At 43.3% G+C, this 72,089-nt stretch overlaps 1 long non-coding RNA gene across 1 annotated transcript; it reads right to left on the bottom strand.

Annotated features, from left to right (window-relative positions):
- Positions 1 to 16,671: 16,671 nt before the first annotated feature.
- LOC141175997 (uncharacterized) lies at positions 16,672 to 71,494 on the bottom strand. Its single transcript, XR_012253086.1, has 3 exons — positions 71,315 to 71,494; positions 50,699 to 50,727; positions 16,672 to 16,830 (listed from the first exon to the last, which is right to left on the bottom strand). It is a non-coding gene; the product is annotated as an uncharacterized lncRNA (long non-coding RNA).
- Positions 71,495 to 72,089: the final 595 nt, after the last annotated feature.

The following is a 72,089-nucleotide window of genomic DNA, read 5'->3' as shown; positions in this document are numbered from 1 at the left end:
CAGTCCCTTATGTGTTAGGTACTTAATAAATCTGTTATCATTTATAAATCAGTCCACATAGATATTTTATGGCATATAACAAAAAGGATGATTCACATGTGAAGCATTCTTTTATTGGGATGCCCTCCCGTGTGTGTGGATGGCACATTTTGTCACTTTTCATGATGTTGTTACACTGGACAAAATTTACTATCCACTGAAAGGTGGCTAATGGTCGCATAGTCGATGGGAGGTATGTGTCATAGAGATGGCTGCCCTACGTGATGCAGCCCGGAGTGTTTCTCTAGTGCACGTAAGCACTAAGAAGATTATTTGGTGCACCTGGGACCGGGTTATTGGTAGCTATGAGAGTTGGACGGGTCTAGCTACCGACATACCTCACCTCTAGGTGTGGTCAACAGCCTATATAATGGAGGCTGTTGTTTGGCACATTGTCTGTGTATCTGGAGGGAGAAGGCCTCCTGTGTGTGGTTGTTTCCCGACTGAGCTGTGTACTGGATGCTATCCAGCCTGTGTGACCACAGGACCGGTTTACTAGAGACTTTTCTTAAAGTACTGTTTTCTTTGTTTTTGCCTACACTAAAGGCTTTTTGTTTGCATTTTGCTTTTGACCGGTTTATGAAGTAAATAAACCGCTATGGACATTTAAATGAAAACGCTTCCTGTTTGCCTTCGACGCTCCCAAGTGGGTAACATCCCTTCACCACACATAGAGGTTCAGGCCAAAAACTGTTACTACATTTTCTGTAAGGAGATATTACAGCTGATGGTACAACAAGAATACCTGTGTTCCCAATATAAGGCTGACCCAATATATCTAGTTTATTAAGCAATAACACTTTGACATTTTTGTACTAAAAAAAGGCCAAAAAAAGTGAAATCTCTGTTTCTAGCTTGGCTGATTGGATTAGAATTCAATGAGGGTCCTCATAGCTATTGGAGGGATAACCCGTAGTTGGTGTAGCTTTTGGGGGGAGAGAGGGGGGTTTGCAAAGTTAGAAGTGCTGTCAGGCCCTCCTACCATATAAGAAGACATCAACATTAGGCTATGCTCACACAGTGCGTTTTTTTTTCTGCAGCAAAGCCTGATCTCTTGTCAGGAAGGTTTGTTCAGGATTTTGCTACAGAAAGCTGCTGAGACCATGCCCACAGTATGGTCTCAGTAGCTTTCACTATAGGTATAATGCATTACAATCTAGTGCACTGCAATACATTGTACCTGTGATCAAAGGAAAAAAAGTGAAAGTCCCATAAAGATACAAAGTAAAAAAGTAAAAAAAATATTACAAAATAATAATAATAAAAATATTACACTAATAAATACACATTTTTAAGTAAAAAATAAATAAATAAATGAAATACAAATATTTGGTATCGCCACTTCCAGAACGACCCAACCTATAAAAGTGTCACACTAGTTAACCCCTTCAGTGAACGCCGAAAAAAAAAAAAAAAAAAAACAAAGAGGCAAACAATGCTTTATCATCATACCATTGGAAAAAAAGTGGAATAAAACGAGATAAAAAAACGAATATAATACAATGTTGGTACTGGTGAAAATGTCATCTTGTCCCGCAAATAACAAGCTGCCATACAGCTCCATCATCTGAAAAATGAAAAAGTTATAGCTCTCAGAATAAAGCGATGCAAAAAAAAAAAAATTTTTTATAAAAGGTTTTATTGTGTAAAAGCGCCAAAACATAAAAAAAGCTATAAATGTGGTACCCATGTAATCGCACCAACCTGAAAAATGAAGCTGCCTGATCAATTTTACCACACGCAGAACAGCATAAAAAAAAAACAATTCCTGAATTGCCGGTTTTTGTTCATTCTCCCTCCTTAAAATTTGGAATAGGAAGCGATCAAAAAATGTCATGTGCCCGAAAATGGTACAAATAAAAACATCAACTCATTCCGCAAAAAACAAGCCTTCACACGACTGTCCCCAAGGAAGATTCCCTATAATGAGGCAGATGGAGGCACTGTGTACTCCGTCTGACCTGTGATCCGGCGGCGTCTGTCTTTATGCGTGCATGAAAACGCGGTCGGCCACAGTTTTGGGCACCTCTGAAAAGAAGGACAACGCTGAACAGAGGCCAGACAGAGTCCAGAGTAACTCTGCTACCTCGTTAGAGTGAATGGATCCCTGCAGGGGTGTTATTTGAATCACGTCACTCAGAGATTAGGATGGAAGCCCCAAAGCAATTGCCCAGCATAGAGCGCAGGATAAATGTGATCCCAAATGTTATGTAAAATGTTCCCAATAAAAGCTTCAACTCAATCCACAAAAAATCCATCTATAAATGGAAACACAGGGGGCTTCCACGTCACTGGTAGCACAAAGGATCTGGAAAAGTGAAATTGCCCCCAAAAGAAATTCAGCAAATTCTGCACTCTGAAATTCTAATCCCCCCCCCCACTTCTGAGCTCCAGTGTGTGCCTAAACCACAGTTAGCATCCACATGTTTGGCAGGGGTATAATTTCCAAAATAGGGTCACCTGAGGGGGGGATTCTGCTCTTCTAGCATTTAGGGGCTCTGTATATTGAGTCCGCAAACTATTCTAGGAAAATCTACACTCCAGCAGGCAGATAGCGTTCCGTCCCTCCCGAGTGTCGCCGTGTGGCTAAGCAGTACTGTACAGCCACATATGGGGGGGTATTGCCAAGTTCAGAAGAAATTGTGGTACACACTTTGGTGCCAGTTTTATCCATTAAAATGTAAAATCTGGGGCTAAAGCAAAACTTTTGCGATAAAAATGTAATTATTTTTTGATCACTGCCCAATGGTATAAAATTCTGTGACATCTGTGGTGTCAATATGATCATAGTTTGTAAAATGGGGTCACTTACGGGTAATTCTGCTGTTATGGCACCTCAAGGAATCTCCCAGTGGGTGATGGCACCTGCAAACCATAACAGTAAAATCTGCACTACAATATAATGCTCCTTCCATTCTGACCTTTGCACTATGCCTCAAAATTAGTTCCTAATTACATGTAGGGTATTGGCAAACTCAGAAGAAATTGCACAACAAAATGAGAGGTCCATTTTCTTCTGTTACCCTTGTGAAAATAAAAAATTTGGGGCTAAACATTTTTGTTGGTGGAAAAAAAATGATCTTTTCATTTTCATGGCTCTATGTCATAAAGTTCTGTGAAGCACCTGGGGGTTCAAAGTGCTCACCACACATTTAGATAAGTTCCTTGAGCGGTGTAGTCTCCAAAATGGGGTCACTTGTGGGGGGTTTCCACTGTTTAGGCGCATTAGGGGCTCTCCAAAATGTGACATGGGGTCTGCTCTCAATTCCAGCCAATTTTGCGATCAAAAAGTCAAACGGTGCTCCTTCCATTCCGAGCCTTGTGGTGTGCCCAAACAGTGATTTTCCCCCACATATGGGGTATCAGCGTACTCGGGAGAAATTGCACAACTTTTTCAGTCAATTTTCTCCTGGTATGCTTGTGAAAATAAAAATATTGGACCTAATTACATGTAGGGTATTGGCAAACTCAGAAGAAATTGCACAACAAAATGAGAGGTCCATTTTCTTCTGTTACCCTTGTGAAAATAAAAAATTTGGGGCTAAACATTTTTGTTGATGGAAAAAATTAGATTTTTTATTTTCACGGCTTTACGTTACAAACTTCTGTGAAGCACCTGGGAGTTCAAAGTGCTCACCACACATCTAGATAAGTTTATTGAAGGGTCTAGTTTCCAAAATGGGGTCACATGTGGGGGTTTTCCACGGTTTTGGCACATCAGGACCTCTCCAAATGCGACATGGTGTCGACTAATTATTCCAGCAAATTTTGAATTCAAAAAGTCAAATGGCACTTCGTCCCCTCCAAGCCCTGCCGTGTGCCCAAACAGAGGTTTTCCCTCACATATGGGGTATCAGTGTGCTCAGGAGAAATGACACAATACATTTTGGGGTCCATTTTTATCTGTTACCCTTGTGAAAATAAAAAAAATTGGGTCTAAATTCAATTTTTTGTGAGAAAAAGTTAAGTGTTAATTTTTTTCTTCCTCATTGCTTTAGTTCCTGTGAAGCACCTGAAGGGTTAATAAACTTCTTGATTGTGGTTTTGAGCTCCATGAGGGGTGCAGTTTTTAGAATGGTGTCACTTTTGGGTATTTTCTGTCATAAACGCCCCTCAAAGTCACTTCAAATGTGATGTGGTCCCTAAAAATTGGTTTTATAAATTTTGTTGGAAAAATGAGAAATCGCTGGTCAACTTTTAACCCTTATAACTTTATAACGAAAAAAATTTTGGTTCCAAAATTGTGCTGATGTAAAGTAGACATGTGGGAAATGTTATTTATTAACTATTTTGTGTGACATATCGCTCTGATTTAACGGTATAACAATTCTAAATTTGAAAATTTCCATTTTTTCACAAATGAACGCAAGTCATATCTAATAAATTTTACAACTATCATGAAGTACAATATGTCACGAAAAAACAATCTCAGAATAAGTGGGATCCGTTGAAGAGTTCTAGAGTCATTAACTCATAAAGTGACAGTGGTCAGATTTAAAAAAATAAGGCCTGGTCATTAACCTACAAAGTGGCTTGGTCCTTAAGGGGTTAACCATAATTTCAAATGTAAAAGTGGGGGAGGTGAATTGTTTAAGAATAGTTTAACTAAAACACTGGCAGTGCATTGAGTTTGTATGATACTATTTATTTTCACATTATGATCTGTCAATGAATTGCTCAGGCATTATTCAATTTCACACGTATACTGTGAAAATTTACATGGGCCACAGGAATAGTTCAATCTTACACCTAGCTGAGCCAATGTTTACGCATCACTAATTTAATTAAACTGTACAATCCAAACTGCCATCTCAGGTGACCAAGACAAGATGGTAAAACCACAAAAATAAATGAGTTTCACATACTGCTCTACTTGCTTTTTTCACTAAAAACGCAGAAAAACCTGATAGCTATGTTCACACTAGGTGTTTTTTCAGCACCCATTAGTTCCAATGGATGAAAAATGCTGAAAAAACGCTGAAAGTAGTGACATGCTCTGTTCTCAAAAAAAAAAACATGCAAAGCACAATATACTGATCAAACAAAAAACAAGGTGTGTGCACGAGATTTCTGGAATCTTACAGACTTTGCTGGTACTGTAAAATACAGCATAAAAAAACTCTTAAAAAATGCCATGTGTGAACATAGCCTTATAGGTACCACAAGTGAAGCACACAGTTCCAGATTTCCCATTGGTGCTCATGTCACTTATGTTTGTCTCTTCTCAGTGAGAGGATTGTTTAGTATATTCTTCAGCAGGTCCTTCCTCCATACCGGGGTACTCCCGTACCTCGGTTATCACTGTATCTGTCTGCACGGCTCAGCTATGGAGTAGTGTGTTCATCACCGACAATGTAACCTGCTTATAGGTAAGACAGCTTTGTACTTTGCACACTGTATGCCACATAATATTACTCATGTATTATAGACATCATAGACATCTACTTCATCCCACATTTTGTTCGGTTGAACTTCTATTGTGTGTCACTTGAATTACAGTTCTATGTAAATATGTAGGCATCTCTGGTAAAATTGTGCTATCGATTTTCACAATGTAAAGCATACAACACAACCAGCACACAACAGTGGCCCATGAGTCGCAGCCCATCGGTATCATATTTACATGACTTCTTCATAAATTAGAGGTAACAAGGTTATTGGGATTCAGCTATGCAATTACAGATAAATGTTGCTGTCTGTACCAGTGCAATCATGTAGGTGAACAGAGGTCAGTGATAAAGGATCAATATAACTAGTTATCTTAGCTGTTAAACATCAGCATGTACTCAGTGTGAGGCTGGGGAGAAAAATGCTCCAATTTTGCTAATCAGAGTGGGATCTGATTTTCTCAGAGGTGGAGAGAAAACTAAAGTTTCTACACCTTCACCAGTATGTTAGTCTGGATAATCTGAGTCCGGTCCCATTTTTTTCACAGACGCATAGACTAGAATGGTCAACCGCCATCCGATTTTCTGTGGCAAATCATGCGTGCTGCCAACATGGGAATGAGTGCTAGCCTTCAAAACCACAGACAGCGCTCGTTTCATTTAAACAGTTGTGTGCATGAGCCCTAAAGGTGGTCATAAGTATAGTAGTGTTACACCTGACCATTGTAATCCATGATTCTGCAAAGCGGTAACTCTGAATAGCTTTTTGTGTTTTTTTCAAACTTACTCACTTGGACAAGATATCAATGCACGCCTGAACTCTAGAACATGAAAAATGGTCATAGAGTGAAATATCACATATTAGGGCTCATGCAGACAAATGTGGATCACGAACCACAATGCACGGACTGGTCAAAGTTCCAGCTTCATATATTTCTGTTCTGGTTGGTAGACCCGTGGCCAGTCCGTGCATTGTGGTCCGTGATCGGACTGATATCCACAGACGTCTGCATGAACCCTTATGCTGTATGTAACATCTGATGCTCATCCAGTATACAGGAGAATATGTGTCTGGTGTATGATATACTGACACCCCATGTCACATACAGGATAATATGTGATTGTATATAAAGGCATAGAATATGAGATATTCTACCAGCTGCATTTTATCCTGAATATAACCTCTGTAGTCCGTATATCATGCACCAGCCACAATATACCACATACAGTGCACAGGATAATATGTGACTGGTATATGATATAATATGATGGTGTACTAATATGATGATATACAAATATCAGATGTGATAGAGTATAGTATCTGATGGTATATATTATACTAAGAGTACAGAACATCAGATATTATACCAGCCACATCTTATTTAGTATATGCAACCTGATGTCAGTACACATAATATATTCCAATAGAGAGAAGATGATGAAAAGCTGCACTCGCCGTTTATGTAAAAATAAGAGTCCTTTATTTCATATTCAAATAAAATGAATGGAAAGCAGGGAGTGCGGGGAGGAGGTGGAGGACAGCTGTGTCACATGGACCCGCAGAAGCGCTAGTCAGAGCGTGAAACAGCTGTCCTCCACCTCCTCCCCGCACTCCCTGCTTTCCATTCATTTTATTTGAATATGAAATAAAGGACTCTTATTTTTACATAAACGGTGAGTGTAGCTTTTCATCATCTTCTCTCTATTGGACTATTGTTTCTGCATTTTAAAGCTGGCACCGCAGGTTTATGCGATGTGAATTTGCCGTTAAGATTCAGGTGCGGTCATTATGCGCTTAGAAGGTGGTGCAGGCTCATTCTCCATTTAGCTACACATAATATATTACATACAGGAGAATAATATGTGACTGGTATATGTCATAATGTGGCTACAGCCATCACACGGTATAATATACAATAGTCACATATTATCCTATGATTACAGACATCATATATTACACCAGCCACATTTTATCCTCTATATAACAGGATGTCTGTGCACGTCCAGTATATGGAACAATATGTCACTGGTATATCATATACTGTGGCTACCGACATCAGACGGCATATACAGGATAAGATGTGATGGCATATATCAGGGGTGGGCATTTAATTTTCCTGAGGGTCCACATGAGAGACTGTGACTGATCTTGATGGCCAAACCAATAGGCTGGAATTAATTATGCTCAATATTAATATTAACATATTAATTATAATTATATTAATATTCTCCCTTAATATTGAGCAGAATTAAGTATGCGGAAAACCCCCTACATCCCACATGAGCCTCCACACGGCCTCTTGAATACAGTATGAGCCCCCATATAGCCCCTCTGTATACAGTATGAGCACTCACATAGCCCCTTTATATACAGTACAAGCACAAACATAACCCACTTTATTCAGTATGAGCCCCACACAGCCTCATAAACAATATGAACCCCCACATAGCCCCACTATATAAAGTATAAGCATCTACATAGCCCCTCTATATACCACATAAGCACCCACACAACCCTCTATATTTAGTATGATCCCTACATAGTCCCCTATATACAGCATGAGCCCTGCATAGCCTCCTATATACAGTATGAGCCCCCACATAGCCTCCTATATACAGTATGAGCCCCCACATAGCCTCCTATATACACTGCTCAAAAAAATAAAGGGAACACTTAAACAACACAATGTAACTCCAAGTCAATAACACTTCTGTGAAATCTACCTGTCCAGTTATGAAGCCACACCGATTGTGAATCAATTTTTCCTGCTGTTGTGCAAATGGAGCAGACAACTGGTGGAAATGATAAGCAATTAGCAAGATACCCCCTATAAAGGAGTGGTTCTGCAGGTGGTGACCACAGACCATTTCTCTGTTCTCATCTTTTTTGGCTGTTGTTTTGGTCACTTTTTTCATTTTTCTCACCCCTAGATGTACAGTAGCATTAGGTGGTGTCTACAGTACAACCCACAGAAGTTGCTCAGGTAGTGAAGTTCATCCAGGATGGCACATCAGTGTGAGCTGTGGCAAGAAGGGTAGCTGTGTGTGTCAGCACAGTGTCCAGAGCATGGAGCAGATACCAGGAGATGTGGAGGGAGCCATAGGAGGGCAACAACCCAGCAGCAGGACCGTTACCTCCGCCTGTTGCACAGCCAATAAGCATGCGGGGATTGCCTGGGAGTCACTGTAATGCTGTAGCGATCTTGGTTGTGGCATTACTGTGATTGGCTAGCCATCTAACACCATTAGGCATTATAAAAGGACAGGCGGTGCCCGGCACACTGACACCATTGCACAGACACACTGAGAAGCTCTTTACAACATGATTTCTTGATTGTGGCCTCTCAACCTGCATGTTCCAAGAGGGACATGCTGTTTAGTGATGCACTTACCTTACAGCAGTCATGGCCACAAAAAATGACCCTGGATTTGGGATAAGTAGGAAGATGATGATGAGACACAGTAGCTGTTAAGTCTTGTTGTTAAGTCACGATATTAAGAGAACCAAGGTGCAATGCTGGAAGTCGAGGTGGTGGATGACAAAGTCATCATCCTTACCTAGGAAGCTGGCATGCACAGCGAGGCCAGCAACGCTGAGGGAGAGAGATTGGCAACATTGAAACAGACAGGAAGAGGCAGTGGGGTGACCAGAGGGAGAAGGCGGGCAACTGTTCCGCAGAACACCGACACTTCTGAATTTCTCCGTCAAAGACTTAGGTGTTCCCCAGTCTGGGACTCTTTTTAAAGAGTTCTAAGACAAACAAAATGGCCATTTGCAACCTATGACATGCAAAGATCAGCAGGGGCCTGACCACTAAAAATGTAACCACCACCAGCATGATCAGGCACATGTCATCTAAGCACCTGACTCGGTGGGCCGACACCTGGGTGACACCTCTGCCTCTTCCCTTATGCTAGGCGATTCCCAATCCCCTGTCCAAAACACTGACCTATCTTTGCACTTTGTGACTTATAATAAACAGGCACTTCCAAATCTTTCTCCCAGCCTAGCGTTTAGCTGTCCCTACCTCAGTGCTTGGAACGAAAATGAAAGTTTCTAGTGTTGCCATTTCGGCTGGCAGACACGGAGGATTTACGCCAATTTATGGCGGTGGTCGTTCCTTGGTTCCCAGCCGCCAATTTTTCTTTCAATTTGGCGTCCCCGCCTTGCATCAGCATGTGTACAGGAACATCAACTGCGCCCTTACCAACGTACTTACTAACATTGTCCACTTAATGACCGACATGTGGACATGCGCTTGTGGCCAGGGATGTTATATTTTCGTAACAGTCTACTGGGTGAACATTGTGAAGGCTGGGGCCAAGTCACACCTTGGCACGGCGCATGTGCTCCCAATCCCGAGGATTGCTGGCCCTACTTCTCTCAGGGTTTCCTCCACCTTCTACACCAGTTCCTGCATCCCCTCCTACTCCTTCTCATCCTCCACCTCTGATGTGCTATCTCAGAGCACATCATCCACATATCAGCAGGAAGCTCTGTAGCACTGCCTCTGCAAAGCAGCAACAGCCTCTGCTGAAGCGAGTTTGTCTAGGAAACAAACCGCACACTGCGGCAGAGTTACTTAAAGGAATAACAGACCAGACAGATCTGTGGTTTTTGAAGCTGAACCGTCAAACAGGCACGGTCGTATGTGATAATGTGCACAACTTGGTGGCAGGTGTGAAGCTTGGCAAGCTCACACATGTACCATGCTTGGCACACATGCTCAACGTGGTAGTTCAGCGGTTTCTGAAAACATACCCAGATTTGCCAGAGCTTCTGGTCAAGGTAAACCGCGTCAGCGCCCGTTTATGCAAGTCATATATAGCTGCCACCTCTCTGGCAGTTCTGCAGCAGTGCATGGAAGTGCCAGCTCATTGACTGGTTTGCAATGTGCCCACTTGCTGGAACTCCGTACTGCACTTGCTGGCAAGGCTTTGTGAGCAGCAGAGACTAGTGGTTGAGTACCAGCTCCAACACTCCCATCGTTATTCTGGTTAGCCTCCACACATAATAACTGAAGAGTAGGCATGGATGTCTGACAGATGTGCAGTTCTCCAAGACTTTGAGGACTCCACAAAGATGGTGAGCAGCGATGACGCCATAGTCAGTGCAACAATCCCGCTTCTGTGCCTACTTAAACAGTCGCTGCTCACAATTACACATGAAGCTATACATGCAGATCATTGAGTGACAGGACACAGCTCAGTGAGCTCAGCGCAGTTCAGGGGCCCGCTCGCTGTAGCGAATCATTCTACTCAGCTCCTCAGCGTGTGCGGCCGCCTCACGGCGCCGATCACACTGATGAAGAAATGTCAGTCAGATGGATTACAGGGTGGCACACTTATTTAATCTTCAGACAGGTGAGTATAAGGATTTTTTTATTTTATTCTTATTTTTACACTTGGAGTCAGCGGGAGCAGAATATTACTCTCAACATTGTCTGTTGCTAGCGCTGATCGCTCCCCAACCAGGGGACTATGATGAGACGTGCCTTCAACACCCAGCGCTTGGGAACAGCGGGAACTGTACCACTGATTCCTAGGCGCGGGTAAGTGTCACACTGATGACACAAGGATGCCATCAGTGTGTCATCAATGTGCACAGGTGTGGGACATTTTGCGGCCCGTGCTGCATGTAAAAAACGGACATGTCAGTGTGTTTTGCCCACGGACACATGGTCCGTGAAAACACACTGACATGTGCAAAGACCCATTCATTTGAATGGTTCTAGATGTGTAAGTACCTCCAGTACGTGTGAAAACTGGCACCACACGTACTGGAGATACCAACGTGGGAATGATGCCTAAGATAGGGTATACGCCACCAGGCAGATATCGCACTTAATTTTTTCACCTGTGGTCAAGCCTCCTAGTGGAAGGAGGTACAATCATGATCCTGTGTCCCCAATGCTAACATAGAGAAACATACAATTAGATAAAAAAAATATTTTCTGTGCCTTCATATTCTGAGAGTCATATCTTATATATATTTTAGTCTACAGAGCTGTGCAAGGCTATGTTCACTAGATGCGTTTTGATGTGTTTCTTTCTGCAGGAAAAACCTGCTCTATTGGCAGTAAAGAAGCAAGTAAAAAAAAGCAGGTTTTGCTGAGTTTTTGACAGCATTTTCTGTGGCGTTTTTGTCAGTGTACATTTGTTTCTTCTGCATGCTGATAAAGTTTAGTGCATAAAAAAATAATTGACTCAAAGTCATGAGGTTTTGGCACCAAAAAACTAAGCAAAACCTGATACTTGCGTTTTTTGCTCTACCCATTTCTTTCAACTAAGTAAAAAACGCGGCAAAAACGCTGAAAGAAGTGACATGCTACATTTTGCAAAAACGCATTTCTTTGACAAAACAGTCAGGAAAAAAAACAAGGTGTGTGCATGGGATTTCTGAAATCTCATAGACTTTGCTGGTACTGTAAAAAAAAAGCTGAAAATTTGCACTAAAAAAAGCATAAAAAACGCTGCAAAAATGCGTGAACATAGCCTAAGGGATTTTTTAGCATAATGAACTGTAGATTTAATTGACACCATTGTGTATTGTTCCGTATAGCAGACATGTTATATCTATTCTGCTGGACAATGTCATTTTTTTATTATCTTTATTTGGTCACCGGCTTAATACACTGTGTTCCAAATTATTATGCAAATAATATTTTCTCAGATTTTCCCAAATTACCTATATGAATTGCAGTCATTGTAATTTTCCAGTCAAATAACTATTAGAGTACAATTGAAAGGTTTTTGTACAAACTGCCTATGATAACAGTATAGTTTTAAAAAAATAAAAAACTCAAACTGCACTCAAAGCTTATAGCAGCCAGAGATGCAGATGTGTTATGTGCAGCATGAGACGGGGCATTATCATGCATTGAATGATCTCGATGGTCCAGATGGATGGAGTGGAGGATGGCTGGTTGATGGACACCCCATGCAAACACGGCTACGGCGCTAACAAGGAGGAGGTGGAGTAATGTTTTGGGCTGGAATCATGGGGAGAGAGATTGTCGGCCCCTTTTAGGATCCCTGAAGGGGTAAAGATAAACTCCATAATGTATGTTGAGTTTCTCAAACAGCACTTCCTTCCATGGTTCAAGAAGAAGAACCGTGCATTCCGCAGGAACATCATTTTCATGCATGATAATGCCCCGTCTCATGCTGCACATAACACATCTGCATCTCTGGCTGCTATGGGCATAAAAGGGGACAAACTTATGGTGTGGCACCCATGCTCCCCAGACCTCAACCCCATTGAGAACCTCTGGAGCATCATCAAAAGGAGTGTCTATGATGGCGGGAGGCAGTTCACATCTAAGTAACAGCTCTGGGAGGGTATTCTGTCCTCATGCAAAACAATTGGAAGCAGAAACCATCCAAAACCTGACAAATTCAATGGACGAGAGAGTTCAGAAGCTCCTTGCGAACAAGGGGTCCTATGAGCAAATGTAACATCACCTAGAATAAAGTTTTGAGTTGAAAACTGTTTTATTTCAGTTTGTAATAACCTGCTAATGCTTATAATTTCAAAAATGACCATTTTTTTGTTCTTTATTAAAATGAAAAGTTTGAAAACTCTGCTGTGCATAATAATTTGGAACATGCATTTTGAGTGCAGTTGAGTTTTTTATTTTTTAAAACTATACTGCTATCATAGGCAGTTTGTACAAAAACCTTTCAATTGTACTCTAAGGCTGAGTTCACACGATGCATTTTTCATGCGTTTCCGCGGCGTTTTTGCAGTTGCGTAAACGCCGCGGAAACGCATGAAAAACGCATGGTAGAAGGGCAGCAATGTTCCCCAATGGAAATCCGCATGTGCTGTGCCCATGATGCGGATTTTTCCGCAGCGTAAACGCTGCGGTCAAAAATCCGCAGCATGTCAATTAATTTTGCGGAAACGCTGCTCTTTTGCCGCCATTGACTTGCATTAGACCGCATGGAATCCGCATCACTGTATATGTTGATGCGCTTTTCATGCGGTCTAATGTGCGGATGGTACCCGGGTGTGGATGAGAGGACTCTCATCCAGACCCAGGTACCATTAAAAAAAAAAGAATAAAATAAAAAATATATATATTCTCACCTTCTGACGGCCCGCGCTGCGTCCTGCTGGCTTCCCGGGCACTTCGCGGTTGAATGAAGGACCTTCGCTGACGTCAGAGTCATGTGACGGTTCACGTGACGCTGACGTCGGAAGGTCCTAAAGTCTTCACTGCCGGCAGCCGGGACCGATGAAGCAGGACACCGGGGGCCATCAGAGGGTAAAGTATAGATTTATTTTTTATTTTTTGACATTCACACACTATATAAATCCATGCCGGTTGCATGGATTTATATAGTGTGAAGTTGACAAGCACTTTCCAAGTGATGCTAAAATCTCTTGGGAAGCGCTTGTCAACCCGCATGCGGAAATGCATGTGAAGAACGCTTCATTTCCGCATGTCCCTGGCAGGAAACCGCATGTACAATCCGCATGCGTTTTTTCCTGCCAGAGAGATGCAGAAACGCTCAGGAAAAAATCCTGAGCATTTCTGCATCGTGTGCACATACCCTAATAGTTATTTGACTGGAAAATTACAATGACTGCAATTCATATAGGTAATTTGGGAAAATCTGAGAAAATATTATTTGCACAATAATTTGGAACACAGTGTATTTGCCGAATAGGATAATAATAATCTTTATTTTTATATAGCGCTAACATATTCCACAGTGTTTTACATACATTATCATCGCTGTGACCATCAGGGTTCACAATCTACATTCCCTATCAGTATGTCTTTAGAGCATAGGAGGAAACTGGAGAACCCGGAGGAAACCCACGCAAACACGGGGAGAACATACAAACTCCTTGGTGGGATCTGAACCCAGGACCCCAGCGCTGCAAGGCTGCAGTACTAAACACCGAGCCAGTGTGCTGTATGTATTTTTTACTAGTATTTTGGGGTATTTTCTCATTTTTAATCAATTTTGTTAGCAAGGATGAACAAAACAAAGAATAAATGTGCAATTGTTCTTAATGTTTATTGTGTTCACCATGCAGTATAATGTTCATGCTATTATTTTGGTTCAATTATGATTACGGAGACACTCAATTTACACTGTCTTTTTTGTTGTTTTCATTGTGTGGGATAAATAATGACATTATTATCTATCAAGTCATTACAGATGCAGCAACATACTTTTTTAAAAACATTTTATGGAGTTTTTCTCCAAAAGTGACCCACATTAAGTTAAAGGGGCTCTAAATCCCTCTTACAGTTATATGAAAAAGTTTGGGCACCCCTATTAATCTTAAGCTTAATGTTTTAGAAAAATTGGTGTTTTTGCAACAGCTATTTCAGTTTGATATATGTAATAACTGTTGGACACAGTAATGTTTCTGCCTTGAAATGAGGTTTATTGTACTGTTGTAAGTTCTCTCATGCGAGAGAATCGGGCTGATTATGCTAAGGACACTCGGCTCAAACTCTGTCATTTTGATCTGGGTGTCATGTTAGTGTGATCCCATTCTCTCACATGAGAGAATCTCAGCACAGGTGTGGAGAAGACGGAGAACTTAATTTCTCAATCTTCTCCATTGTCTCTGTGCGCATACATCACACTGCACTCAGATTAAGTCCGAGTGCAGTCCGATATTTCACACACACCCATTGACTCGTAGCGAAATCATAGTGAAATCATAGTGATTTGCCCTGTGATTCACGGTCCAGGAATACCTGTCCTTTCATCTCTGGATACACTTGCAGATACACCTGATTCAGAACATGAAGAGCAGGATTCTGACGAAGGTTTCATACTAGTCCCAATGAGCCACAGCTTTTTCTTCACACTTTGAATAAAATGATTTAGTCAAGGACTTCCTAAATATTCTGCACAACTTTTAGGCTCTAGACTAAAGGAAAAGAACCCACTATTCCTGTTAACTGTTAATTCTTGGTACAGAAGCAGAGAAAAGGAATTCCTTCCATACTTTACTCAAGACGGTGCTCTAGTGTATTGCAGTGATATTCCTAGGCTGATGGAAAAATGTAACATTGAGTACAATGTGAGCAAGTGGAGATTCTTTATTGATTCATGAAAAAGTATGAAAGCTGTGCTACTGCACAATGGCAGCAAGTATGCTTTAGTGCCTGTAGAGCATTCTATGCACTTGAAGAAATGCTATGAGAATTTTGACTTTATTCTAAAGAAACTTAAAGAAGTTGTCCACTACTTTCACATTGATGCCCGTAGGAAAGGGCATCCATGTATGATCGGCCGGGGAACCCTCGCCGACCAGCTGTTATCGGTCCCAGCCGAAAGTCCTTACCTGCAGTGCTTGGCTGTCCATCTGTAGTGGCCGCCGGGGGGTACTGCACATTCAATTGAATGGGAGGTGGATGAGCAGTAACAAGCGCCAGCCACTACAACTTGACTGCCAAGCACCGCAGGTAAGGACTTCCGAAAGGCACCGATATCAGCTGATCGACGGGGGTGCCGCGTTCAGGACCCCAGCCGATCATACATTCATGCCCTATCCTAAAGATAGGGTATCAATGTGAAAGTAGTGGACAACCGCTTTAATTACAAGGATCAAGGAAGGTCAATATGTGGTGATCTGAAAGTTCTCTCATTGCTCCTTAAGCAGCAAGAAGGATGCGTGAAGTACCAATGCTTTTGTGAGAATGGCACAGCCGGGATAGGACTCATTACTGGAGCCAAAACAGTGGGTCAATAAGAACATCTTTGCAATCTGGGATTCAAGAACATAGTTGCGGAATGTTTAGTTAATTCCACTAAAGTTCTCCTGCCACCACTCCACATTAACATGGAGAGGAGAACTGAAGAGAAAAAGAAAAGGAATAAGAATTAATTTGCAATAAAGTTGCAGAATGAATGTTCAATAAATTTAAATTATAATATTGTTTGCATTTTTGCCTACAGTAAAAATTTTCCTTGTTCATCTCACTTGTAGGTAATTTCATGCGCATTTTGTGCATTATCCATATGTGATGGTTAAATTTATTAAAACAGTCATTGAATTTGAAAACATTTTCATAAACTCAATCGCTGCATACCTGTGCAGGCTGCAATTGTTTTTTCATACTGAATTGGCATGAGAAAATAGTCGGTGCTATGTACTGCCCCTTAGTATAATATTGGGTTGAGTGCTATTCGATAAAATATTGGATAGCTCAAGGCCGTGTTTTACGCCAGTGTGAGTGAGCCCTAAACATTACTCCCCGATGCAGCACTTCATAGGAAAACATACGTACAAACGTGTACAACAAAACACACACAAATATACACCTTACCATCAGTAAAATAGTAGTCGGGGTACTTCTCCTCAAACACGTAGATGGGTTTAGGCTTCCCTTTCAGCCTCTCGCTGACTCTCCTTACAAGCTCATACCTGCCAGCAAGCAAAATGCGAAATATAGTTACTAACATTTACTACATGTCTACTTTACGTCAGCAACATTTCTGAAATCCCTTTTCTTAACATGTTTAAATGTTCAGCAGCATTTTTTCAATAACATTTACAAATCTTTTTTTTTTTTTTTTTTTAGAATGGATCACTTCGGTTCTGAAGTGACTGAGGGGCCTATATTTCAGAAACCCCACAATCAAGACCACATTTTAATAACGGCACCCTTCAAGGTATTAAAAACCACATTCAAAAGTTTGTTAACCTTTCAAGTATAGAAATTGGAGCCCAAAATTTGTTGTGCAATTTCTCCTGCATATGCCGGCACCCGATGTGTGGCCGGAAACTACTGTTTGGGCACACCATAACCATAGGGCTCGGAAGAAAAGGAGGGCTACTTGACTTCTGATGCAGAATTTTGGCAAAAATGCTTTGAGACTGCCATGTAACATTTGAGAAGCCTCGAGGTTGCCAAAACAGCAGAAACCTGCTGCAAGTGAAGCCATTTTGGAAATTACACCCTCTCAGTTGCGGTTGGACTGCACAGGTGTTCTCCAGAAATCAGAATGCAATTGGTGTTGCAGAGTGAAATCTGTATATTTCAACTGCATGATGATGAAACTGAGTGAAAACTTGTTTTTTGTGAGTTGAGTGGCAGCTTTTCTTGGTACCATTTTGCAGTAGATAACATTTTGCTTTTAAGGCTAAGTTCACAATTATCCCATGCTCTGCGCTGAGCACTTATGTCACAGCTTCCATTTAACAGACTTTACTTTAACCCCTTCACGACCTTCGATGTATCCATAAGTCCAGGTTGGTAAGTACTTCCAGATTTGTCACGCACAGACTCTGTGGGAGCACGAACACCGCCGGGTGTTCAGCGATTCTGACAGCTGACACCCAGCTCTCACTGAAGGGCAGTTTAACCCCCTACACACTGCGATCAATATCGATCGCGGCATTTACAAGGCAGGGGCCGATCATTGCCATGGTGACTCGACGTTGTCATGATGACATCTGGGTCACGAGTGCTAGCAAGCCAATTAGATCAAGAGCAGTGCATGATCTAACTAGCACTGACAGTTTATAAATCACTGCAATGCTTGTGCATTGCTATGCTTTAGAATCTTTATTATGGTGATCAGAGCTGCGAAAGTCCCATAGAGAGATTAAGTAAAAAGGTTTAAAAAAATATTGTAAATTATTTTTTATTCCCTTCACCCAGAACCTGTTTTCACCTTCCTAACCAGGCCATTTTTTTCAATTCTGACCATTGTCACTTTATGAGGTAATAACCTTGGAACGCTTCAACGGATCCCACTGATTCTCAGATTCTTTTTTTCATGACATATTCTGCTTTATAATAATGTTAAAATTTCTTCGATATGACTTGTATTTATTTGAGAGAAAAAAATCTGAAAACTGGCGAAAATTTTGCAATTTTTAAAATTGTAATTTTTATACCTTTAAATCAGAGCGATATGTCACACAAAACATTTAATAAATAACATTTCCCACATGTCTACTTTACATCTGCATCATTTTTAAAACATATTTTTTTTCTGTTTGAAAGTTAGAAAAGTTAAAAGTTGACCAGCGATTTCTCATTTTTAGGGACCACATCAGATTTGAAGTGACTTTGAGAGGTCTATATGACAGAAAATACCTAAAAGTGACACCATTCTAAAAACTGCACCCCTCAAGGTGCTCAAAACCACATTCAAGTATATTAACCCTTCCTTCAGTTGTTTCACAGGAACTAAAGGAATGTGGAAGGAAAAAATTAACATTTAACTATTTTCACAAAAAATTTACTTTAGACCCAAATGTTTTTATTTTCACAAGGGTAACAGGAGAAAATGGACCCCAAACACTGTAAAATTTCCCAAGAGTACAACATAGATGGGGGAAAACTACTGTGTGGGCGCACAGCAGGGCTCAGAACGGAAGGAGTGCTATTTAACTTTTGAAATGCAAAATGTGCTGAAATCATTGGAGGACATCATGTCACATTTGGAGAGCCCCTGATGTGCCTACAGAGTGGAAACCCACCACAAGAGACCCCATTTTGTTAACTAGACCCCTTAAGGAATTTATCTAGATGTGTGTTGAGCACCTTGAACCCCCAGGTACTTCACTGAATTTTTCAACACTGATCTGTGAAAATTAAAAAAAATATATATATTTTTCTCACAAAAATATTGCTTTAACCGCAAGTTTTTTCATTTTTACAAGGATAGCAGGAGAGAATGGACCCCAAAATGTGTTGTGCAATTTCTCCTGAGTACGCAGATACCCTATATGTGGTCCAAAACTACTTTTGAGGCACAGTGCAAAGCTCTGAAGGGAAATTTATACCGTAAATTTATCACTTAAACATGAGCCATGTATGAGGGTGTCAGAGCCGGAGTCGTGGAGTCGAAGGTGGAGTCGGTGTCATGGAAATTGAGGAGTCGAAGGTTTGGCTTACCGACTCCACATACCATTGGGCAGTGAAGAAAAATAATTAAATTTTTACCACCAAAATTTTGTTTTAGCCCCAGATTTTACACTTTCACACTGGGCAAAAATGGCACAAAAAAAATTGTCCCACAATTTTAGCTGAATGTAGAAATACCCCATATGGGTCATTTTCTGTCAAGTGATCCAAATCTGAATATTTTTTTTACCTGATGTCTTCGGATTTTTTTTTTCTTTGTTTTTTTTTCAGTGCTAATTTAGTGAATTTCAAAATAAGGTAGTTAATTTTATATAGATTTCTAAAGTTTTGAAAAAGTTAGAATTTTGGGCTTGCATAATGATAAATTTTTGATATGTCATATCTCGGGTTAGAAATAAGATAAAGAGATCTCCCACCGTTCTGTTTAGAAAGGTACAAGCTTTAATTTGACATGTCACAAGATTATGTTTGCTAATATTTTGTTTTTGAGGAGTCAAATTAAAAAGGAGCCATTACAGGTAAGAGGAGTGTATGGCGCCGGAGATCGCGGTAAGCGTAAGCACTGAACGCATACCGCGATCTAGGGCGCCATACTTTCATACTTACCTAACCGGGAGGTGTGTTGCCCCGGCGCCTCTGTTCTGGCCGGAGACTGGGTCAGGAATGCGGGGTCGGAACCGGCGCATGCGCATAGCGCGCTATCCGGCGCCATTTTACTGAAGACACATTTGCCATGCATACCAGGACTGGGGATGAGGGGTACCATACATACCAGGATACGGATGAGGGGTACCATACATACCAGGATTGAGGATGAGGGATACCATACATACCAGGATTGGTGATGAGGGGTGCCATGAATACCAGGATTGGGAATGAGGGGTATCATGCATACCAGGATGAGGGATGGGATGCCATGCATTCCAGGATGGGGATGAGGGGTACCATGCATACCAGCATAAGGCTGAGGGGCCATACATACAAGGATTGGGGATGAGGGAGCCATGCATACCAGAATTGATATGAGGGGTGCCAAGCATACCAGGATTGGAGATGAGGGGTGCCATGCTTACCAGGACTGAGGATGAGGGGAACATACATACCAGGATTGGGGATGAGGGGGGCCATGCATACCAGGATTGGGGATGAGGGGTCCCAAGTATACCAGGATTGAAGATGAGGGGTGGCACGCATACCAGGATAGGGATGAGGGGATACCATGCATACAAGGATAGGGATGAAGGGGTACCATGCATACCAGGATAGGGATGAGGGGCCATGCATACCAGGATACGAATGAGGGGCCATGCATACCAGGATAGGGATGAAGGGGTACCATGCATACCAGGATAGGGATGAGGGGCCATGCATACCAGGATACGAATGAGGGGCCATGCATACCAGGATGGGGATGAGGGGGTACCATACATACCAAGATAGGGATGAGGGATGGGGTACCATGCATACCAGGATAGGGATGAGGGGTACCAAGCACACCAGGATGAGGGATGGTGTGCCATGAATACCAAGATTGGGGATGAGGAGTGCCATGCATACCAGGATGGGGGTAAGGGGCCCATGCATGCCAGGATAAGGCTAAGGAGGCCATACATACCAGCATTGGGGATGAGGGAGCCATGCATACCAAGATGAGGGATGGGGTGCCATGTATACCAGGATTGGGATGAGGGGTGCCATGCATACCAGGATTGGTATAAGGGCTGCCATGCATACCAGGATTGGGGATGAGGGGTGCCATTCATACCAGGATAGGGATGAGGGGTACCATGCATACCAGGATAGGGATGAGGGGGTACCATGCATACCAGGATAGGGATGAGGGGTATCATGCATACCAGGATAAGATGGGGCAGCACATAACAGGATGGGGGAACAGGATTGGGTAGCACAAATACCAAAATGGGGAGCCACAAATACCAGGATGGGGGCTGCACAAATACCAGGATGGGGACAGCACAAATATCAGGATGGGGACAGCACATAACAGGATGGGGGCGCAGAATAGGGGCAGCACATAACAGGATGGGGGACCATATACCAATAAAAATGCTCGCCACCCGGGCGTAGAACAGGTTCAATAGCTACTATGTTATAAAAAATTTTAAATAGGTATAAGTGTTACCTGTGTTTTTGGTTACATTTGTACAAGGACTCAAGTTGGGATCTCTCCTTGGGACAATACTTTTATATGTTTAATACTAAAGTAAAAGAAGCAATATTAACCCCTTTAAAGGCTGTTTGCACGTTAATGACCAGGCTAATTTTTACAATTCTGACCAGTGTCACTTTACGAGGTAATAACTCTGGAACGCTTTAACGGATCCCACTGATTCTGAGAAAGTGTCTGGCTGTGACGGCATAAAGATGAGCCGAGGTCATGTCCAATGAACTCAGCTCACCTCATGCACGTCACTGACAGCGTGGGAGAATTCTACTGCGCATGCGGTGAGCGTGAGAGAATTCTCCCATGCTGTCAGTGACGTGCATGAGGTGAGCTCATGTCCAATGAACTCAGCTCACCTCATGCACGTCATTGACAGCGTGGGAGAATTCTCCTGCACTCAGCTCTTGAGCAGGAGAATTCTCCCACGCTGGGATGGCATTGAGATGACAGGCTGGATCGCAGCTGAACGCTGCCATCCAGCTTTTCATCCTTCAGAGACACTGCAGAGTGCAAGCATGCCTGCGCTCTGCAGTGTCTATGAAGGATGGCATGCTGGATGGCAGCGCTCAGCAGCGATCCAGCCTGTCATCTCAATGCCATCCCAGCATGGGAGAATTCTCCTGCTCAAGCGCTGAGTGCAGGAGAATTCTCCCACGCTGTCAATGACGTGCATGAGGTGAGCTGAGTTCATTGGACATGAGCTCACCTCATGCACGTCACTGACACCTTGGGAGAATTCTCTCACGCTCACCGCATGCGCAGTAGAATTCTCCGACGCTGTCAGTGACGTGCATGAGGTGAGCTGAGTTCATTGGACATGACCTCGGCTCATCTTTATGCCGTCACAGCCAGACACTGAGGAGCGCAAGCATGCCTGCGCTTCTCAGTGTCTGCGGCATGGCAAGCTGGATGGCAGCTTTCGGCTGCGATCCAGCCTGTCATGTGAATGTAGCAGAGCTGGAGCCATCCTGGGAACCATCGAAAGGTAAGGATGAAGTTGCTTTATTATTTTACTTTTATTGCAGGAGATCGTTGGCTTTAGCTGGAATGGGCGTGATGGTAAGTATGGTTTAATTTAGAACAATAAAGAATTGTGTGTTTATTTCAATTAAAGGACTTTATTCTGGGTGTTTGTGGTTTTTTTTTTTACTTTGACTATGGGGTTAGTAATGGGGGTGTCTTAGAGACGCCTTTCCATTACTAACCTGGGCTTGATGTCAGCTGGCATTATAAGCTGACATCAACCCCAGCCCTATTACCCCACTGCCACCGCTACAGGGCAGTGGGAAGAGCGAGGCTAAGTGCCAGAATTGGCGCATCCTATGGATGCGCCATTTCTGGGGCGGCTGACGGCTGGTGTTTCTAGCCTGGGAGGGGGCCAATATTCATGGCACCCTTCCTGGGCTACTAATATCAGCCCCCAGCTGTCTGCCTAGCCTTTGCTAGCTATTAAAATAGGGGATTCCCCACATCATTTTTTTGGGGGTCCCCCATTTTAATAGCTAGTAAAGGCTAGGTATTCAGCTGGGGGCTGATATTAGTAGCCTGGGAAGCTCCGTGGGTATTACCCCCTTCCCAGGCTTCAAACATCTGCCCCAGCCATCCGCTTAACCTCCGCTAAAGACTAAAATTACAGGGAACCCCACGCCAATTTTTTTTTTAATAAATCCTTTATTTTAACACTAAATGACAAGCACAGTAACCAACACTATCACTGTACTTCTTATATATGTGACTGACATGTTTCTATCTATCTAATCTATGTGTGATGCTCTATTCTTTCTATTCTAAATTGTCGGGTACCGATGCTGAATTGCCGGCCGGCTTTTTTAAAGAGACTGTGCATGAAAACACTATTATTTTTTTTAATAAATCCTTTAACACTAAATGACAAGTACAGTAAGCAACACTGTCACTGTACTTCTTATATATGTGACTGACATGTTTCTATCTATCTAATCTATGTGTGATGCTCTATTCTTTCTGTTCTAAATTGTCAGGTACCGTTGTATGCCGCTGCTGAATTGCCGGCTTTTCATGTAATACATTCTACATTATTCTTAGTTGTTTTCCTTCATGTAGAATTAACCTACAAGGAAAGAAAGGGTTTATTTTCATTTCGATATTTGTGTCCCATTGACTTGCATTGGTTTCCAGTATCGGAATCGGCGATATCCAATATTTTTTGGGTATCGGTCCGATCCAATCCGATATTTCGCGATATCGGAAGGTATCGCTCAACACTAGTTGTCATATATCAGTTGTGTAAGTCAGAAATGAATTTAGTAGCCCATGGATGTGTGGTACAGGCTGAAGCATTCTTTCATACACAGGACAGGTTTGTCAGTGCAGGTGTCGCATTCCGTAGCACACTCAGCACCTCTTTTGTGACTTACCTTTTTTTCTGCTTTGAGGGACTTCCCCCGGGAAATGTTGGCATTGTACTATACGAGCACCTTCAGTTCCGGAATTACTGGGGCCTGCTCCTTCCTCACTGCCAAATAACAGGGCCTTGATCACTACCTCCTGGAACCGAAAATACGATGTAGCGGTCTGGCCTGCACATCGTGATAAAAGAAAAGTGTTATGCATTGCCATCTGTACGATGTGCACGGCCACCTTCTTGTACCACACCTTGGCCTTTCTCAAAGCACTGTACGGCTGGTGGACTTGATCAGAGAGATCAACTCCCCCCCCCAGTACACAATCTGGTTTGACGACCTGTGTAGAGGTACCTCGTACAGTGCTGGGAGTGCTGCCATCACCATGTATGGTGGTCAAGAGAAGGACATCCCTCTTGTCCTAGTACTTGACCACCAGCATGTGGTTGCTGCATTGGGCTCTGCTCTCACCCCTTCTGAGCAGCTGCCCAATTAGCATCTTCGAGAGGCATCTGATTTTTGCGGACAGTATTTCAAGGCTGCGGTACCTCACACAAAGAGGGACTTAAAGAGTGGGATGTTGGTATAAAAGTTATCCACGTAGAGGTGATAAACTTGATCCAGCAGTGGGCGCACCAAATCCAACACAATTTTACCACTCACTCTCAGGACAGGGGGGCATTCAGTGGGCTCAATGCAGGAGTCCTTTCCTTCATAAACCCTAAACTTGTGGGTGTACCCTGAGGTACTCTCACACAGTTTGTACAGCTTCATTTCGTACCTGGCCCTCTTAGTGCGCAGGTACTGCCAGAATTTAAGCCTCCCCTGAAGATGAATTTGGGACTCATCCACGTAGATGTCATTTTGAGGCATGTACATTTCAGTAGACTTGTTGTTGAAGTTCTTCGATGACCGGCCGAACTTTGAAAAGATGATTGGGATCATCTCGGTGAGAACAACGTACATTATCATTTAATGCAAGAATTTGTGGATGGTCTCAAAACGTGTCTGGATCATGACCATTCGGAACAATGGAGTGTTATACAAAACGTTAACACTCCAATGAACTTCTAGCTTCTTCAGTATCCCCATGTGAAGGACCAGGCCCCAAAACTTCTAACTTCAAGTTAGAAAATGATGAGTGGTTTTGTGACAAAAATTGTTGAGCGTACAAATTAGTTTCGCCCACCATCAGGTTTAAAAAATCCTCAGAGAAAAAGACTTTGAAAAAGTCTATTTCTGTGAGGCGGGTGGTGTCAAACTTGATTCCTTATTGCACCAGAATATGCGGAATCTGTGGCTCATAATTTTCGAGGGTCTAGGTCCACATGGGGTCAATAATGGCTGGCGCTGGTTCAGCTTTTGTCCTAGGGCGTCTTTTTGGCGGTTCAGAATCACCCGAGGAGGAAGAGGGGGACGAGGATGAGGAAAAATAAAGAAAGGTGGGATCCTCTCCCTTACTGTCAGTGTTGAAGGCAAGGAAAGTAGTGTATGGCTCCTTCACTGAATACCGTGTGTGGGACAAGCGGGACAACATTTTTTTTTTCATGTATGTGGTGTTTGTATCAGTACTTTATTCAGTTGTGTGTGTGAGAGTGCTTGGTGTAAACTTTTTTTTTTTTAAAGAAAAAAAGCAATAACAGGAGGTGGTGCAAAGGGGGGGGGGAGAAAAAAAAGTCTATGAAACAAAACAGTGGAAAACAGCAAGCATGAGTGCGGATCAGAGATGTGCGCCACTGATCAACACTTGGCGGCTGCTGGATGTGCGCACGGAGGTGGTGCAAAGGGAGGGGGAGTGCAAAACAGCAAACACGAGTGTGAATCAGTGATCTGCATCACTGACTAACGCTCGATGGCTGATGGATGTGCACAAGGAGGTGGTGCAAAGGGAGGGGAGAAAAAAAGTGTAATGCTCGGCAGCTGCTGGATGTGCGCACAGAGGTAGTGCAAAGGAGGGGGGGAATGGACAGAGACAAAAAAAAGTCCTGGAAAACAGCGAGCACAGACGTTGATCAGTGATTTGCGTCATTGATCCATGCTCAGCCGCTGCAGGACGCACGAAAAAAAAAATCTGCCAAAAATCAAGTACTGATCATCACTCGGTGGCAGAAAGGGGGAGGTGGGGAGTTTGATAAAAAGAGGGGGAAAGGAGGAAGAGGGGGATTGAGGTGGATGAGGAGAGATCAGGCAGGGATCTTCTTTCTTCTATTTTCTTTATTTGCTAGCAGCAGGAGCAGCAATTGTGGGGTCACAGGCTTTTGTCGCACCACAAGGCCCAGCACGGCACACAATCTGACAGCGTGACCGCCCTGTACAAGTCCTCAGCTACTATGAGGAAGTGCAGGACAGTCACAGCCAGGTCACAGCGCATCTGTGCGCTGTGACTGGTGCGATCGATGTCATCGTCGATAACACCAATCATAGCGGGCTCAGGTGAGGCCTGGCGTTGCCAGGCACCAGCCTGTGATCGGTGCTCTTACAGCCAATCACAGCGGTCATAGTTGCAGGGGGGCGGTGACATCCTCCTAGGATGACGACGCCATCTACCCTGAGGTAAGATGCACCAGAATTTAAATGTGATCACTACGACTCCGGTCACGGTGCCTCATTAAAGATGAGAAGTAATAATAAGTATCTGGTCCATAAGACCCAGGGCACAGGACAGTATTATTACATACAATGTCAGAAAGGGTTATTTAAATACACGTGTTTCAATTTTTTTATTATTAATATTACAACACTAGATATGTACTTTTTCAAGTTTTTAAACAGAGTATAGTAGTTAAATCACCAAGCTTTAAAATAAAACAAAATTAACTAGTCTGAACAATTGAATTAATAGTAAGTCCTTTTGTTTCATCAATTTGTCCCTTCTACTGGGCAAGATTTAATCTTGTCAACAATCTCTTATAACAATGGCCGTTTCCTTTTGTGTCAGTATGTATGGTTGTTATGGTGTTAGAGTCCACCTGAGTTAATATCTGATTTTTGGTTACTTTTAATAGCTTTGGTTTTCTTGGATACACAAAGGAAGGGGACGGACCAGAAGGATGCAGAAAAATCCCTTCTACTTCTTCATTAGCATAATCTTGGCAGAGTACATTAGCCGGCAGCCACCAGTGCTGATCATATTCACAGGTCACATAACCAGTTATGTCACCATTGCCAATCTTGTGCCATCTTCAATCACTTCATGGACTTCACTGTCGTTGCTGAATGAATGTTTTTATTTCTGTGTCACTCAGTGGAATGAAAGTGTGGTATTGTGAAGTTCTTGTGATGGGTTCTACTTCCTGTAACTAATGTTTTAACAAAATCTCCTCTTCTTTGTAGTCCTGGTTTGTACAGTACATGAACTGAATGTTAGGAATATTTTCTCACTGCAGCTGAATAGTTGGCGGTGTGTTAAGATGTGGTCTGAATATGGCCTCTGGAGGCTAGCCCGAGCTGCAAGACGTTGCACGCTGCCTTCTTAACCATCACATACACCTTTGCCATGAGCTGTAGAAAAAAGAGCCATTCAGCTTCCACTCCAAATTCTTTCTTGTGATGGCAGACATTTATAAAAACATGAGTTTTTTATTTGTAAAAAAAGACCTTATACTTTTAGACCACAGACTGAACAGATCTGAATTCAAGATTTTCGAATTGACAGTGTTTATACTGTTTTATTTTAGTTTGTTTTTTAACCACTTAACAACATCTGACGTACTAATACGCGTCTGTGCCCTGGGACTTTAGAGCCAGACCCGTATTAGTAAATCATGGCGATCACGAGCGCACACAGGCTGTGCGGGCGTGATCGCCGCCGGGTGTCAGCTGATTGTCACAGCTGACACCCGGTACTATGTGCAGGGAGCGCTCAGGCACCGCTCCCAGCACATTAACCCCCGCGATGCTGCGATCGAAGTCGACCGCAGCATTGCGGGGGCAAGGGGAGGTGATCGCAGATACTCACCTCCTCTTCTGGCTTCCAGCGCTGTCTGCCGTGGCTTCCAGGATGTTGCCATGACAACCCGATGTCGTCATGACAACATCCGGGTCACCAGACAGCAGGAAGATTGTTTGGACATGCTCAGTGCATCTCCAAACTATCTTCTCCCTGTCCAGCACTGACAGCCTGCATGGCACAGGGATGGTGCTGCATTCCTGTGCCATGCAGGCGATCAGAGAAAAAAAAGTGAAAGTCCCATAGTGGGACAAAGTAATAAAGTATAAAAACTATCAGAAAGTGAAAAAAAAAAAAGAATTGTAAAAATATATAAAAAAAAATTAAAAAAATAATCAACCAAAAATAAAAATATAATGTACCCATCAATAAATATTATTATAAAAAAAAAAAAAAAAACAATCAATAAAAGTACACATATTTGGTATCGCCGCGTCCGGAACAACCTGACCTATAAAACTGTCCCACTAGTTAACCCCTTCAGTGAACACGGTAAAAAAAATGAAAAAAAACGAAGCAAAAAACAATGCTTTATCATCATACCGCCAAACAAAAAATGGAATAACACGCGTCAAAAAGACGAATATAAATAAATATGGTACCGCTGAAAACGTCATCTCGTCCCCCAAAAAACAAGCTGCCACACAGCTCCATCAGCCGAAAAATAAAAAAGTTATAGCTCTCAGAATAAAGCAATGCTAAAAAATATTTTTTTCTATAAAATTGCTTTCATTATGTAAAAGTGCAAAACATAGAAATACGATATAAATGTGGTACCGCTGTAAACGCACTGACCCGAGGAATAAAGCTACCTTATCAATTTTACCACACGCGGAACAGAATAAAAAAAACAAAAAAAACAATTCCTGAATTGTTGGTTTTTGTTTATTCTGCCTCCCAAAAATCGGAATAGAAAGCGATCAAAAAATGTCACGTGCCTGAAAATGGCACCAATAACAACGTCAACTCATCCCGCAAAAATCGAGCCGTCATATGACTGTCTGCCAAAATCTGGAAAAATTATAGCTCTCAAAATATGGCGATGCAAAAACTAGATTTTACAAAAAATGCGTCTTTTAGTGTGTGACAGCTGTCAGTCAGAAAAACCCCATAGGATTCTGGTATCGCTGTAGTCTCACCGACCCGAAGAATAAGGTCGTCTAATCACTTATACCGCATGAGGAACGACGTAAAAAATAAACTCTCAGGTTAGGGTTGTGCTAGGGTTAGGGTTGTGCTAGGGTTAGGGCTGGGTTGGGGTTAGGGTTGTGATGGGGTTGTGATTTTTTACAAAAGAAAAAAACATGACAATAAGGCGACTAGTGTTGAGCGCAAGTGCTCGCTACTTGAGTTTGCATCGGGTGCTCTGGTATGCATTGAGTATCGTGGGTATTTGAGTGACATGCTCGAGTCTCCGCCCCATAAGCTTCACGGCCCAAAAAACTTTGCGGGGATTGTCTGCCATGCATGAGCGATCCCCGCATGTTTTTTTTTGGGTGTCTAATAACCGTGAAACATCCGGGCGGGGACTCAAGCATGTCACTCGAGCACACGCAGTACATGTTGCATACCTGAGTACCCGATGCAAACTCAAGTAGCGAGCACTTGCGCTCAAGACTAATGACAACTTATTCAATATAATGACCTAATGTTATCAAATTCTGTGTCGTACCTCTGGGTTCAAAATGTTCACTATACACCTTAATAAAATCCTTGAGGGGTTTAGTTTCCAAAATGGGGTCACTTGTGGGGGAGCTCCACTGTTTAGGCACATCAGGGGCTCTCCAAACGCGACATGGTGTCCGCTAACAAATCAGGGGCTCTCCAAACGCGACATGGTGTCCGCTAACAAATTGAATGGAAAATCGGCTCAAATTGTTAGAGGACGCCATGTTGCGTTTGGAGATCCCCTGCGTGCCTAAACTTTGGAGCTCCCCCACAAGTGACCCCATTTTGGAAACTAGACCACCCAAGGCACCTATCTAGATGCATAGTCAGCACTTGGAACCCTTAGGTGCTTCACAAATTGATTCGTAAAAATGGAAAAGGATTTTTTTTCCACTTTTTCATTTTTACAAATCAATTTGTGAAGCACCTGGGGGTTCCAACTGCTCACTATGCATCTAGATAGCTGCCTTGGAGGGTCTAGTTTCCAAAATGAGGTCACTTGTGGGGGAGCTCCAATGTTTGGGCACACAAGGACTCTCCAAACGCAACATGGTGTCCGCTAACAAATTGTCGGCTCAAATTGTTAGCGGACACCATGTTGCGTTTGGAGAGCCCCTGTGTGCCCAAACATTGGAGCTCCCCCACAAGTGACCCCATTTTGTAAACTAGACCCCCCAAGGCACCTATCTAGATGCATAGTGAGCACTTGGAACCCCCAGGTGCTTCACAAATTGATTCATAAAAATGAAAAAGTGTTTTTTTTTTCACTTTTTCATTTTTACGAATCAATTTGTGAAGCACCTGGGGGTTCCAAGTGCTCACTATGAATCTAGATAGGTGCCTTTGGGGGTCTAGTTTCCAAAATGGGGTCACTTGTGGGGGAGCTCCAATGTTTGGGCACAAAGGGGCTCTCCAAACGCAACATGGCGTCCGCTAATTATTCAAGCAAATTTTACAATGAAAAAGTCAAATGGCGCTCCTTCCCTTCCGAGCCCTGCCGTGTGCCCAAACAGTGTTTTTTCCCACATATGGGGTATCTGCGTGCCCAGGGGAAATTGCACAACAAATTTTGCGGTCCATTTTTTATTACCCCTGTGAAAATAAAAAAAATTGGGTCTAAAGTAACATTTTTGTGAAAAGAGTTAAATGTTCATTTTTTTCTTCCACATTCCAAAAATTCCTGTGAAGCACCTGAAGGGTTAATAAACTTATTGAATGTGGTTTGGAGCACCTTGAGGGGTGCAGTTTTTAGAATGGTGTCACTTTTGGGTATTTTCTGCCATGAAGACCTCTCAAAGTGACTTCAAATGTGATGTGGTCCCTAAAAAAATGGTTTTGTAAATTTTGTTGAAAAAATTAGAAATCGCTGGTCAACTTTTAACCTTTATAGCTCCCTAACAGAAAAAAATTTTGGTTCCAAAATTGTGCTGATGTAAAGTAGACATGTGGGAAAATTCAAATTGTGAAAATTGCCAAATTTTCAACATTTTCACCAAATTTCCATTTTTTTCACAAATAAACGCAAGTGATATCGAAGAAATGTTACCACAATCATGAAGTACAATATGTCACGAAAAAAACAATCTCAGAATCAGGGGGATCCGTTGAAGCGTTCCAGAGTAATTACCTCATAAAGTGACAGGGGTCAGAATTGTAAAAATTGGCCTGGTCATTAACGTGCAAACCACCCTCGGGGGTTAAGGGGTTAAGTATGATCCCATTGAGATGCCAACTTGAATTTTGGTACAGATGTGGCTAGGAGCATAGGAGGTACATGTTATTTTTTTTGCAAATTTAATATTAGATTGATTTTTTGGAAATCCATTTTGAAATTTTGTGTTTGATTCCGCATGGGTAAAATATTAACAATATTAATAATCTTTATTTTTATATAGCGCTAACATATTTCACAGCACTTTACATACATTATCATCGCTGTCCCCACTGGGGCTCACAATCTAAATTCCCTATCAGTATGTCTTTGGAGTGTGGGAGGAAACCAGAGAACCCGGAAGAAACCCACGCAAACACGGGAAGAACATACAAACTCCTTGCAGATGTTGTCCTTGGTGGGATTTGAATCCAGGACCCCAGTGCTGCAAGGCTGCAGTGCTAACTATTGAGCCACCGTGCTTTTTCCACAGTAAGAGCTCAGGTGTGATCTATATGGCAACCTGCCCATATCCACTTAATTATGTGGGCAAAACTAAGAGAGAACTGAGGAGGAGAGTGAGTGAACATCTGGGTGACATCAGGAATGATCGACATACCCCACTGTCAAGACATATGAGAACAACACATCTGGGTGAAGTAGATGAAATTCTCTTTACAGTTATTGAGGTTGTGAAATCTAGCCCCAGAGGGTGCGATCAGGATAAGGACCTATTGAAACATGAATGTGAATGGACCTTTAGAGTGGATTCCCTTACCCCTAAGTGGATAAACAAACAAATTACATAGGCCTGTTTCTTATAACCATGAGACGTTATGATGGACCTTTGAATCGATTGGATTGTTTTGGCTGACCATATAAGCTAGTTTTTTGTCCCCTCATTGTGGGCTGCACAAATTCTTGTGTCTATTTTTTTATCTGGATTAGACTTCATCATTATATATAGTTTCTGCAGCTAGCACCTGTTCACACTTAGGATGTGCTGGTCAGTTTTCTTATTATATATTACTATAGGAGGTTGTAACTGCCTCCTGTCTGACCTGGCATTCCCCCCATTTAACCAGCAGGTGATGTATATTCTATTCTACCAGCCCATTTGAATTGTAGGTGTTTTAGCCCAGAAGTGACATGTTCTGTCCAGAGTTATAGGCTTGTAGCCCAAGAGAGGCACGTAGGCAGAGAAGTACCCATCAGACGGGAGGTCACCTTGCAGCGGTTGATGGGCACACATGAATTGGCCAATTTATGCGCTAAGAACCTCCGTTTATTGTAAGTAAAGTCCATTGAGTAATATCACAGTTTATATCAAACGTTTTTATTGTCTTTATGTATTTTGGCCATAACAGAGTGCTGCTGTGCTTTCTTTTCATATATCTTATTCAGTTTCTGCAGCTTGCACCTGTTCACATTTAGGATGTGCTGGTCAGTTCTTTTTACACATTTACACATATATATACAGTACAGACCAAAAGTTTGGACACACCTTCTCATTTATAGATTTTTCTGTATTTTCATGACTATGAAAATTGTACATTCACACTGAAGGCATCAAAACTATGAATTAACACATGTGGAATTATATACTTAACAAAAAAGTGTGAAACAACTGAAAATATGTCTTATATTCTAGGTTCTTCAAAGTAGTCACCTTTTGCTTTGATGACTGCTTTGCACACTCTTGGCATTCCCTTGATGAGCTTCAAGAGGTAGTCACCGGAAATGGTCTTCCAACAATCTTGAAGGAGTTCCCAGAGATGCTTAGCACTTGTTGGCCCTTTTGCCTTCACTCTGCGGTCCAGCTCACCCCAAACAAATCTTGATTGGGTTCAGGTCTGGTGACTGTGGAGGCCAGGTCATCTGGCGTAGCACCCCATCACTCTCCTTCTTGGTCAAATAGCCCTTACACAGCCTGGAGGTGTGTTTGGGGTCATTGTCCTGTTGAAAAATAAATGATGGTCCAGCTAAACGCAAACCGGATGGAATAGCATGCCGCTGCAAGATGCTGTGGTAGCCATGCTGGTTCAGTATGCCTTCAATTTTGAATAAATCCCCAACAGTGTCACCAGCAAAGCACCCCCACACCATCACACCTCCTCCTCCATGCTTCACGGTGGGAACTAGGCATGTAGAGTCTATGGCTGTGTGCACACGATACGTTTTTTATGCGTTTCCGCAGCTGCGGAAAAGCTGCGGAAACGCATTAAAAAAGCATGGTAGAAGGGCAGCAATGTTCCCCAATGGAAATCCGCATATGCTGTGCCCATGCTGCGGATTTTTCCGCAGCGTTTATGCTGCGCTCAAAACTCCGCAGCATGTCCATTAATTTTGCGGAAATGCGGCGTTTTCGTCGCCACTGACTTGCATTAGACCGCATGGATTACACATCACTGTATATGTAGATGCGTAATCCACGCGTTCTAATGTGCGGATGGTACCCGGGTGTAGATGAGAGGAGAGTCTCATCCACACCCAGGTACCATTAAAAAATCTGTAAAAAAAAGAATAAAATAAAAAATAAATGTATACTTACCTACTGTCGGCCCGCGTACCGCTCCTGCTTGGTTCCCGGCACTTTGCAGTGAGTTGAAGGACCTGCGCTGACGTCAGAGTCATGTGACAGGTCACGTGACGCTGACGTCGGCAGGTCTTTAAATTCAGTGTTGCCGGAAGGGAGAACGGAGTGAGCTGGACAGCGCGGGCCATCGGAGGGTAAAGTATACATTTATTTTTTATTTTTACCACTCTCTCGGGTCACACTATATAAATCCATACTGTTTGCATGGATTTATATAGTGTGACCTAGTTGTCAAGCACTTTCCAGGTGATGCTAAAATCGCCTGGAAAGCGCTTGTCAATCCACATGCGGAAACGCATGTGAATCCGCATGTATTCCGCAGGAAAAACGCATGCACAATCTGCATGCGTTTTTTCTGCCAGGGAGATGCAGAAATGATGCAGAAATTTTCTGCTTCATTTCTGCATCGTGTGCACATACCCTATCTGTTCACCTTTTCTGCGTCGCACAAAGATCTCAAATTTGGACTCATCAAACCAAAGCACAGATTTCTACTGGTCTAATGTCCATTCCTTGTGTTCTTTAGCCCAAACAAGTCTCTTCTGCTTGTTGCCTGTCTTTAGCAGTGGTTTCCTAGCAGCTATTTTACCATGATGGCCTGCTGCACAAAGTCTCCTCTTAACAGTTGTTGAAGAGATGTGTCTGCTGCTAGAACTCTGTGTGGCATTGACCTGGTCTCTAATCTGAGCTGCTGTTAACCTGCGATTTCTGAGGCTGATGACTCGGATAAACTTCTCCTCAGAAGCAGAGGTGACTCTCGGTCTTCCTTTTCTGGGGCGGTCCTCATATGAGCCAGTTTCTTTGTAGCGCTTGATGGTTTTTGCAACTGTACTTGGGGACACTTTCAAAGTTTTCCCAATTTTTCGCACTGACTGACCTTCATTTCTTAAAGTAATGATGGCCACTCGTTTTTCTTTACTTAGCTGCTTTTTTCTTGCCATAATACAAATTCTAGCAGTCTATTCAGTAGGACTATCAGCTGTGTATTCACCTGACTTCTGCACAACACAACGATGGTCCCAACCCCATTTATAAGGCAAGAAATCCCACTTATTAAACCTGACAGGGCACACCTGTGAAGTGAAAACCATTTCCGTTGACTACCTCTTGAAGCTCGTCAAGAGTGTGCAAAGCAGCCATCAAAGCAAAAGGTGGCTACTTTGAAGAACCTAGAATATAAGACATATTTTCAGGTGTTTCAATCTTTTTTTGGTAAGTATATAATTCCACATGTGTTAATTCATAGTTTTGATGCCTTCAGTGTGAATGTACAATTTTCATAGTCATGAAAATACAGAAAAATATGTAAATGAGAAGGTGTGTCCAAACTTTTGGTCTGTAGTGTATATATATTTACAGATATACACACATACACATTTGATTGTCCTATATGGTCAATGGAGCTCCTCCTTGCTCTCCCCTCTTCTTGTCTTGTCCTCTACCCCTCCCTAAAAAAAGTTATTGTATCATCAGTCTTCATCATCCCCTTATTTTTAGTATAATTTTTTGCCTTGCCGCTCTGTAAATATATGTGATTATAAAATACTCTATCATATGTATAAGTATTGAAGGTGAGGTTTAGAGAGTAATTGCAATTTTATCTGTCTCTCAATTTCCCCGTTTATCAACCAATAGAGTAGTTGTGATAAATATGGTATCCACAGTTTTATCTTTGGCTATGTATATTGGTGGTCAGTGGTTGCGCTCCCGTTTGGAGCGAATCAGAGGGTTGGGCACACCTAAATTGGTTGTTGCTGTTATCCAGCGGAGTTTCTGGTCATGCACAGTACCGTGCGCTCCACAGTAGCAAGGAGAATGTCTGAGGCTGGATCGCACTGCTTCATCTGCACACGTTATTTCCGGTGTAAAGTTTCCGGTCATGTGCAGTACTGTGTGTTCCATAGCATTAAGGTGAGCATCCTGAGTCGGAACGCATCGCATCAGTGGGACGCGTCACTTCCTGCGGTGGCTGATAGGCGCGTACTCCGTGATAATGTATGGTGGTGGATGGGTTGCGCTTTCTGAGCTTTAAATGATCTTAGCCTGACTGCTTCATATGTGGTTTATATCAGGGCACACTGAGCGGCGATTATTGAGTAATGGGGGTTATATCTAGAGAGGGTCAAAGGGGCGGTTACACAGGAAGTTATCAAAATGATTGGGGAGGAGACTGTTTGAGAGGGAGCTCTATATAAAAGGACATGTAAACAAACTGCGGCCCACATAATAGATAGTGTGGGTAGGGGGTCTAAAGAGGAGGGCCAACCCCCATCTTCACACACAAGTGCCTACTCAAAACCATATATATATAAATAGGAGAACTATTGAGTATAATGGCATAAGAAGCTTTATTTCATAAATAATTCATTTAAAATTAGTACATCACATCAAAAATATGAAATATTATAAAGACAGAGACATACAGACAAATAGTCCCAATTTTTATTGCTGACCTCTACGAAGGGTCCATCCAAGGGGTCATAAAGCATACTAGTGCAGGGATAGAGAGAGAAGCAAGTGATCAAACGGCTTACATGCAATTATACTAAGTTCATGGAGCCCACTCTACCACAAGAGCTAAATTGCACCTCACTCACCGAGTAAAGGAGAGCCCAAGTCTGAGAGGAACGGCACAGGGACTGGTCAATGGCAAAAGAGAGCCTCGACGCACGTTTCGCCAGTGATTAACCTTGGCTTTCACAAGAGGCATGTGTGGTTGCGCTTTCAGGACCTTTAAATACGCCCCCAAGAGATCACGTGTATAGTCACGTGACTCTCCAATATGGCTGCCGAACATCAGATGAAAGGCGGCGTATGTGCTGCGGCTACCACCGCCTCCATGTGCGCGTCCCAGCCGTCATGACGTCAGCACGTGACCGGAAGTGCGGGTAAGCGATATTCCCGGCGACGCGCCGAAGGCTTATTGACAGCTGAGCGCAGCCATAGGGCGGGGGAGACCGGGCGCATGCGCACAACATCTGTGCACAGACAGGCATAGGGGGAAATAATAATATTCATGCATTGAACCTAATATCACATAAAGTATGAGGGATTATAGCACTCAATGATAATCATAAGGATGCTAGCAAACATCAAAATACAAAGGGGAAACATACATTATACAAAAATATATGTGCATATATTCTTCGCCATCTATCCAATCTATTACAGATATCAGGATGAGAGGGGTCCACAGACAAAGTTCGTCTCTACAAATGGTATGGGATAGACGGTTCTTAAGGCGCCATCAATTATACGAAAATATATATGCACAAATTCTTCACCATCTATCCAATATATTGCAGATGTCAGGATGGAAGGGGTCCACAGACAGAATACGTCTCTACAGATGGTATAGAGTAGACGGTTCCTAAAGTGCAATCACTATATAAAAGAAGTGAGTACAAAGAATAAGAACAAATAAAATTTTAAAAAATTAAGAATAAAAACATAGAACCATGGTCCCTAATTTAGGGACCATGGTTCTATGTTTTTATTTGTTCTTATTATTTGTACTCACTTCTTTTATATAGTGATTGCGCTTTAGAAACCGTCTACTCTATACCATTTGTAGAGACGAACTTTGTCTGTGGACCCCTCTCATCCTGATATCTGTAATAGATTGGATAGATGGCGAAGAATATATGCACATATATTTTGTATAATGTATGTTTCCCCTTTGCATTTTGATGTTTGCTAGCATACTTATGATTATCATTGAGTGCTATAATCCCTCATACTTTGTGATATTAGGTTCAATGCATGAATATTATTATGATCGGATGGCACTTTAATTTGCTACCACATTGATTCTTGGCAGTAGATTTGTCCATTACATACATATTTCCCCCTATGCCTGTCTGTGAGCAGATGTTGTGCTCATGCGCCCGGTCTCTCCCGCCCTATGGTAGCGCTCAGCTGTCAATAAGCCTTCAGCGCGTCGCCGGGAATAGCGCTTACCCGCACTTCCAGTCACGTGCCGAAGTCATGACGGCTGGGGCGCGCACATGGAGGCGGTGGTAGCAGCAGCACATGCGCAGCCTTTCATCTGATGTTCGGCGGCCATATTGGAGAGTCACGTGACAATACACATGATCTCTTGGGGGCATATTTAAAGGTCCTGAAAGCGCAACCACACACGTCTCTTGAGAAAGCCAAGGATAATCACCGGCGAAACGCGCGTCGAGGCTCTCTTTTGCCATTGACCAGTCCCTGTGCCGTTCCTCTCAGACTTGGGCTCTCCTTTACTCGGTGAGTGAGGTGCAATTTAGCTCTTGTGGTAGAGTGGGCTCCATGAACTTAGTATAATTGCATGTAAGCCGTTTGATCACTTGCTTCTCTCTCTATCCCTGCACTAGTATGCTTTATGACCCCTTGGATGGACCCTTCGTAGAGGTCAGCAATAAAAATTGGGACTATTTGTCTGCATGTCTCTGTCTTTATAATATTTCATATTTTTGATGTGATGTACTAATTTTAAATGAATTATTTATGAAATAAAGCTTCTTATGCCATTATACTCAATAGTTCTCCTATTTATGTATAAAAGGACATGTGTTGAATCAGACAGACATGCAAATATCCACCACATTTACCTGCCATCAGGCCTCCTGAAGAGCTAACAGGGCGAAACGTGTAGAGGCGATGTAGAGGATCTTTATCACACATTGATAAGTACTTTGTTTCTATCATGGTTTATTATCCTTGAAGTATAATTGCTCACATTGCTAAGGAAGATATTATTAAAGTCTCCTTATATGTATTCATAAATCGATATAAGTGTGATCCATATGGGCTGCTGGTGCAATTGGTTAAATCACATTTATATGGTCAATTTTGTCTCATGCACAGTGCACTTAAACTATGGTATAATCTTTTAAAATGTATAGGTCTGATCAACTAAATATTGATCTGCTATGGACCTGATTGTTATAGCACTATGAACTTTGAATCACTTCTCTTTCCATTATTATCAGTAAGATAGTGATTTCAAACAGAGGTGTGTGATAATGACACTACTTTAATTTCATATAATTTGATTGATTATCATTTGTTGCATTATGACTTACCCTTAGCACACTAGGAGTGATCTATGTATAGAAACAGAGCTTCCTGTTAGGAGATATAGACATTTATGCAACAAATAGAAAAATGAATAGCAGCACTCACCTTAGTCCTTTGGCTAAAAAGTCCTTTTTGTCATAGCATTCTGGACAATCATATGCAGCGGTCTATCGGAGGTGCAGCGGAGACAGCGGGGAGACGAGAGGACGACGGCCGTTTCGCGACTTACAAACGCTTCTACGGGTCCAAACTTTAAAGGAAGTGCAAAAGATTCTTCCTTTATAGGAGGAGTTTAGTATACATAATTAAAAGCTAATTAACATAAAAACATTCATTAAAAAAAACATACAGATGCTATACAATATTCTATAAAAAGACTGCCATATCTAGCTTTTCATTTAGCCCTAGCGGGCCCTGGGCTTCTTCTTTTAATATCCATTTCCCTTCTCTTGCTAACAGGAAATGATTGTGATTTCCCCCTTGTATGGGGTATTTTAACTGTTCAATGCCTGGAAATTGCAGTACACGAGGGTTTGCATTGTGACATTCCCGAATGTGTTGAATCAATCTAGGTGAGCCTTTACCAGAGGAAATGGAATCATAGTGTTCTCTAAATCTGACAAATAAAGGGCGGATGGTTTTTCCGATATAATAGAATTTACATGGACAGTATAATATACACTGCTCAAAAAAATAGAGGGAACACTTAAACAATAGAATGTAACTCCAAGTAAATCAAGCTTCTGTGAAATCAAACTGTCCACTTAGGAAGCAACACTGATTAACAATCAATTTCACATGCTGTTGTGCAAATGGAATAGACAATAGATGGAAATTATTGGCAATTATCAAGACACCCTCAATAAAGGAGTGGTTCTGCAGGTGGGGACCACAGACCACATCTCAGTACCAATGCTTTCTGGCTGATGTTTTGGTCACTTTTGAATGTTAGTTGTGCTTTCACACTCGTGGTAGCATGAGACGGACTCTACAACCCACAGAAGTTGCTCAGGTAGTGCAGCTCATCCAGGATGACATATCAATGCGAGCTGTGGCAAGAAGGTTTGCTGTGTCTGTCAGCGTAGTGTCCAGAGTCTGGAGGTGCTACCAGGAGACAGGCCAGTACACCAGGAGACGTGGAGGGGGCCTTAGGAGGGCAACAACCCAGCAGCAGGACCGCTACCTCCGCCTTTGGTCAAGGAGGAACTGGAGGAGAACTGCCAGAGCCCTGCAAAATGACCTCCAGCAGGTCACAAATGTGCATGTGTCTGCACAAACGGTTAGAAACCGACTCCATGAGGATGGTATGAGGGCCCGAAGTCCACAGATGAGGGTTGTGCCCACAGCCCAACACCGTGCAGGACACTTGGCATTTGCCACAGAACACCAGGATTGGCAAAGTCACCACTGGCACCCTATGCTTTTCACAGATGTAAGCAGGTTCACATTGAGCACATGTGACAGAGTCTGGAGAAGCCGTGGAGAGCGATCTGCTGCCTGCAACATCCTTCAGCATGACCGATTTGGCAGTGGGTCAGTAATGGTGTGGGGTGGTATTTCTTTGGAGGGCAGCACAGCCCTCCATGTGCTCGCCAGAGGTAGCCTGACTGCCATTAGGTAATGAGATGAGATCCTCAGACCCCTTGTGAGACCATATGTTGGTGCAGTTGGCCCTGGGTTCCTCCTAATGCAGGACAATGCCAGACCTCATGTGGCTGGAGTGTGTCAGCAGTTCCTGCAAGATGAAGGCATTTAAGCTATGGACTGACCCGTCCGTTCCCCAGACTTGAATCTGATTGAGCACATCTGGGACATCATGTCTCGCTCCATCCACGAACGTGACTTTGCACCACAGACTGTCCAGGAGTTGGCGGATGCTTTAGTCCAGGTCTGGGAGGAGATCCCACAGGAGACCATCCTCAACCTCATCAGGAGCATGTCCAGGTGTTGTAGGGAGGTCATATAGGCACGTGCAGGCCACACACAATACTGAGCCTCATTTTGACTTGTTTTAAGGACATTACATCAAAGTTGGATCAGCCTGTAGTGTGTTTTTCCACTTTAATTTTGGGGGTGACTCCAAATCCAGGCCTCCATTGGTTAATAAATTTGATTTCCATTGGTGATTTATGTGTGATTTTGTTGTCAGCACATTCAGCTTTGTACAGAACAAAGTATTCAATGAGAAGATTTCATTCATTCAGATCATGTGTTGAGTGTTCCCTTTATTTTTTTGAGCAGTGTATATACCACATGTTTGGTCCTGCATGAGAAATTATTTTACTTCGTGCCATATAGCTCCTATTTTTAGATTTTTCCCTGTAATGTGTGCCTGGCAAAAAGAACAATTACCACACCTGTAATTTCCAGTCAACGAATTTTCTTCTAACTATATCTTTTTTTCGGTAGTGCGTCTAAATCTATTATGTATCAATAAATCTCCCAAATTTTTATTCCTTTTATATGAAAAAAAGTAACAGCTACCAATATGCTACTTCATTATGACAGTGCACATCTTTCTCATACTAAAAGAACTGTACCATATAGTCAATACTTGAGCATAAGAAAAATTAACAATACTGATCAAGGTTTTTTGAAACAGGCAGAGGAACTAACAGGTTCTCTAGGAGAGGATAGATACCCAATTACACTACCGAGAGAAGCACAAGATAGAGCACACAAGAAAAAACAACCTGAATTAATCAAACAACAACATAAAAATGCAAAAGTAGATTCTAACCAAAAGAGAAAATGTATTTTTAATTTTAAACAAAGTGCCAACACAGATCTAATACAGAATGCAGTAAGGAACAATTGGCATTTACTTGAAAGTGATCCGGATCTCTGTGATATAGCTTTGAACAAACCATTATTTTCATATAGAAGGAATAAATATTATATTATAATATTATACTGTCCATGTAAATTCTATTATATTGGAAAAACCATTTGTCAGATTTAGAGAACACTATGATTCCATTTCCTCTGGTAAAGGCTCACCTAGATTGATTCAACACATTCGGGAGTGTCACAATGCAAACCCTCGTGTACTGCAATTTCCAGGCATTGAACAGTTAAAATACCCCATACAAGGGGGAAATCACAATCAGTTCCTGTTAGCAAGAGAAGGGAAATGGATATTAAAAGCAGAAGCCCAGGGCCCTACTAGGGCTAAATGAAAACCTAGATATGGCAGTCTCTTTCTAAAATATTGTATAGCATCTGTATGTTTTTTTTAATGAATGTTTTTATGTTAATCAATTAACTTTTAATTATGTATACTAAACTCCTCCTATGTGTAGAAGCGCTTGTAAGACGCAAAACGGCCGTCGTCCTCTCGTCTCCCCGCTGTCTGCGCTGCACCTCCGATAGACCGCTGCATCGAAATAAAGGACTTTTTAGCCAAAGGACTAAGGTGAGTACTGCTATTCATTTTTCTACTTGTTGCATAGATGCCATCCTTTAGCCTTTGCACCACTATTATTGTCCTTTATCACTGCTGGTGTTCAGCTATATAAATATCACACAGTGGTGCCTGAAGATTTTTTCCATTCTCCTGTTGGATATAGACATTTGACTCGGGTCATCCAGGGCATCTGAGGGCTAGCCGCCGTGGAGCGGGGGCGCCGTAACGCTTTCCCGATAGGGTGCCAACCTCCGCTGTTAGGCAGGGAAATTGATAGGTGTTAAATTAGGGTCATTTAGATAGTCAATATACAGAATTTTGAGGTATTTGAAAAGTTTCTTTTGGGTAAGGGTATGTGCACACTGTCAGGAATGGCAGCGCTTTGAAAGCAGCATACTGATGCTGCGTCCAAAGCGCTGCACACAGGTAAATCCGCATGTGTTTATTGAACACATGCGGCGTCACCGCAGCCTATACATTACACTAGTAGAATTTCTTTTGCAGTATGGAAGAGAAATTCTACTAGTGTAATGTATAGTCTTCACAGACAGCAGCATGTCAATTTCTCTTGCGGAGACTAGCATTTCAGCAAGAGAAATTGACATGCTGCGGTCTGTGAAGACGTGTCGCATGTCCTTCTCCGCGGGTGAGCCGCAGGAGCAGACAGACGGATAGTGGGCATGGAATTTATATAAATCCCACCCACTATGCTGTAACATCTGGCCGCTGCAGATTGGAAGCAGACCAAGTGTGCTGCGTCCAATCCGCAGCAAACACTGACCGTGTGCATGCACCCTAACACTTTATGGTGTCTGTGTGTTCGTGGTCATATTTTTGACATTTTAAAAACCCTCGTCAATAAAAATTTATGTTTTAACTGGTCCTATTATGATTCATAAATTAGCTTTTCGGGACATTTTTCTTAAATAAAATTCAGGAGCTTACAGGTCATCGCCCCTGGGTGACCCCGCGGCCATCTTTCGGCCCAGGGTCACCATGGAGACCATCGGCACAACGCCGATGGGCGCAGAGAGGGAGCTCCCTCCCTCTGTGAAACTCCTCGATGTCGCTGTCACTATTGATAGTAGCATCATAGGGGTTAAAAGCCCGCGATCAGTGCTAGCACTGATCATGGGCACTGCTACAGGGTGTCAGTCCTCATATAGAGCTAACACTCGCACTTGATCGCGGTGGCGGTCTCTGTGAGCCTGCCCGATGCGAGGAAGTATATGTAGGCGGTTTGCGGGATAGCAGCTCCCGTGGCGCCGTACATATACTGCTAGTCAGGAAAGGGTTAAAGAATCACAAAATAATGAAAGAAAAAACATGGTATGCGCTACCGATTCCAGACAATTTTGCATTCAAAAAGTTGAATGGCGTTCCTTCCCATTTGAGCCTTGCACCCCAACAGTAGATTTCCACAACATATGGGGTATCGGCAAACTTAGGAGAAATTGCACATCAAACTGTATGGTGCAATTTCTCCTGTTGCCCTTGTGAAAAAAAAAAAAATTGGGGTTAAAAGAACATTTTTTTTGTAAAAATTTGATTTTTTTTATTTTCACAGCTCAACTTTATAAACTTCTATGAAGAACCCGGGGGTTCAAGTTGCTCACCACACATCTGGATACATTCCTTGAGGGGTCTAGTTTCTATTGTTTAAGCACATCAGGGACTCTCCAAATGCGATATGGCGTCCGCTAGTGATCCCAGCAAATTTTGCATTCAAGAAGTCAAATAGTTATTTCCCTTCCGAACCCTGCCATGCGCCCAAACAGTAGTTTTCCATCACATATTGGTCATCGGTGTACTCAGGAAAAACTGCATAACAAATTGTAAAGTGCACTTCCTCCTGTTACCCTTGTGAAAATGCAAAATTTGGGGCTAAAAATTTTGTTGGGAAAAATGTGATTTTTTTTTTTTCATAAGTTATGTTATAAACTTCTGCGAAGTATTGGGGAATTCTAGGTGCTCGACACACATCTAGATACATTCCTTCAGGGGTTTAGTTTCCCAAATGGGTTGACTTGTGGGGGATGGCTTTCCACTATTCAGACACACCAGGAACTCCCCAAACACCACATGGCATCCGCTAATGATGCCAGCCAATATTGCATTCAAAAACTCAAATGGCACGTCTGTTCCGAGACCTGATATTCGCACCAACAGTACTTTTCCTCCACATATGGGGTATTGGCGTACTCAGAAGAAACTGCACAGCAAATTGTATTGTGCATTTTCTTACCCTTGTGAAAATTCTACTGTGTCATGAAAGTTAGCCGCCATCTTAGGTATGATACGTCATACCTGAAGATATTCCCTATTGTCACACAGCTTCTACCATGTCAGATTTCTGCAGCCCCTGGTAAACAGAGCAATTCGCCCCCACCTCTGGAGATCAGTCTCCAGAAACGTTTTTGATATGGTAAATAGATGGGCCATTTTTTCTGTGTCCAAGAAGGACAGAGTCAGCTAGGCCCCAGGGGGGTAATTAACACCTTGATGTCACTGGAAACCAAAAGCAAACCATTTGTGCATGCCTGCAAACCTTTCCATTGTCCAGGAACCATGTGCTTTCTTTGTGGAAAATGGCCACCCAAAAGCTACAAGATACAGTATCAATTTCTAACCACACGATACAAGTTAGGGAACCCAAATAAAATGTATCATGTGAGGAAGGTGCCCGCGGACACAATCATGGGACTCATAAATCCCTGAGTGGCCTGGAAAGCTGGATATTTAGAAGAACCATATACAAGGTCTCAGGGGAGGCATGTTTAGAGTCAATGGCTTCCCCACAAGAGGAGGATCACGATGAGACCTCTGGTGATACGATGAGGTCACCCCAGGGAAAGTTATGGGTACTTTTCTAAAATGAAGCTAAAATGAGCATTGGTTGGGGGGCGGGTTTTAGTAAACTGACATCACCAAGAGTGGGCGTGACAGGACTTTAGTATAGCCGACAGTCAGAAACCCCCTCAGTTTGACCCAGGAGATGATGTGAACAACTCCTACCGTCGGGTCCAGGTATCTGAGTGGGAGGAGCACCTTTGCCATGTGCTACTGAGGCCTGGACGACTGCAACTAAGCTTGAACCTGTGGGATCGCAATCCTCCCTTGCACCACAAGAACGGTAACTGATTTATCGTTGTTATTCCTGTGTTTTGTACTTCTAATTGCTATATTTCTTATTCTGGCCAAAATACCATTGTATAGTTAATGGTATAGCCTTGTAATCTAGTGTATTCTTATAATCGATTAAATCATAAATTAATCGTGGGCTGTATCCTTTACTCTGCATATACGAATCCATTGGTCCGGAAACGCTTGGCTGAAACGCTACTGGGTTGGTTCCTGACCCGATACAAGTCTATTAACGGACCGGGCTTGTATCAAACGAGAACTGGTGGCAGCATACCATCTGGGGGATTTGAGGAAGGCTAGCAGTGACGGTCAGAGGTGTGGATATATATTACTGGCGCAGCCAGGGGAATATATATACCGCCCTCACTGAAGAGGGCCTCAAATACCCAGAGGGCTACAGGACGGCCTCTCCGGCGACCACTCACTCTAGGTGCAGTACCTTGACTGACCTGAGAGGCAAGGGGGCGCCAGAGAGTTGTGCCTGTATCGTGGCGTCACGGATTGGTGACGTGTAAGGGACAACACACCACCGTGCTTTCCCCCCCTGGTAGCAGCTTCCTGGCACCACTTACTCTAGGTGCAGTACCTTGACTCACCTGAGAGGTAAGGGGGAGCCAGAGAGCTGCACCCACCGGCCGGCTTTCATCAAATCTACATTTGGGGCTTAATGAACATTTTTGTGGGAAAAATGTGACTTTTTATTTTCACGGCTCTACATTATAAACTTCTGTGAAGCATCTGGAAGTTCAACGTGTTCAACACACATCTATATACATTCCATGAAACAGGGGCGGACATACCGTCGGTGCAGCTGCACGTGGGCTCGGAGGTGCAGGGGGGCCCTTGCAGGGTGGCTAATAATGAGGGCAATTGCCCTCATTATGAGCAGCGGGCAGGGAGCGATTGATGCATCTCCGTTGCCAACAGGAGATAAGATAATGGCTGTGGAGCTGCACGAATCCATCCTCTGCTTCCTGCCCAGTGCTTTCTCTCTCATACAGGCGCGCACGGCTTGATGACATCAGCATGTAGTGCGCGCCTGTGGTAGAGGACAATGAATGGAGTGGGGAGAGGACAATGAGGAGTGGGGGAGATTATAATGGGGGGGTGCAGAGAGGTCAATGATGGGGGTGGGGAGAGAACAATGAATGGAGTGAGGAGAGGCCTCAACTGTACTTGAGGACACTTTCAAAGTTTTCCCAATTTTTCAGACTGACTGAATATATATATACAGTACAGACCAAAAGTTTGGACACACCTTCTCATTTAAAGATTTTTCCGCATTTTCATGACTTTGAAAATTGTATATTCACACTGAAGGCATCAAAACTATGAATTAACACACGTGGAATTATATACTAACAAAATAGTGTGAAACAACTGAAAATATGTCTTATATTCTAGGTTCTTCAAAGTAACCTTTTGCTTTGATGGCTGCTTTGCACACTCTTGGCATTCTCTTGATGAGCTTCAAGAGGTAGTCGCCCAAAATGGTTTTCACTTCACAGATGTGCCCTGTCAGGTTTAATAAGTGGGATTTCTTGCCTTATAAATGGGGTTGGGACCATCAGTTGTGTTGTGCAGAAGTCAGGTGGATATACAGCTGATAGTCCTACTGAATGGACTGTTAGAATTTGTATTATGGCAAGAAAAAAGCAGCTAAGTAAAGAAAAAGGAGTGGCCATCATTACTTTAAGAAATGAAGGTCAGTCAGTCCGAAAAATTGGGCAAACTTTGAAAGTGTCCCCAAGTGCAGTTGCAAAAACCATCAAGCGCTACAAAGAAAATGGCTCACATGAGGACCACCACAGGAAAGGAAGACCAAGAGTCACCTCTGCTTCTGAGGAGAAGTTTATCCGAGTCACCAGCCTCAAAAATCGCAGGTTAACAGCAGCTCAGATTAGAGACCAGGTCAATGCCACACAGAGTTCTAGCAGCAACATCTCTACAACAACTGTTAAGAGGAGACTTTTTGCAGCAGGCCTTCATGGTAAAATAGCTGCTAGGAAACCACTGCTAAGGACAGGCAACGAGCAGAAGAGACTTGTTTGGGCTAAAGAACACAAGGAATGGACATTAGACCAGTGGAAATCTGTGCTTTGGTCTGATGAGTCCAAATTTGAAATCTTTGGTTCCAACCACCGTGTCTTTGTGCGACGCAGAAAAGGTGAACGGATGGACTCTACATGCCTGGTTCCCACCGTGAAGCATGGAGGAGAAGGTGTGATGGTGTGGGGGTGCTTTGCTGGTGACACTGTTGGGGATTTATTCAAAATTGAAGGCATACTGAACCAGCATGGCTACCACAGCATCTTGCAGCGGCAAGTTATTCCATCCGATTTACGTTTAGCTGGACCATCATTTATTTTTCAACAGGACAATGACCCCAAACATACCTCCAGGCTGTGTAAGGGCTATTTGACCAAGAAGGAGAGTGATGGGGCGCTACGCCAGATGACCTGGCCTCCACAGTCACCAGACCTAATCCCAATCAAGATGGTTTGGGGTGAGCTGGACCGCAGAGTGAAGGTAAAAGGGCCAACAAGTGCTAAGTATCTCTGGGAACTCCTTCAAGATTGTTGAAAGACCATTTCCGGTGACTACCTCTTGAAGCTCATCAAGAGAATGCCAAGAGTGTGTAAAGCAGTCATCAAAGCAAAAGGTGGCTACTTTGAAGAACCTAGAATATAAGACATATTTTCAGGTGTTTCACACTTTTTTGCTAAGTATATAATTCCACATGTGTTAATTCATAGTTTTGATGCCTTCAGTGTGAATGTACAATTTTCATAGTCATGAAAATACAGAAAAATCTATAAATGAGGTGTGTCCAAACTTTTGGTCTGTACTGTATAACAAGTGTATTCTTGTTATTTCTGTTAGTCACAGTGCCCTCTTTTATTACATATATAAAATGCCATAAAAGGAGGGGTTCTAGGCACATTTCTTGCACAGGGTCCCCAAGATGTCAGTGTTCGCCCCCGCCTTGAATGGTCTAGTTTATGGAGGTTTCCATTTTTAAATCACATCAGGGGGTCTCCAAAAGTGACATGGCGTCCGCAGTCGATTCCATCCATTTTTTGCATTCAAAAAGTCAAACAGTGCTCCTTCCCTTCCGAGCCGCTGTGCGACAAAACAGTAGCTTTCCCCCACATATGTGTTATTGGCGCACTCAGGAGAAATAGCACAAAATATTTTGGAGTCCATTTGTGAAAATAAAAAATTTGGGGCTAAAGTTACAAATTTTAGAAAAAAAATAAAATGTTAATTTTTTTCCTTCCACATTAATTCTTGTGATGCATTAATTCCTGCGAAGGGATAAACTTCTTGAATGTGGTTTTGAGGACTTTGAGGCGTGTAATTTTTAGGCCCTGTTCACACATGTTGTTTTTTTATGTCAAAAATCTGCAGCAAAACTGATCTCTGGAAGGAAATCAGCTGGGTCAAAAACAGAGGTTTTGCTGCATTATTTATGTTGTTTTGGTGCGTTTTTGGATTTTTTTTTTGCAGAATTATCTCTTGTTCATGCTTTGTCTCTTTTATGCATGTAAATTAAGTACAGTGAAAAAAAAAATCTCATTCTGGTTTTGGCATAATAGTGGGGGAGGTAAATTGTTCAGGATTCATACTCATACGTCCAAGGTTGTAAAGGGGTTAAGGGTATAAAAATTAAAGGTTTGAAAATTGCGACATTTTCACCAAATTTCCATTTTTTTCACAAATAAACGCAAGTCATATTGAACAAATTTTACCACTAACGTGAAGTACAATACGTCATGAAAAAACAATCTCAGAATCAGTGGGATCCGTTGAAGCGTTCCAGAGTAATTACCTCATAAAGTGGTCAGAATTGTAAAAATTGGGCTGGCAGAAAGATGAAAACAAGCTTGGGGGGTGAAGGGGTTAAATAAAATTTGGTGAGATCATGGTCAAATGACCTTGATGTCACCAAACGTCCTTAGGAAGTCTTAACCTCGGAATAAAAACGCTGGTGACCTCTAAGGCTATGTGCCCACGATGCAGAAATGCTCAGGATTTTTCCCGAGCGTTTCTGCATCTCCCTGGCAGAAAAAAACACATGCGGATTGTACATGTGGATTGTACATGCGGATTGTACATGCGGATTGTACATGCGGAATGTACATGCGGATTGTACATGCGGATTGTACATGCGGATTGTACATGCGGATTGTACATGCGGAATGTACATGCGGATTGTACATGTGGATTGTACATGCGGATTGTACATGCGGATTGTACATGCGGATTGTACATGCGGAATGTACATGCGGATTGTACATGCGGATTGTACATGCGGATTGTACATGCAGATTGTACATGCGGATTGTACATGCGGATTGTACATGCGGTTTTCCTGCCAGGTACATGCGGAAGTGAAGTGTTCTTCACTGGCATTTCCGCATGCGGGTTGTCAAGCGCTTTCCAAGCGATTTTAGCATCACTTGGAAAGTGCTTGTCAACTTGGTCACACTATATGAATCCATGCAACCGGCATATAGTGTGACCCGAGAGAATGTCAAAAAATAAACAAATAAATATATACTTACCCTCCGATGGCCCATGCTGGCTTGCTTCACCGTCCCGACTGCTGGCAGTGGTAAACTGAAGGACTTGCCGACGTCAGCGTCGCGTGACCCGTCACATGACTGTGACGTCAGCGCAGGTCCTTCATTCCATCGCGAACTGCCACCAAGCAAGGAGGAGCGCGCCGCGGGCCGCCAGAAGGTAAGTATCATATTTATTTTTTATTTTATTCTTTTTTTCACAGTTTCTATGGTACCCGGGTCCGGAGGAGAGTCTCCTCTTCTCTAGACCTGGGTACCAGCCGTACATTAGAACGCATGGAATGTGCATCTACATATACAGTGATGCGTAATCCATTTGTTCTAATGCAAGTCAATGGCGGCGAAAACGTAGCACTTCCGCAAAATAATTGGTAGTGCTGCGTTTTTTTCCGCAATGATAATCCACAGCGGAAATTTCTGCAGCATGTGCACAGCACGTGCGGATTATCATTGGGGAACATGGCAGGCCTTCTACCATGCGTTTTTTAAGCATTTCTGCAGCGTTTTTGCCGCTGCGGAAACACTTAAAAAACGCATCGTGGGCACACAACCGACGAGAGTTGGGGTCTTGGTCAATTGCCCAGTTTGCTCTCCACCCACTTTAATGCTGGCCTTAACTGTAACTAGGGCTTATTTTTGGGGATTATATTTCAAGCATACGCCAAAAACTCTGTAAAATCATGCAAAGGCTTATTTTAGGTGTAGGTTTTATATCCAGGAAAACACAGTATTTATAAAGATATTGTCCTAGTAATGGACATAAGAGAATGAAATCAGACTTACCCTCTTCTGTGCCGTTTAAGCTTTGTCTGCTGAAGAAAAAAAAATGTCAAGTATTTAGGATTTACACAGAGAGTGATACTACGCATCAAACACGTTCCTCCAACCTGGCCCAAACAGGTTCTGGGCAATAGAACTGTCACCAAATTGAGTTATTAGAAAATTTTCTGCGCAGAAAAAATCCTGACCATGTGCACAGAACTTGCAGAATGTCATAGGAAGTCATGGGAAAAGGTATGCAATGCGTTTCTGGAGCGTTTATGCGCTGCAAATACGCAACAAAAAACGCACCAAAAAAGCATCGTGGGCACACAGCCGAATAACTTGTGTTTTTGAAGGGTTATATAACCCTGAGCCACTGATCTCACACCATAATTACAGAAAAAGTGATGCCCTGCATCAAATTCAGGTAATTCCAGCCTAGTCCAAATGGGTTCTGGGTATCAAAAATGGCATCAAAGTAGGCAATTAGCCAGTTTTCACAGATTTGAATAAGTATCTGGTGTTGCTAAATGGTTGAATGAATATTGGTCTTACATCACCAGCACACAGAAGAGGAACACCCATATTATAATCAATTTCCTTCAGGATGGTCAAAGTGGTTACTGATCTGAAAAGCTGGCATCAAAGTGGACAAAAATTGTAACTTTGTACTGATTTGAAGAAGTTACTGGTTTATTTTTAGAGTTAGAGGGGTTGTCCGGCCTTAGGTTACAAGTCTGAAGTCACTGCATGTGATTGCAGACTTGTGAATCCTCACAATGCACACACTGCTCACTGTGAGGATCCTCCGGTGCCAGCGCCATTAGTGGGCAGTCATGTGACCACAAGTATGCAAATTGCATACTTCCAGCCACTTTCTGACTAGATTGTATCCAGCCTCACTTAATACACTTGCATTGAGGGAGGTCACGCTCATATAGTCAGGATATGGCTGAAGTATGCAAATTACACATGACCGCCAACTCCTTGTGCCGCCATCGGAGAAATCTTACAGTGAGCAATATTTGCGATGTGAGGATTCACAAGTCTGCAGGTACATACAGTAGCCTAAGGCCGGACAACCCCTTAAACTCTAAAAAAAACTAAATCAGTAACTTATTCAACCCACGACAAAGTTGAAATTTGCCCACCTTGATGCCAGCTTTTCTGATTAATAACCACTTTGGCCATCCAGAAGGAAACTGTGATGTGGGTCTTCCTCTTCTGTGTGGTGGTGCAGTAAAACCAGTAGTACTAAGTCATACAACCATTTGCCCACTTTGATGCCAGTTCACATGCCCAGAACCCATTTGGGCCATGCTGGAGTGACCTGAATCTCATGCAGGGCATCACTATTGTATAACAGTGATGTGAGATCACTGGCCCACAGTTATTTAAAAGGGGTACCCCAGGGAGATAGACATTTATTTTGGACTGTTCCTGCACTCAAATTATAAAGAGGAGATGCCCAGTGCAGATACATAATCTTTTTAACCCTTTTAATTCCGTGACAGGATCTGCTCTTTCACTGCTACCCCCTCCCGCCTGGGTCATTACATCATACACTAAGTGCTGCTCCCGCATGTAGGGAACAGGTAGCCTGAGGAGAGGAGGCGAGGCAACTCCCGTTGTCGGCAGGGAAACAACTATTAGACTGGGTAATAACAGCGAGGAGCTGCACACTGCTGTAATGTCCCAGACAGAGGGGTGAGCAGTGCAGTGAAAAGCAGCGCCTGTCACACCAGCCCCATAATGTCTCCCTGTCTGCAGTCCCAGGTGAGGGGACATGTCGAGGGCATCGCCTGCTCACAGCTTCTAATAGCAGCCCCTTGATAATGTCTCATTCACAGGGCTACTAGCAGGGAGCAGGAGTTATAAAGATTATTATAGCGCGCTGGGCATATCATCTTTATAGTGTATGAGTGCAGGAACAGTACAACTTTTTTTTTTTTTATCTCCCCGGAGTACCCCTTTAACCAATTAAAAAAAGTAACTTATGCAAATCTGTAAAAATAAGCTAATTGCCGACTTTGATGTCAGTCCTGATGCACAGAACCCGTTTAAGCTGGGCTAGAGAATTTATGTTTGATGAAGGGCATCCCTATATGTGTAACAGTGGTGTGAGATCAGTGAACCAAAGTAATTTAACCCCTAAAAATACCAGTTCTAATGCTTGAGACAAGTTAAAGTGACCTGATTTTGACTCGGACCATCACTATTGTGGGGAGTTCACACTACATACCATATAATGTATACATAGCACTATACTATATACCAGTGTTTCCCAAACTCCAGTCCTCATGGCCCCCACAGGTCATGTTTTCAGGATCTCCTTAGTATTGCACAGGTTAGAGAATTCATGATGCCTTGATAGTAATTCCATCACCTGTGCAATACTAAGAAGATCCTGAAAACATGACCTGTGGGGGCCATGAGGACTGGAGTTTGGGAAACATTGCTATATACCATCATCTAGTAGACACCTCGTAGTGTAAAACTGTACCTGTGTATATAATATGCAGTGGGGAGTTCACACTATATACTAATGTATACATACTCTATACTATATATTATTGTATAGTATATAGCTCAGAGTGAAGCTTTGCATGTGTACATCATATTTAGTGGGGCATTCACACTATATCTTGTATACAAAGTGCTATACCACATACTATCACATAGTATATACCTCATTGTGTAAAGCTGTGCCTGTGCATATAATATATAGTGGGGAGTTCACACTATATACTACATATTGTATACATAGCTCCATACTGTATACTATTTGTCAGAAAATATAAAAAATATCTCTCTCTCCAAGCCCCTCATCCCCACAAACCCTATACCATAGTAAGGAGTAAAGCTGACAATCTAAAAAGCTGCTTCAATGTAAAGTGGCAGTGCACACAAGAAGTGCCAAACTTAATTATTCAGGCTAATTACCATAAGAAATGGAGCCCTTAGTAAAAGACACATGCGATGAATAGACACCTTGAAACATATGGACTAGAGCAGGGGTCCTCAAACTACGGCCCGCGGAGGATTTTTATCCGGCCCGCCGAGTTGGGGGCAGAGGAGAGCGGTGCCAGCGCCCGCCCTTCCCCCCGCTTGCTCATGGCCCCGGCAGCCGGATACTTACCTCTCGTGCCTCCGCAGATCCACTGTCTTCCTGGAGCATGCTCCCTGTGACGTGTCAGGTCAGAGGGTGCGGTGACGTCTTTACACCGTGCCCTCCCCTGAGCCATCACAGGCAGCGCAGAGCAGGATGAGGCCGGCAACGCTGGAGTCCGGAAGTGAGCAGCTGCAGCAGGTGAGGAGGAGGGAGGTGAGAATTGCATTTTTTTTTTAATGTATGGAGGCATGGGACATAATATTAAGGGTGACATCCTGCATGGGGCATTATATGGGGGAGGGGTGACATGCTGCATGAGGCATTATATGGGGGGGGTGACATCCTGAATGGGGCATTATAACGACAGGGGAGTGATATCCTGCATGGGGCATTATATGGGGGGGTGACATGCTGCATGGGGCATTATATGGGGGAGTGACATGCTGCATGGGGCATTATATGGGGGGGTGACATGCTGCATGGGGCATTATATGGGGGAGTGACATGCTGCATGGGGTATTATATGGGGGGGGTGACATCCTGAAAGGGGCATTATAACGACAGGGGAGTGATATCCTGCGTGGCACATTATATGGGGGGGTGACATCCTGAATGGGGCATTATAACGACAGGGGAGTGACATCCTGCATGGGGCATTATATGGGGGGGTGACATCCTGCATGGGGCATTATAACGACAGGGGAGTGACATCCTGCATGGGGCATTATATGGGGGGATGATATCCTGAATGGGGCATTATAACAACAGGGGAGTGACATCCTGCATGGGGCATTATATGGGGGGGGTGACATCCTGAATGGGGCATTATAACAACAAGGGAGTGATATCCTGCATGGGGCATTATATGGGGGGGTGACATGCTGCATGGGGCATTATATGGGGGGGTGACATCCTGCATGGGGTATTATATGGGGGAGTGACATGCTGCATGGGGTATTATATGGGGGGTGACATCCTGAAAGGGGCATTATAACGACAGGGGAGTGATATCCTGCGTGGCGCATTATATAGGGGGGTGACATCCTGCATGGGGCATTATAACGACAGGGGAGTGACATCCTGCATGGGGCATTATATGGGGGGGGTGACATCCTGCATGGGGCATTATAAAGACAGGGGAGTGATATCTTGCATGGGGCATTATATGGTGGGAGAAAGGGACATCCTGCATGGGGCATTATATGGGGGTGACACCCGGAATGGGGCATTATAACGACAGGGGAGTGACATCCTGCATGGAGCATTATATGGGGGGGTGACATCCTGCATGGGACATTATAAAGACAGGGGAGTGATATCTTGCATGGGGCATTATATGGTGGGAGAAAGGGACATCATGCATGGGGCATTATATGGGGGGTGACATCCTGCATGGGGCATTATAAGGGGGGAACAGCCTGCATGGGGCATTATAAGGGGGAAATAGCCTGCCTATTGAGGACCTATGCTGCCTATTGGGGTCATTTACCTGCCCATTGAGGACCTATGCTGCCTATTGGGGACTTTTACCTCCCCATTGAGGACCTATGCTGCCTATTGGGGACATTTACCTGCCTATTGGGGACATTTACCTGCCTATTGGGGACCTATGCTGCCTATTGGGGATATTTACCTGCCTATTGGGGACCTATGCTGCCTATTGGGGATATTTACCTGCCTATTGGGGCCTATGGTGTCTATTGGGGACATTTACTTGCCTATTGAAATACCGGTTTATCTAACTTTACTTGTTCTTCATTTTAAATATTGTATTTGTTCCTGTATTGTTTTTTTACATCAAAATAAGATATGTGCAGTGTGCATAGGAATTTGTTCATAGTTTTTTTTAAAAAAAACTATATTCCAGCCCTCCAATAGTCTGAGGGACAGTGAACTGGCCCCGTGTTTAAAAAGTTTGAGGACCCCTGGACTAGAGACTGAATGAGTTGTGTAAAGGTAACCATTATGACACCTGAGAGAGATAGGAAACATCTCCTTAGGCTTCAAAGGGAATCTATCACACTCCTGAGAATAGCCGGGTCATTTCCAGTTGCAAATGCGTTTAATCTCCAGACTTTTAGGTACCGAAAGTAAGTGTGGAATAGGGGAATTTCTATAATTCTGATTGTGATGGGACCTATATTTTTAGCAGCGGGGCTATGTGGGGAACAGTATGCATATTTTTCCATATCTGCGAGCCCTGCCGTTGAGCTGTAACGCAACAGGGCAAAGATAACTGAAAGCAGCCATGTCATGTTTGATCTCTAAGGAAAAGTAAAATCACAATAAAAAATATGGATTCACTTGCTAACTTCTGCGATCATCGAGCGAGGAGATATCACAGAAATTAAGAGATTTAAAAAAAAACATGAAGGGCGCAGACCAGCCCACGTGACATCATCACAGGGGAGTGTGTGGGCAGGGCCCAATCAGGCATAAAAGATCAAGCCGAATATTGATCTTCGCTCATGCTGGAAGATACATATTTTCGTGTAAGCAAGGGCCACGTTCCTTAACAGTCAAATCGAAGCGCTTTCCTTCATCTAAACTGAATCGTCTCTGCGATCGGTATAGTAAGCTTTTCTGTTAATCCCTTTTATTTCTGTAACTGTATATGCTGTATTGTTTTGTCTCCCTTTGTAAAATCTTTTGTATATTTTTTCATAAACACTGTCTCCCTTTGGATTAAATATAAAATGTAATAGTTCTGTTTCTTTTGCTCTGTAATCGTTCCTCCCCCAAAGCCACACGCTACCTATAAGGCATCCAATCGACCGGAACTGATTGGTGGTGGCAGCTAATAATCTTAATTGGGTGATCGTGAAGCTAGTAGTGATCTACGGAGCTCTATACTATATACAAGGTATATACTATATGATAGTATAGCGTATTACTATGTATACAATATAAAGTGTGAACTACCCACTATATATTATATACACAGGCACAGTTTCACACAACGAGGCATCTACTATATGACAGTATAGAGCTATGTATAAACTGTATAGCTTATAGTGTGAATGCCTCACTATATATTGCACTAGCTATTAAACACGTTCTACGCCCACGTGGCAAGCATTTTTACTGGTACATTTTTAATTTTATTAAAGAAGTTGTCCAGTACTTTTTATTACCCCACAATGGATCCCCCCCCCCGGGGCCCCTAAGGATTTTTGTAAATACCTTAGGTTGCTGTTTCTACCTGTGAGCGGTGCTATCCTTGGCCGCTCACAGGCATCACGTGACCCCGCGCTGACATCACAACAAGTGAGGAGTGACATCAGTGATGCGGTCCCCGCGGTGGCTGCTGGGTTGTGGGCGGGGCTACCCCGTGTCACACCCAGCATCCACCGCGCGCTTTCCCAATGAATGGGGAGAGGCAGAGCACACAGTAGATGCTGGGTGTGACGCGGGTAGAGGGTAACCCCGCTCACAGCCTGGCATCCACCGCGGAACGCAGAAGACAGAGACCCCTGGCTGCTGCCAGCACTTGTCGTGACATCAGCGGATGTCAGAGCCAGCTGTAGTCGGGGTTCACGTCATGCCTGTGAGCGGCCAGTGATCGTGCTGCTCACAGGCAGTATCTGCAACATAAGGTAATTACAAAAATCCTTAGGGGACCCGGGGGGATACATTGGGGGGGGGGGGTAATATAAAGTACTGGACAACCCCTTTAATGGCGCTGGAGTCAGCATGTGCACATACAGCGCTATCCTGCACCATTTTTTTAAAGAAACTGGGTCTGCAAATTTGCATACACAGTGTCTTCAATAAAACAGCGCCTATTTTATTGAAGTAATGTACTCCAACGTCAACATAGCAGTGCGCACAAGCTGACTATAAGGATAATGGTGATGGCCGGCTTGTGAGCACTGCTATACTGATGTTGTAGTAGAATTCTTCAATAAAATGGTGCAGGAGTAGACACGTGCGCATCCTGCGATATCCAGCTCCATTTTGTTGAAGACACTGTATCTGCGAATTCGCAAGCACAGTGTCTTCAATAAAATGGCGCCGTAGTGCGGTATGCGCACGTGCTGACTCCGGCGCCACACTGAGCAGTCTCCGCCCATCCCGGCTTTGGAAAGAAAGACGAGTCCAGCATTATATAGGATGTACTGATAATACAGGGGTGTACTCACTTATGCTAAGCGCTGTATGTGTGTGTGTGTATATATATATATATATATATATATATACTGTATATACAGTACAGACCAAAAGTTTGGACACACTTTCTCACTTAAAGATTTTTCTGTATTTTCATGACTATGAAAATTGTACATTCACACTGAAGGCATAAAAACTATGAATTAACAGATGTGGAATTATATACTTAACAAAAAAGTGTGAAACAACTGAAAATATGTCTTATATTCTAGGTTCTTCAAAGTAGCCACCTTTTGCTTTGATGACTGCTTTGCACACTCTTGGCATTCTCTTGATGAGCTTCAAGAGGTAGTCACCGGAAATGGTCTTCCAACAATCTTGAAGGAGTTCCCAGAGATGCTTAGCACTTGTTGGCCCTTTTGCCTTCACTCTGCGGTCCAGCTCACCCCAAACCATCTCGATTGGGTTCAGGTCTGGTGACTGTGGAGGCCAGGTCATCTGGCGTAGCACCCCATCACTCTCCTTCTTGGTCAAATAGCCCTTACACAGCCTGGAGGTGTGTTTGGGGTCATTGTCCTGTTGAAAAATAAATGATGGTCCAACTAAACGCAAACCGGATGGAATAGCATGCCGCTGCAAGATGCTGTGGTAGCCATGCTGGTTCAGTATGCCTTCAATTTTGAATAAATCCCCAACAGTGTCACCAGCAAAGCACCCCCACACCATCACACCTCTTCCTCCATGCTTCACGGTGGGAACCAGGCATGTAGAGTCCATCCGATCACCTTTTCTGCGTCGCACAAAGACACGGTGGTTGGAACCAAAGATCTCAAATTTGGACTCATCAGACCAAAGCACAGATTTCCACTGGTCTAATGTCCATTCCTTGTGTTCTTTAGCCCAAACTTGTCTCTTCTGCTTGTTGCCTGTCCTTAGCAGTGGTTTCCTAGCAGCTATTTTACCATGAAGGCCTGCTGCACAAAGTCTCCTTTTAACAGTTGTTGAAAAGATGTGTCTGCTGCTAGAACTCTGTGTGACATTGACCTGGTCTCTAATCTGAGCTGCTGTTAACCTGCGATTTCTAAGGCTGGTGACTCGGATAAACTTATCCTCAGAAGTAGAGGTGACTCTTGGTCTTCCTTTCCTGTGGCGGTCCTCATGTGAGCCAGTTTCTTTGTAGCGCTTGATGGCTTTTGCAACTGCACCTGGGGACACTTTCAAAGTTTGCCCAATTTTTCGGACTGACTGACCTTCATTTCTTAAAGTAATGATGGCCACTCGTTTTTCTTTACTTAGCTGCTTTTTTCTTGCCATAATACAAATTCTAACAGTCTATTCAGTAGGACTATCAGCTGTGTATCCACCTGACTTCTGCACAACACAACTGATGGTCCCAACCCCATTTATAAGGCAAGAAGAAATCCCACTTATTAAACCTGACAGGGCACACCTGTGAAGTGAAAACCATTTCCGGTGACTACCTCTTGAAGCTCATCAAGAGAATGCCAAGAGTGTGCAAAGCAGTGATCAAAGCAAAAGGTGGCTACTTTGAAGAACCTAGAATATAAGATATATTTTCAGTTGTTTCACACTTTTTTGTTAAGTATATAATTCCACATGTGTTAATTCATAGTTTTGATGCCTTCAGTGTGAATGTACAATTTTCAAAGTCATGAAAATACAGAAAAATCTTTAAATGAGAAGGTGTGTCCAAACTTTTGGTCTGTATTTTATGTATAATGTATTGATAATACAGGAGTGTGCTCACTTATTCTGAGAGCTTTATATATAATTTTGTGAAAATACAGGGGGTGCACTCACTTACTCTAAGCACTCTATATAATATACTGATAATACAGGGTTTGTACTCACTTATGCTGATTGCTGTATATATAATGCACTGATAATATGGGGGTGTACTCAATTATGCTGAGTGCTATATAAAGTACTAATAATAAACGGGTGTACACACACTGAGCACTTTGTATATAATGTTCTGATAATAGAGGGGTGTACTTACTTAAGCTGAGTGCTGTATATATAATGTACCAATAATAAGGGGGAGTACCTACTTAGGGCTCTTTCACATGTCAGTGTGTCCAGTACGTGTGGTGACAGGCGAGTAAATGTATTTTATTATTTTAATCTTATTTTACACTGAGACACTGTAGGAGCAGACACTACTACACCCAACTTTGTCTCTTGCTCGTGCTGATCACAGCGCGAGCAAAGAACAATGATGAGGGCAGAATATAGCACCCAGGGCTTGGGAACTGTACACTGATTCCCAGGCGCCGGTACGGGTGATCCTGATGCGCCACAAGTGTGACACACACAGACACACCGGATATGTATATCTCCGATATGGGTTTTTCCAGTCCTGGAAATATCCAGACGCATGAAACCGCCCTTATGCTGAGCATTGTAAAAATAATGTACTGATAATACAAGGGGTGTACTCACTTATGCTCAGCACTGTATACAAGTGCTTCTCACTAAATTAGAATATCATCAAAAAGTTAATTTATTTCAGTTCTTCAATACAAAAAGTGAAACTCATATATTATATAGCGTCATTACAAACAGAGTGATCTATTTCAAGTGTTTATTTCTGTTAATGTTGATGATTATGGCTTACAGACAATCATTATACAAAAGTCATTATCTCAGTAAATTAGAATACTTCATAACGCCGTCTTGAAAAATTAATTTAAAATCCAAAATGCTGGCCTACTGAAATGTATGTTCAGTGAATGCACTCAGTACTTGGTCGGGGCTCAATTATTGCATCAATGCGGCAATGTGGCATGGAGGCGATCAGCCTGTGGCACTGCTGAGGTGTTATGGAAGCCCAGGTTGCTTTGATAGCAGCCTTCAGCTCGTCTGCATTGTTGGGTCTGGTGTATCTCATCCTCCTCTTGATAATACCCGATAGATTGCCTATGGGGTTAAGGTCAGGCGAGTTTGCTGGCCAATCAATCACAGTGATAGGCTATGTGCCCACGATGCAGAAATGAAGCAGAAAATTTCTGCAGCATTTCTGCATCTCCCTGGCAGAAAAAACGCATGCAGATTGTGCATGCGTTTTTCCTGCAGAATACATGCGGATTCACATGCGTACCCACATGCGTTAGCGCATGTGTTTCTGCATGCGGACTGACGAGCACTTTCCAAGCGATAGCATCACTTGGAAAGTGCTTGACAACTAGGTCACACAATTTAAATCCATGCAAAAGGCATGGATTTACATAGTGTGACCGTAAAAATAAAAAAATAAAGCTATACTCACCCCCGATCCCCCGCCGCGTGTGCTGTCGCGCTCGTCCTGGCTTCTTCCGGGTTGCCGGCATCTCGCGAGACAGCCTGCGGTCACATGACCGCGACGTCATCTCAGGTCCTGGAAGGAGAAGCGCTGCAGGGGCCGCCGGACAGGTGAATATAAACTTTATTTATTATTTTATTCTTTTTTTTACAGGTACAATGGTACCCAGGTCTGGATGAGAGTCTCCTCTCCTCCAGAACTGGGTACCATCCGCACATAGAGACGCATATAATCCGCTTGTATAAATGTACAGACGCGCATTATATGCGTCTCAATGCAAGTCAATGGCGGCGCTTCCGCAAAATTAATGAACATGCTGCGGATTTATTTGCGCTGCAGAAACGCTGCGGAAAAATCCGCAGCATGTGCATTGACATTGCGGAATGCCATTGGGGACCATGGGGTGCGGATTACCATGCGTTTTTGATGCGTTTAAGCAGCGGAAAATCCGCAGCATAAACGCATGAAAAAAGCATCGTGTGCACGCAGCCATACTGTTGTTTTTAAACCAGGTATTGATACTTTTGGCAGTGTGGACAGGTGCCAAGTCCTGCTGGAGAAATTTTCAACTCTTAAAAGCTTGTCGGCAGAGGGAAGCATGAAGTGCTATAAAATATCCTGGCAGACGGCTGCGCTGACTTTGGTCTTGATAAAACACAGTGTACCTGCACCAGCAGATGACATTGCTCCCCAAACCAGCACTGATTGTGGAAACTTCACACTAGACCTCCAGCAGCTTGGATTGTGGCCTCCCCACTCTTCCTCCAGACTCCTGAGACCTTGATTTCCAAATGAAATGCAAAATTTACTATCATCTGAAATCAACACCTTAGACCACTGACAACAGTCCAGGTCTTTTTCTCCTTGGCCCAGGTAAGACGCTTTTGGCGTTGTCTATTGGTCATGAGTGGCTTGACACAAGGAATGCGACACTTGTAGCCCATGTCCTGGATACGTCGGTGTGTGGTGGCTCTTGAAGCAGTCCACTCCTTGTGAATCTCCCCCAAATTTTTGAATAGCCTTTTCTTAAAAATCCTTTCAAGGCTGCGGTTATCCCGGTTGCTAGTGCACCTTTATCTACCACACGTTTTCCTTCCACGCAACTTTTCATTAATATGCTTGGATACAGCAGTGTGTAAAAAGACAGCTTCTTTAGCAATGACCTTTTGTGGCTTACCCTCCTTGTGGAGTTTGTCAATGACTGTCTTTTCGACAACTGTCAAGTCAGCAGTCTTCCCCATGATTGTGGAGCCTACTGAAACAGACTAAGGGACATTTTTAAAAGCTTGTTTTTTGTTAATTATTCTAATTTACTGAAATAATAACTTTTGTGTTTTCATTGGCTGTAAGCCATAATCATCAACATTAACAGAAATAAACACTTGAAATAGATCACTCTGTTTTTAATGACTCTATAAGTTTCACTTCTTGTATTGAAGAACTGAAATTAACATTTTGATGACATTTTAATTTAGTGAGATGCTCTTGTATATAGTATAGTGATATGTATACATTTTATGGTATGTAGTGTGAACGCTTCATTATATATTATATACACATGCACAGCTTTACACGACGAGGTATATAATATATAATAGTATATAGTATAGAGCTATGTAAACACTTTATAGTTTATAGTGTGAACTCCCCACTAGATGTTATATACACAGGCACAGCGTCACACTACTATCATACCTTATAGTGTGAAGCTGTGCATGTGTATCTATAATATAACACTACAAGCGTCCCTCTGTCTGAAGCCTCTATAGACTGCACAAGCTAGACACGCCTGCGCAGTCTGGCTCCAGACAGATAAATGCATGGAGCTGTTACAGGTAAGAGGAGTATATGGCGCCAAAGTTCGCAGTATGAAAAGACACTGAACGCATACCACGATCTCCGGCGCCATACTTACATACTTACCTGACCGGGAGGAGCGTTGCCACAGCACCTCTCTTCTCGCCAGAGACCAGGGCAGGAGTGAAGGTGTCGTAGTCGGCGTATGCGTATAGCGCTATCCGGTGCCATTTTACTGAAGACACATTTTCAGTGTGTCTTCAGCAAAATGGCACAGGACAGCGAAGTATGGGCACGTGCGTACTCCGGCGCCGCACTCCTCAGAAGAACAGGACACCGCAGCGCTGGAGCACAGAGAAGAAAGGTGAGTATAAATGTTTATTTTTTTGTATGTGTGCAGCGTGAAAGGGATGAGGGGACCACACATACCAGGATTGGGGGATGAGGGGGCCACGTATACCAGGATTGGGGGATGAGGGGGCCACTCATCTCAGGATTGGGAGATGAGGGGGCCACGCATCCCAGGATTGGGGGATGACGGGGCCACGCATCCCAGGATTGGGGGATGACAGGGACACTCATCTCAGGATTGGGGGATGAGGGAGCCACGCATCCTAGGATTGGGGGTTGAGGGGGCCACGCATACCGTGGAGTTTTGTGTGAAATGATCAATGATTTGATTTTTGCTTCGTTCTCTTTTGTGTTTTTTCCTTGCAAGCAAATTAAATGAAGAGAATAATACCAAAGAATTTGTGATTGCAATCATTTTCAGGAAGAAACTGAGTATTATCTGACAGAATTTTAGGGGTGACAATACTTTTGGCCACCACTGTAGTAGTATGAAGCTGTGTGAAGCACGATGCTGCAGTTGGTTTCTTATTAGGCAGTTTCTTATTAGGTAATTTATTTTTTTCTGTTTTTTACAGATTTAAAGCGCACCTGTCAACAGGACTGTCCTCAGTAGGCTGTGTGCCCACGATCCGGAGCCGCTGCAGGTTTGACGCTGCGGACTTATGCAGCGTCAAATAAGCAGGAGACAAATGTTACAGTACAGTGGATGGCATTTCTAGAAATTCTATGTCTACTATGCGTCTGTGGCTCACTCACGGAAACTGACATGTGGCGCGTCTTTCCAGACCGTAGCATGTCAATTTCAGTTGCAGGTCCGCTTGCAGGCTTTCCCCATAGACCTAACCTCTATGGGGAAAGTCCGTAGGTAAAAAAAAAAGGTGCCGCTCATTTGAATATCCGCATGCGGCCCCTCCGCAGCATCGGGGCCATAGGCTGGGAGGCATCGTGGGCACACAGCCTTAACCACATACACTGTCAGGTGGGCGACATTAAACTGATTAAAATTATACCTTGGTTGATGAAATCCGTCCTGTGGTTCTTGTGTAGTCTTTACTTTCAGTTTGGAGATAATGATATGCTCGTGCTTCGGGGCGGCCTGTGGGGGGGGGGGCGCTCTATCTGGTGCTCTGCTTACATATTCATCTGTATGCTCTTATTACAGGTCACTGTGCCTTCACTGACCTGACTCTTATTTTACCCCGCACTAATGGATGCATTATGTAAAATAGGAGGCTCCTCAGGCCGTCCCTGATCACGAGCATATTATTATCTCCAAACTGAAAGTAAACATTACACAAGAACCACAGAATGGATTTCATCATTTTAATCAGTTTAATGTCGCTCACCTGACCGTGTATGTGGTTTACTGAGCACAATCTTTCTGACAGGTGCGCTTTGACAAAAAAAAATGCATTAATATAATACAATGCAGCGAGGTGCCCTGATTAGAATACAATTAAGAGCAGCTACAAAAGTTATAACAATGGCACAAAAATGGGCATCAAAGTGGGCAGTGGGGTTAAGTGTTTTTGGGCCCCTGATCTCACACCACCATTACATAGTGATTGCCCGCATCAAATACAAGTCACTCCAGCCTGGCCAAAATAAGTTTTGGGTATCAAAACTGACATCAAAGTGGAGATATAACCAATTTTCACATATTTGAATAAATAATTGGTGTTTTTCAAGGGTTAAATGACTTTGGGTCACTGATCTCTGACCACCATTACATACATAGTGATGGGCGCATCAAGTTCAGGTCATTCTAGCCCGTTTAAATATGCTCTGGGCATGAGAACTGCCATCAAAGGGGGCAAATAGCCAGTAACTGGTGTTTTTCAAGGGTTAAATGACTTTGGGCCACTGATCTCAGACCATCTTTACATATAAGCCACGCTCACTGAACAGTCGAGTCACTAGTTGGGGCGCAGCCTCACTTTATGCAAGTGCATGAAGCGAAGCCACACCCACTAGTCGGAATCTGGCCAGGAGTATGTATAACGCATATGGCTCAGACACAGGCGAATCCCCGCAGCTCACAGTGTGTGCTCTGAGGGATTCATAAGTCTGCAGTTACATAGAGGGACTGCAGACTTATAGATTTAGAGTTGTCAACCCCTTTAAAGTGCACCTGTCAGTAGGATTGTACTAAGTAAACTACATACACTGTCAGGTTGGCAGCGTTACGCTGATTAAAATGATAAAATTAAGAGCATTGCTTGCTGATATGTGCAACTGAGCATGCGCCGTGGCCGTTTTGCTGGAGCCAGATTGGCAGTGGTGCGTGTGCAGTAGTATCTATCACCAAGAGATGCTCTCAAACTGGGCAAGCGCCGCCCACCTTGCGCAGATTAAAAGCATCGCTTGTTGATAGATGCAACTGCCCACACGATGCAGCAATTTTGCTGAAGACTAATTTTTTTTGCTCCAACAAAATGGCCGCAGACCATGAGCAGTATTATCTATCGCCAAGCGTCAAACAAGGTATCATTTTAATCAGTGTAATGGCGCCCACCTGACAGTGTGGGCACACAATCACAATCCTGCTGACAGGTGCGCTTTAAAGTCAGAAAAGATCAGAGGCATAAGCACGATGCTGAAGTAGATTTCTTTTTCGGCAATTTATTTTTTCTGGGGTTTTTTACGGGTTTTACGACAAAGAAAATTACATTAATAAAATACAAAACAGTGCGCTGCTCTTATGTGAGTAAGCTTAAAGGCAACCTGTCACATCCCCTATACCCTCCAACCCAGCAGCATTCACCTATGTATCAGCAACTTCCCTGCCTAACCAGCCCCGTATAACATTACTGAGTGAAAACAAAGTTTACAAAACATTCACATGCTCCCCATTGCCTATGCTTATGAGGGCTTTGACTAGTTGATGGGGCATGATTACATAATTTGCACGAGCGGCGTCATTGTCGCTCATGGAAATCTTGCACATGCGCCGCTCATTCCGGCACCGTCACTGCTTTTCTGAGGCCGGGTGTACGCTTCTTGGCTACAGAGGCACACTGCACATGTACGGAAGTCATCTTCTAAACTTCCGAACATGCACAGTGCGCCTCTGATGCGGAGAAGCATACACCTGGCTTCAGAGATGCAGTGACGCTGCCAGAATGAGCGGCAAATTATCACGCCAACACGGGCGTGATAACATGGAAAGGAGGCTGACTCTTCTGGGAGCAACTAACACCCACTAGTCGAATCCCTGATTAGCATAGGAAATGAGGACCATATAAATGTTTTTTAAACCTTGTGCTCTGTGGGGATTCAGAAGTCTGCAGGCACACAGAGTGACTGCAGACTTAATGATTTAGAGCAGACAACTCCTTGAAAATTAACCTGTCAGCAGGATTGTGCTAAGTAAACTACATACACTGTCAGGTTGGCGCTGTTACACACATTAAAATGATACCTTGGTTAATGAAATCCGTCCCGTGGTTCTTGTGTAATTTTTACTTTCAGTTTGGAGATAATGATATGCTCGTGCTCCGGGGCAGTCTGTGAGGTGGGCTCTATCTGGTGCTCTGCTTACATCTGTATGCTCTTATGACAGCTCACTGATCGATCACTGACATGCCTCCAATTTTTAATTTACATAGTGTATACATTATGGGGGGAAAAAAATGACATCAATCAAAATGGCGCTCGCGCAGGCGCATCTATCTCATGCCACGGCCATTTTGTTGGAGTAAAAAAATTATTCTCCAGCAGAATGTCTGCGGCGCAAGTGCAGTAGCATCTATCGGCAAGTGATCCTCTTATTCTGCGCAAGCGGCGCCCACCAGTAGGCAAGGCCTGCGCAAAGTAAGAGCATCGCTTGCCGATAGATTCAACTGCTCACGTGCTGTGGCCATTTTGCTGGAGCCAGATTTTTTGCTCCAACAAAATGACAGCGGAGCAATTGCAATAGTATCTATCGCCAAGTGATGCTCTCAATATGCGCAAGAGCCAGCCACCAGTGGGCGGGGCTTGCGCAGATTAAGAGCCTCGATTGCTGATAGATGCCACTGCGCACGTGACGTGGCCATTTTTCTGGAGACAAATTTTTCTTTTGCTCCAACAAAATGGCCACGGCACGTGCACAGTAGCATCTATGGCCAAGCGATAGATGCTATTGTGCCTGTGCGGGCGCCATTTTGCTTGATTTGTTTGTTTTTTCTAACCCCACATTATGTATATAACATGTAAAATAGGAGGCAGGTAACTGAACGATCAGTGACCTGTCATAAGAGCATATAGCTGACTGTATAAGCAGAGCACCAGATAGAGCCCACCCTACAGGCTGTCCCAGAGCACGAGCATATCATCATCTCCAAACTATAAGTAAAAATTAACCCCTTTTTGACGTGTGCCATAATAGTATGACAAACGTGAGAACCCCCTGTTTGGTGCGAGCTCCAGCACTGAGCCCGCAGCTTTCCAGGTACACGACAGCTGATATATACAGCTGACATGTGCCCGCAACAGCTGCGGGTGGAATAGCGATCCACCCCCCCCCCCCCCCCCCGTGGCTGTTAACTACACAGTGTTCCAAATTATTATGCAAATAATATTTTCTCAGATTTTCCCAAATTACCTATATGAATTGCAGTCATTGTAATTTTCCAGTCAAATAACTATTAGAGTACAATTGAAACAGTTTTCAACTCAAAACTTTATTCTAGGGGATGTTACATTTGCACATAGGACCGCTTGTTCGAAAGGAGCTTCTGAACTCTCTCGTCCATTGAATTTGTCAGGTTTTGGATGGTTTCTGCTTCCAATTGTTTTGCCTGAGGACAGAATAGACTCCCAGAGCTGTTGCTTAGATGTGAACTGCCTCCCACCATCATAGACACTCCTTTTGATGATGCTCCAGAGGTTCTCAATGGGGTTGAGGTCAGGGGAGCATGGGTGCCACACCATAAGTTTGTCCACTGTTATGCCCATATCAGCCAGAGATGCAGATGTGTTATGTGCAGCATGAGAAAGGGCATTATCATGCATGAAAATGATCTTGCTGCGGAATGCACGGTTCTTCTTCTTGAACCATGGAAGGAAGTGCTGTTTGAGAAACTCAACATACATTATGGAGTTCATCTTTACCCCTTCAGGGATCCTAAAAGGGCCGTCAATCTCTCTCCCCATGATTCCAGCCCAAAACATTACTCCACCTCCTCCTTGTTAGCGCCGTAGCCGTGTTTGCATGGGGTGTCCATCAACCAGCCATCCTCCAATCCATCCATCTGGACCATCGAGATCATTTCATGCATGATAATGCCCCGTCTCATGCTGCACATAACACATCTGCATCTCTGGCTGCTATGGGTATAAAAGGGGACAAACTAATGGTGTGGCACCCATGCTCCCCTGACCTCAACCCCATTGAGAACCTCTGGGGCATCATCAAAAGGAGTGTCTATGATGGCGGGAGGCAGTTCACATCTAAGCAACAGCTCTGGGAGGGTATTCTGTCCTCAGGCAAAACAATTGGAAGCAGAAACCATCCAAAACCTGACAAATTCAATGGATGAAAAAGTTCAGAAGCTCCTTTCGAACAAGCGGTCCTATGTGCAAATGTAACATCACCTAGAATAAAGTTTTGAGTTGAAAACTGTTTGATTTCAGTTTGTAATAACCTGCTAATGCTTATAATTTCAAAAATGACAATTTTTTGTTCTTTATTAAAATGAAAAGGTTGAAAACTCTGCTGTGCATAATAATTTGGAACATGCATTTTGAGTGCAGTTGAGTTTTTTATTTTTTAAAACTATACTGTTATCATAGGCAGTTTGTACAAAAACCTTTCAATTGTACTCTAATAGTTATTTGACTGGAAAATTACAATGACTGCAATTCATATAGGTAATTTGGGAAAATCTGAGAAAATATTATTTGCATAATAATTTGGAACACAGTGTAGTTAAATTCTGCTCTCAATCTCTGACAGCGGCATTTAACTCGCGCTTCCCGGAAGCGTGTCGTTGGCTCCGCACATCGGCGACCGTGTTACATGATCGTGGGTCGCCGATAGGTTGGCATGACAACCCAGGTCTGCAGGAGACCCTAGCCATTGTCATTGCCAGATTGTGGTCGGCGCTCATAGCAGGTGAGCATTTCTGCTACACACAGGAGATCTGATCATCCCCTGTGTGTAGCAAAGGCGATCAGAGAATTGCAGCTTCTAGTCTCCCATTGTGACTATTGAAGCTAGTGTAAAGTAAAAAAAGTTTAAAAATATTAAAAAAATTATATTAAAGTTTAAATCACCCCCTTTCGCCCCATTCACAATAAAACAAAAAAAATCACTCATACACATATCCACATTCAGAATCACTTGATCTATCAATATGAAAAAATATTTAATCCGATCGATAAACGGTGTGACGTGAAAAAAATTCAAAATGCTATAATTACTTTTTTTTGGTCGCCGCAACATTGCAATAACCGCGATTAAAACATCGGATCTACCCCAAAATGGTATCAATAAAAACGTCAGCTTGGCGCGCAAAAAATAAGCCCTCATCTAGCTCCAGATCGTAAAAAATGGAGATGGTATGGGTCCCGGAAAATGGAGCCATTTTTTTTTTTTTTTTAAGCAAACTTTGGATTTTTTTTCACCACTTAAGTAAAAAAACTATACCTGTTTGGTGTCTACGAACTCATAATGACCAGGAGAATAATAATGGTAGGTCAGTTTTAGCATTCAGCAGACATGGTGAAACAAAACCCCAAGAAAACAACTGTGGAACTGCACTTTTTTGCAATTTCACCGCACTTGGAATTTTCCTGTTTTCCAGTACACGATGTAGTAAAACCAGTGGTGCTGTTCAAAAGCACAACTTGTCCCGCAAAAAATAAGCCATCACATGGCCATAGTGACCAAAAAATAAGAAAGTTATGGCTCTGGGAAGAAGGGGAGCAAAAAACGAAAACACAAAAATGGAAACTGGTCTGGTCATGAAGGGGTTAAACAAGAACCACTGGATGGATTTCATCAGCCAAGGTGTCATATTATTCATGGTAATGGCGCCCACCTGACAGTGTATGTAGATTACTGAGCACAATCCTGCTGACAGGTGCGCTTTAAGGTCAGAAAAGATCAGAAGCCCAAGCACGATGCTGAAGTAGGTTTCTTATTCTGCAATTTATTTTTTTCTGTTTTTTTACAGGTTTTACCACAAAAAAAATGACATTAATAAAATACAATGCAGCGTGCTGCCCTTATGTGAATATGCTTAAAGGGAACCTGTCAGGTCCCCCATGCCCTCCAACCCAGAAGCATTCACCTATGTATCAGCAAATTCCCTGCCTAACCAGCCCCGTATAACGTTACTGAGTGAAAATAAGGTTTAAAAAACATTCACAAGTTCCCCATTACCTATGCTAACGAAGGTTTGACTAGTCGATAGGGCGTTCGTTCCCCAGACTAGTCAGCCCTCTTTCCATGTTGTCACGCCCCTGTTGGCGTGATGACATAATTTGCACGAGCGGCGTCATCGCCAGCTGATGCTAATCTTGCGCATGCGACGCTCATTCCGGCAGCGTCACTGCTTCTCCGAGGCCGGGTGTACGCTTCCCCGCATCAGAGGCGCAAACCATCTTCTAAACCTCCGAACATGCGCAGTGCGCCTCTGATGCGGGGAATTGTACACCTGGCTTCAGAGATGCAGTGACGCTGCCGGAATGAGCGGCGCATGCGCGAGATTTGCATGAGCGGCGATGATGTCGCTCGCGCAAATGATGTTATCACACCAACAGGGGCCTGACAACATGGGAAGGAGGGACCTAACACCCACTAGGCAAAGCCCTCATTAGCACAGGAAACAGGGACAGTAGAAATGATTTCTAAAGCTTTTTTCCACTCAGTAACATCAGGGCTGATTAGGCAGGGAAGTTCTATTGCCTGCTCTTCTCACAGCCCATCAGCACACAGCGCCTCCATCTTGTAACTTACCAGCCTCGCCATTTTAGGTGTTGATAGAATGGCCATCTCCTGCCAGCTGCCACAGTCTCCTGGAGATGAGAAGATGTCTTCTTGTTCGCAGTGGATGTCGCTGTATCTGTAGTAACGGTCGCTCTCTCTCACCCGCTCCCGCCAGATACGTTGTGTACTGCACGCAGTATACCAGCGACTGCCTCTGCGGGCGTTAGCTCGAGATGCTAGACTCTGCGGTGACGTCATCGGGAGGGGCGGAGCCTCCACGTCACACGGCTCTCATTGCTGTTGTCTCCAGGAAGGGAAGCTGCTTTTGCTGTGTGTGGAATATGGCTTCCAACAGGTCTCCATTCTGAATAGAGGTGACCAGACTGGAGCCCCTGAAGGGGAGGCTATCACAGCAGGCACCAGCTGTAGACAGTTTATCAGTGACATGGCTGCTGGAATGGAGGGGATTCTAGTCTGCCTACAGAGCAGGCTGCTGAGAGAGTCCCCAGTGCTATTCTCCCAGGCCTTTATCCTGGAGTAATGTGTATATAGCCACACATATGGAAATCCTTGCACTGACACACAGCACAGTCACCCACATGTGTACATCCATGTACACTATATGCACAGTACACAGGTCCGTATTCGCCACTAGGCACGGGGGTCCAGTGTTTAGGGAGCGACGCCTGAATCAAGATTAAAAATATTTATTATCCCCTTAAATGACAGCTGGCATTCTGTGGCATCGGCCCGGACGGATTTGGAACCGATGGGGTCCGATTAACCCGTTAAATAACGCTGTTAC

This window comes from Phyllobates terribilis, unplaced genomic scaffold (assembly GCF_046119375.1).
Source record: "Phyllobates terribilis strain yellow unplaced genomic scaffold, ASM4611937v1 Scaffold_15__1_contigs__length_34870131, whole genome shotgun sequence".
Lineage (NCBI taxonomy): Eukaryota > Metazoa > Chordata > Amphibia > Anura > Dendrobatidae > Phyllobates > Phyllobates terribilis.
This window is presented reverse-complemented; position numbering and strand designations above follow the sequence as displayed.